The sequence below is a fragment of the Mirounga angustirostris genome, unplaced genomic scaffold, assembly GCF_029215605.1.
Source record: "Mirounga angustirostris isolate CCGP_5_RB_7025 unplaced genomic scaffold, mMirAng1.0.hap1 SCAF_2, whole genome shotgun sequence".
Classification (NCBI taxonomy): domain Eukaryota; kingdom Metazoa; phylum Chordata; class Mammalia; order Carnivora; family Phocidae; genus Mirounga; species Mirounga angustirostris.
Window position 1 is genome coordinate 164,609,855 of NW_026991710.1, and position 72,089 is coordinate 164,681,943.

Below are 72,089 nucleotides of genomic sequence, written 5' to 3' on the forward strand. Positions count from 1 at the left end.
CCCGCAAAGTATCGGCAGTGATGAGTTATGTTATTTGGGACGGGGGATATATGCGCCAACAGAGTAGCAGGGCTGTCTTTATCTGGACTTTACTGTCTGTTGGTAGACAACAGAGCCCATAAGGATTATGACAGCGGATGGGGACACTTTGATTTGGGGAGGGGGGCAGTGGATGTTGATGGGGCTGTCAGGGTGACCGAAGGGGGAGTGGTGACTGAAGGATGGAAGTGGGAGAACCCAGAGACGGTGGTGCCAAACATAAATTCTACATTTTCCTGACATAGGCTGGCCCAAGATGGGACATGTGCAAACCCAGCTTGGAAGTGCTGAGTCCCAGCACTTCTGCTACTAGAGCCCGTAACGGGATAATTCCAGTTGTGTGGCTCCTGGTGTCATTATATTGCTCTAATCATCATCAATGCCATTTATTTAGGTGCCAACATCACTTCCTGGCCTTCTTTACATTCTCTGTGGTACCAAGCACAGTGTTGACCCTTTCCTACCCCTGTGATCTCTCCTTCATCAATGCAGGGACCACTGAGTCACAGAGCACTCCACAAGCAGGCTCCAGCCTGACCCTCTGGAACCATTCTCTGTATACCAAAGCACAGACTCCTCAGCTGGGCCCTCATGCCCTGCAAGCTGAGAGCCTGCCCTCACCCAGTGAAGACTCCTGAAGGGGCAAGCAGAGATATTGTCCCTTGGAGTCTTTAGCCGGGTGGCTGCCGCTGGCCCTTTAAGAACAAAAGAGCCTAGTGGGTGGGGGTGACTGGGGTGCCCTGAGCTGGCCAGAATGGAGTCTAACCTGCAAAGCTCCTGGTTGAAGCAACAGGTCTTCTATGCTCCCTGAGGAAATCTCAGAATGTGCTCCCTCAAATACTCATTCCTACCTCTGGTATATCCACTCCCATCAGATCTGGGAATCTGGTGATGACTGCTCACACCTTGCATCTTGTCTTTTCTGTAACTGAGAATCCAGTAAATATTCATCGCTGATTTCATGCCCAGAGATTGTAAAAGAGCAAGTGGCATTCAGGAAAGTATGAACATAATTTAAAAAAAAAAAAAAAGATCTGAAACTGCCCCCTGCAGAATTATTTTGGGCTGTCAGTATGGCACATCTTGGTGCAAGAATGAATTTTTGGCTGGAAAGACACTAGGTCTTCACTTATCACAGTCTCTTCAAGGATGAGGAGTGTTTTATCAGTTAGCTATGGACGTAAAACAAATGACTCCAAAACATAACAGTGTTGCTCATATGTCCGGTTGTGGGCAGGCTGCTGGGGGGATGACAGAGGCAATGGGGCCATGTGTCTCTCATCACCAGAAGCCAGCCCGGGTTTCTTCAAATGCGTGGCCGTCACAGGGTTCCAAAAACAGCAAGAGAACACAAGTCCCACTGTGCGTGTGTTTTTCAGCCTCTGCCAAAGCAAGTCAGGGGACAGAGCCCAGTCTCCGAGTGGGAGGAGAGTCAGAGTCAAGAGTGCAAGAGAGTACAAACCCAAGGAGCGGGATAAACTTGTAGCCATTTTTGCAGTCTACCTCAAGGGTTAAAGGAAACGCTAGGCAGGCTATCTTTTACTAATTCCTTCCTCTTACAAGAGCATCAGGAATATCTCCTCTTTACCTGATTTATCAGATGGCCAATAAATAATTAATGAATATGTAACAAGTGACTAAGTACACAATGAGAGAAAGGAAGGAGTGAATGAACAAGGAGTGAGTGAGTGAATGAGTGAGTGAGTGAGTGAATGGATGTAGGTCTAACATTCAAAGTACCTAAAAAAAAATTGAGATCCTCAGACCTGGGAGAAAATTCTAGAATTTTGAGAAGAAGCCTAAGAAAGACATACAACTCTTTAAGGTACAAAATCATTAAAGAACATTCTATTTAAAGGGAAGAGTCTTATGGGTGTAGTGAGAGGAAACTGAACTTAAAAACTAAAAGCCCTAACTCCTCAAATTTTCTTTCTTCTCTAAACATACTGTAATTAATTAATTTCCTCACTCTTTTATTTCAACAACTTTTTATTGAGCTTCTACTCTGTACCAGGCAGGAGCCCTAAACTTATGACGTTGACTGTTGGATGTTGCCCCAAATAAGTGGTTCCAGACCTTTTTGGAGGCACATTTCCCTGCTCCTTCTCTGAGCCCAGCGTCACCATCTGCCCTGGAGAGGAGAAGCACCAGATGAGTTGTACCACCCTGCTCCCTCCCTAAACCTGGAGGGCTTCTCTGGCTGGGAGCTGCAGGGAAACTAGACCCAGATCTGGTTTTCCGGATTGATAGATTGGGGACACCTGGCCAATATGACCTCTAAGCTTCCTTGTAGCTCTGAAGCTGTAGAATAAGAATGGGAACCATGAGAACCACCCAAGTGATGTCATCCATCACAACCAAGAATCCTAGGCCATGCAGAATGCAGGTGTTCACTGGTAGTCAACACAGGAAAGCCACTAAGAAAAACAGAAAAGCAAGACAGGATCTTCAGAGCAACCCCAAGACAGAGCTTCTTGGCCATGCACAAACCTGTCTTCCTTAATATTTAGTCATCATGCTATCCCAAAGCCCTGCTTCCCTGGTAAAGACAAACGATTCAATCACCTAATTCAGAGCTCCATACTCCAGGAAACAAATGGCAGAAGCACAGCCCCAAATGAGCCTGCTGCTCCTACATGCAGAATAAAAACAGAGGCAAAACATTGCACGGGTTTTGACCCCCACTCCCTGCCAACCTATGTGTAGTATCGCCACTTCCCAAGATCTCAGTGTAGCCCTCAAGTCTGCCCACTGACTTCATCAGGATGAGGACAGGCACTCTCTCAACTTCCTGCTCTCCCTGTCTAAATCTTTCTGGGCATTCATTCATCATATCTCATTCCTTCCTTCTGCAGGTTCATGCATCCCTTTTCTCACACCTCAACTATGTATAGCCTCCCCTCCCTTATATTCAGCCGCTCCCTGCCACTGGCTCCTTCCCCTTCACCTGCAAACACCCCAACACCTTTCCTTGTTCCCACCTGTCAGCAGCTTAAGATACTGTTGATTGTCCTTCCTGATACTGTCCCACAAGCAGACACCTCTTCCTAACTTCCCTACTCTTCCCCAATCCCTAGCATGCAGGCTCAAACTGTGAGATTTGTCTTTAATAGCATCACTTGCTCAAGAAGGAAAATGATCTTAACATTATTGCTTAGGGATTCTTTCATCTTCCTTCCTACCCCCAACACCCACACAATTAGTTGCCAACTTCTGTCACCCTCCTTAATAGCTGTGGATCATCCCTTTCTCTCTTCCTACGAACACAATCTTCCTTACATCTTATAAGCACTATTGTCAGTCTTCCAGCTCTAGTTTCTCCACCACCACCTTTTTAAATTCATAGCCTATCTGGAGCCGAGCCTTGTATATGTCTATATTTGATCCCCTCACACTCCCTTCAGCCTGTAAGGATTCACCTCTGCCCCACCAAATCCTACCTAGCCTGCAAGATTCAGAGCAGTGGGGCCTCCTCTAGAAATCCTCTCATCTCCTATCCTGCCTCTTCTTACCATTCCACCCGCCAGGAGCTGGAAATTATCTCTCTACCCTCTGAATTTCTATAGCTCTGTCTCTATCCCTATCCTAAAATGCTTTTCACTTTCTACATTGTGTCCTAGATGTTCATGTATTTTCCTGTCTCCCTACTGACAAAGATTCCTCGAAAGATGTAATTTAAATCCTTTATATCTTTATATCCCCCACAGAACTAGCACAATGCCTTTGGGTAGATTTGTTGAATGAATGAATGAATGAATGAATGAATGAATGAATGAATGAATGAATGACTCACATCCCCAGCTTTCACAGAAGGCAGTCACAAAGCATCTATAACTCTTTGGGTAGAGACTTTGGGATTCTTGCCCAGAAACAATTTGGTGATTGTAAAAGTATCGCTTGAATTATTTACCAGAGCTATGTCTCTTGACAGCCGTCTATAGCCACCTCTGTGTAGAAGCAATGAAATTAAAATCTGCTGTATTGAACCAAATTCCTTGAACAGCCCTATCTCCCCCCACCAGCCCCCATGTATGGAAGATGGAAATCTGCAGCTTCTCCTTGTTCCTTCCCGGAACTGCAGTCACCCCACAACCCTGGCCATCCCACCCCCACCCTGCTCACCCCTGAACTCATGTCTTCTAACCTAATTCATTTTCTAGATAAATGAAGCAAATACCTAGCAAATATTATTTATGACTTTGTGATAAATAAGCCTTTTACAGAAGTTATTCAAGGAGTTCTGGGGAATTTCAAGGATAACTTTCAGCAAGTTTCAAAGGTCGGGTCAGCCTGGGATACTGAGCCCATAGTATTTGCTGTACCATTCATCTGTTTTGAATTATTAGTCTTACCCAGCTTCAGTCGGCTCTCAATGGACTGGCTGTGCTTTTAGCTCTCTGGCTGTGTTTTATTTCGATAGCGGGCAAGGGACTTTAATAATTATTTTTTGTGCTATACTGACAGTGGGGAAAGAAAAAGGGGGTCTTAATGAAATTCGAACACTCACAGATGTGCTGGAAAAGATGGGTTATACCTGACCAGCCACCATTGCCCCCCACAACCATGCACACAGAGCAGTGGCATCCCCCTCCATGCAGAGATGAGAAAGCACCATGCTGAACCTGGCAGCACGGAGGTGGGGTCATAAGGGCAGGGCTTTCCCAGAGGGCCAGGAAGTAGTGGGCTAACCCGGGCCCTTTTCTAACGTATGAATGCATGCCTGGTGCTCTGCAGATGCTGCAAACTGAACTTCCTGAGAGCAAAGACTATGTCTCACTCAGCTCCATATCTGCAGAATCTAACATTCTGCCAGCACAAACTAGGCACTCAATAAATATTTATTGGATTGGATTGGATTAGATTGGATTGTATTGGGTTGGGTTGATTTGGGTTGGGTTGGGTTGATTGGATTGGATTGGGTTGGGTTGATTTGGGTTGGGTTGGGTTGGGTTGGATTGAGTTAGGTTGAAATGAATGGAATTGAGTTGAATTGGGCTCCCATCTCCCCTCCACTCTAACTATAGTTCCTTTACCCAAAGCCTTTCATTTTTAAAAAATTTTTTCACTATTCTTTTGTTTTTGTTCATGGTGGATTTTGGGTTTTGTTCTTTTTCTGGTTAGTTTGTTTATCTTGGTTGTTTGGTTTGATTTTGATTTACCCTGAGAATAAATTCCTGAGGCAGGAATTTAACTTAGAATGCAAAGGTCTTTCCAGATCCAAACATTTCTCCCTAAATAATTTGGCAAAATTCATTTTTCATTCCTGAGACCTAAGATTATTGGCCTATTATTCTAGAAATGGCGTGGAATAAAGAATTAAAGAATGCTGTTTCATCTTACACCCTTTTAAAATAGTGAAATTTGTATCACCCTGTTAATAGTTTTGAAGATGGATTTCCTCCTAGCCTGCTCTACTAATATGATACTCTATTTGGCAAATTCCACTGGGCACACATGGGTTCTTTAAAAAAGTACTTGGTGAAGTGAATTGACTGCAGAAAGCCTGGACTTGCTCACCTCTTTGTTTGTTTTTAACTTCAGAAGGTAGAAAGATGTCTCCCCCCTGTGAGAAGTCAGTCAAAGACTCCCTTTGTTTTTAGACTGAGGCACATTCTACTAGATCCCCCTTCTTATAAACGTCTGTCCCTCTCACTTTACATGGTAAATATGGCCTAAAGAAATGTTGCCTTGGTTATTTTTTTAATAAAATTATACTTAAATGTACTAGTGGACATTTAAAGGAAAACCTCCTGCAACATGAATAACACTCCAGTTTACCTACTATCAAATCTGAATTTTTCATATCAAGTTTTCTCAAAGAATATTCATCTCTTCTTTGTTCTTCTTTCAAAAGACAATAGTGATGAGTGGGTAGTATGCAGTCTCCTTCCTCAGACACAGAGACCAGGGCTGAGGCCCCAAGAGGGCATGCCTATTCACCATAGTTGCTTCTGGGGCCCTATAGAAGCCTAGCTCCACAAGGGGTTCTGATAAAAGAGAAAAGGCTGAGATCATCATGGGTCCTCAAAAAAGGTCTTTAAATCATGAGGGAGGGCCTATGCCAGAGGATGCAATGGGACGGAGTAGCAGGGAAAAGAAAACAGGAATAAGTCCATTGAGCAGGAGAGATAGAAACCCCAAGACAAGGGCCTTTGCTATTGCTGACTTGTACTTGCTCCTGCATTCAGCTCTGTGTTGGGCCAGGTAGATTAAGGGACCCAGGAATAGAGTTGACAGGGTACCCAGTTTGTTTTGCTAATGACCTTGGATTTCTGTGATTCTCTCCAGCTTCTGGAAGCCAACCCTCATTTTTGTCCATGAAGACATCCTCAGTTTCTACTTCTCCCCCTCTGAGCACTCCATAAATTATATCCCTTCCCTTCAAGTCTGTTAATACTCAATTCCACAGGTAATGAGGGGTGGGGGCCTCCTGTCATAATGAATCCTTCACAGCTATTTCATGAGGGGAAGTATCCTTTTAGTAGGAAGGAGAGAAAAATGAAGACTTTTCCGTAGTACTTCAAAACATTTGGGGCCAGCTGCATGTCCTTCATCAGTTTTCAGGCAAGATCCTTCAGCCCAGAATTCCTGTGTCACCTTCTCCTAGGTCTTTGTTAGTAGATTGTGTTCTTTTTCTCCTACCTCTTCTGGAGAGCTCCTTCTCTTGTTAGCCCCTTCCCAGAGACAAGGCTTTAGGGACAAAAGCCTCATTTGACTTGGCTGCTTGCTTCTTAAGGGATAAAAACCTCTGGCTGACTTGCTGCTTAACAAACTACTCTAAAACTTAGTGGTTTAAAGCAACAATTTATTATTATTATTATTATTATTATTATTATCATTAGCATTAGTATTATCTTATGCATCTGTTGACTGGATCAGCTGGGCAGTTCTCATTTAGGATCTCTCATGGGGTTGTAATAAGACAGACAGGAGCCAGGGCTAGAGTCATCTGAAGGCTAGATTCACTGAACATCAAAGATGGTTCACTCAGTGGCTGACAGTTGATACTGATTATCAGCTGGAGATCAGCTGTGATTGTCAACCAGGGCACCTTCATGTGGTTTCTCCATATGGCTTTTCCCAGAACAGTTATCAGGTCCCAAGAAAGAGTGTCTCAAGAAGCTAGCTTTCTGAGAGACCTAGACTGAAGCTGCAATGCTGCTTAGTACCTAGCCCTAGAAGTCTCTGAAAGTCACTTCCACCATACTTTATTATTCAGGCAGAGCATGAATGTCAGTCTAGATTCAAGAGAAGGGGAATTCCATTCCACCTCTTGATGAGGTGAGAAATATGCAAGTACAGGGAAGGAGAGAATTGATGGCAGCCATATTTGTAAACTCTCTACCACAGAGTTGTATCATATTCTTCTCTTATTCCAAGAGCCTAAAACCATTTTATTCATCTCTGGCCCTATGCTGCCTCTATTCCCTTCCCCTCAGACTCATGATGCCTCTAATTAATGCCTTCTCTTAGGAACGTATCATCAGTAAGTCAATAAAAGGGATTTGACAGCTTTCTTTTTTTTTTTAAGATTTTATTTATTTATTTGAGAGAGAGAGAATGAGAGAGAGCACATGAGAGGGGGGAGGGTCAGAGGGAGAAGCAGACTCCCTGCCGAGCAGGGAGCCCGATGCGGGACTCGATCCAGGGACTCCGGGATCATGACCTGAGCCGAAAGCAGTTGCTTAACCAACTGAGCCACCCAGGCACCCTGACAGCTTTCTTTATAAAGCCAGTGCTGGATTGAGCATGGTAAGTTTTGGCTCAGAGAATGACTGCCTTAAAACCACTGAAGAGCTCTCTTTTGTTTTTGTTTTTGTTTTAAGTTTTTGGGGTTTTAAAATAGAAAGTCCATGGGTTTCAACCGTATCACGCACACTGCATAAATTTTCAGGTGTTCCCACCATTTTCTTTTCTTTCTTTCTTTCTTTTTTTTTTTAACTAAGAAACTAAACAACAAACCACCTTCTGAAGTTCTTCTCTGGACTAGTACTTAAGAATGAAAAGTGAAAAGAAAGAAAGAAAAAGGAGTCACAGGGTGGGGGGCAGTGAAAATTCAACTGAAAATAATGATTATTTTGAGAGTTTACATAATTCTAAAACCCTGCTGTCTGGAAGGAAAGTGAGTCTTCCGAAGCATCAGTGCTCTATAGAAAACAAATGAGGTTTACACTGAAAACCCTCACACCGCAATCTCACTACTGTCCCTCTCTCCCACCAAAGGCTGGGATGCCAGGAGCAGAAAGACTAGTGTTCACATTACCCCATAAGAGGACATTGGAGGCTCCTTACCCAAACCCTCTGGCCTGCTCTGGGCTCTGCACTGAATCATTCAGGGACATCTCTGTTCTGAGAGTCTCTCCCCCCGCCCCCAAGAATAACTGCCCTGGGGGTATGGTGGAGGAGGCTGGTGTGACTCAGGGCAAACTTACCCGCACACCCCCCATACCATCCATTCATGAGGCTAAATACTGTTTGTGTGAAGCTGCTTCCAATCTCTTGGAGGATAATATTGCAGAAAGGGAAGTTAAGAAAGCAGAGGCGGACATTGTTATTTGTATTTTACTCTCAGACATTTTCAAAATTACCTCCCAGTTGGCACAGTGGTTTACTGAAAAGAACACTGGACAGGGAGTTCCACAACCTAAGGTTCACCCTCTTTCTCCACTAACAAACAGTATGGCCCTCACGGGGCTCAGCTGGGAAATGAGATGCCTGCACTACTTAGTAATCTTTAGGTCTCTCCTGCCCCCAGATTTTCCTTCAGGAAAACTCAGGTCAGGAAGAAGTAATGACACAGAAAACCCCATGTGGTGAGGCTGCACACAGAAACAGTTCTGCTCCCCTTACCCTGCCACACGATGCTGCCCCAGCCCTGCAGCCATCTGAAGTGAGTCATTTGTCCCCAGCCACCTTCCCTCCAGGAGCTGCCAGCCCCCTTTCAGGCCACTGTGGGCAGCCCATAAGAGGAAGAGTTTGCAAACTTGCTGCCATGGATAAAATCCACAAGCTGTTTCCCTGAAAAGCAAGGAGTTGGGGTGGGTGGGGTGGGGGTGAGAGCAGGCCCTGTTCCCTCAGCTCTGGAGGTCTCTGTATTCTTTAGCTCTTAATCATTAGATCGGAAAAGGGGAAAGGGGCAGGCACTGGAGGCAGAGGGGGAGGTTGAGGGGAAGAAAAAACTCAACACCAACAAAAAGAGAGACAGCCTCACACTCAGGTCCTCTGGGACCGAGAACTCCATTCAGAGTTTTCAGAAAATAGGGTCAGGCATGTCTTGTGACCTGAGACCCCAGAGCTCCTCTGTTCCCCATAATTATCTAATACAGCACTCTCCCTGCCAAATACAATGAAACAATTTGTCACTTCAATTATCTGTCAGTCAACACTGAGGCCTTTTCAACAGGCCAGCACATGTGTTTGGAGAGCTTGTCAGTGAGGGCTGTCTAGCCAGACCCATAACCATGGAAAATGGAACCTTTGTTAATTCTGGTTCTTAGAAAAGTAAATCCATTCAATTTCTCTCCTCTCGCTCGCTCTTCTTTTCTAAATGCCTTCAGTTTGGAATTTGCACAAGGAGCTGAATTGGTCCTACTCTGAACCTTAAATGACTGGCCAAAGGATTTGCATGAGGAAGCAGAAATTAATTATTCCTTTCGGGGCTTTTTCCCCCTGGTCTCTGTAATTCTGTGTTTAGAGGCAAGATTACACCCTGCGTTACCAGCAGGTTGGGGGTTGTGCAAGGGAAGGGAAGTGGGGACACGCGGAGTGGGGGGCGCGGGGGGCAAGGAGATGTTTGCATCTTGTTAGCGCTTCCTGCGTTCAGGCCAAGCAGCCAGCTTCACTGCCTCTTTTCCCTTCCTCAGGTTTGTGCAGACAGAGGGCAGCTCCACACCCAGCCACCAAGTGGAAGCTCCTAGGGGAAGTTCCCTTCCAGGTTCTTCAGATTCCTTGCTTGGAGAAATAAAGGGAAAGGAAATCTGTTTTGAGGACCCATGGTCCCTTGGAGTCAACCTGGCTTCTATTTCTACATAGACCAGAGATTATTAGCTCTTGTGAGGGGACCAGACCTCCTTCACTGTGAGGGAATGGGGAGGGACCTCATTTACTGTGAGGAGACAGGGATGTCCTCCCTGTGAGGGGACAAGGACTTCTTTCTCTGTGAGGGGACTAGACTTCCTTCACTGTGAGGGGACAGGGACTTCCTCCCTGTGAGGAACCAGACCTCCTTCACTGCAAAGGAATGGGGAGGGACCTCCTTCTCTGTGAGGAGACAAGGACTTCTTCCCTGTGAGGGGACCTGGATCTCCTCCCTGTGAGGAGGAAGTAGGCCTGTGGCTGAATCACTGAGGCCTAAATGGAGAAGTCTATATATTCCTTGATTTCCCAGAATAGTTTAGCTTTAAATGCTCCATCCCACTGTCAGACTGTGTATGAAGCTGCATGTTTCCATTTGGGGTTGGGAATATAAGGTTGCTATGAGACGGTGTGCTGGCAACAAACAAAGACAAAGGACCCTTCATGATTCACCAAGGTCCACGTGCACAGAGTGGCTTATATGTTTTGAAGGTGGGAGCTGGGGGTAGACACACATGAGTCCATCACGGTAGTATAAGCCTGGTATTTCTGTCTTGATCGTTTATATAGGAATTTTTAAATATGTTGTCCTATAGCAAATAAAATTAATGTGTTTTTAAAAATTTAAATTTATGTATGTATGTATATATATGTGTATGTGTGTATATATGTGTGTGTATATATATATATATAATTTCATACACATTGGAGTTTTATTTCACTGTCAACACTTACAAATTCTCCCCCCACCTGAGAATGTGTCCCAACCCACCCAGCCCCAGGTTTCCTGTTCCCATAGGAAGCCATAGGTTGGAATCCATTACTTCTGCATCTGCAGAGAGTTTCCTTCCCCTTCTTCTAGTCCCGGGACCCAACACCAGAAAAGAACATACACTGGTGTCTTCCAGGCATGGGAATTTTGACCCAGGACAGCTTAGAAAATGGATCCCTGAAGATTTTCAAACCAAGTCTCACTCTGCCTATCCCAGTGCATTAGATATCTTCGGGGCTGACCCTGACCTCTTATCTGATGAGACTCATCCTTTTCATTGCTCTTTCTTTCTGCTTCCATCCCTCCTTTTTCACTTTCTTCCTCTCTTCTTTCTTCTCTCCTTTTCCTTTCCCACCTTTTCCCTGCCAGCCCTTTTACTGTTTTGCCCTCTTACCCTTATGATTATCTGCCTGTTTCTTTTTTTCTCTTTGAGCCCAAAGACTCTCACAGCCATCCCCATAGCACTGGGTTGTACAGAGAAAGAAATCATCTTTTTTTTTTTTTTTGTACTTTAGAGTCAGAAAATAGAACCCAAAGGGGGAGGTCTGAAATTCAGTCAGGAAGTTGAGTTGACACTGCCAACCACATAAATCAGTAAGTAGCCACCAGGTAGATCCAAGGCCAGCCAGGTTCCCTAGGGGACATGTCTGCCTCCATCTCAGCACCAGAACACAGTGTACTTTTCTTCACTTGACTTAGGTGGCAGATCTCTCTGAGAAAGGATTCTGGCGACCAAGCTGAATATGGTCCAAGAGGTAACTGGAGTTTTTGCTCATAAGCTCTGAGTAGAGCCTCTCTTCGGCTCTCAAGGAAGAGTCCATGGTGGGGGAATGACACAGGGAGAAGAAAACAGTCTTTCTTTCTAAACAGATACTCTGGAAGTTAACTGGTCTCTCTAGAATGACCACTACTTACAGAAGCTATATACTTACCCCAAAGAGCCTAACAATTAGCACAATTGTTTTGGGATGTTTTCAGGGAAAAAAAATAATATATATATAAAAGAAGCACAAAACATACGTGTTCCTTTCTAGTAACCCTGTGTTTTCAAGAAGGGGGTTCATGTTCAATAAGCCACGGTGTCATTCTCTACTTTTTTCAGATTTTTAGACTGATCATTTTGGGGCTTCTTCCAAAAATCAACCCTATCTTTAATATAGGAAAATTGGCAACCACTAGAGCAATATGAAAAACTATGCTCCAAGACTGAAAGCAATTCCAAAAGCAGAGTGTTTCTAGAGGATCCAAAGTCTAGGCAGGATCAGGATAATTCAACAAGCATCTCTGTGAACATCCCATGTATAATGCTATAGCATCGAAGCAACACCAAACCACGAAGCTGAAGGAGGTGAGGCGCAAATGGAATCACAACCACCAGTGCACAAAGGTAGGGTCTAAAGCTAGGGGAGAGGAAGGAGCGGTCAGTCTGTTTTCTCTCAACTCTGGGACAGGCATGCCAAGGCCCTCACCTCCCCTGACCTTCTCTCCAACCTCCCTGCCAACCTACTCCCCCTCCCCAAAAATCCCCTTCACTTTATTGACACCAGTGTTTAACCTTTCACCCCTGGCAACCTCCACAGTTTGCTCCTTGGGAAACACGGTGACACAGTTGCCCTCTCTCCTGGTCCCTCCCCAGAGAAAAGGGGGCAGAAAGAGCCGAGTTGAATGAGCATTCTGTGCGGCCACAGGCCGGGGGCTGTTTCTAATCCCATCTCTGGCCCTGCACAGTTTAGAAGCATTTCCCAAGGAGTTACTGCAGGCATGGCCGATTCTCTGTCTCTTAGGAACCTAGTCTTTCCAGCACATTGTTTGGCTCTCTCATCCTGCCTTTAGATACTCCCAGCTTTTCCTTTCCACAGCCAACATCCCTCAAAGCCTAGAAAATAAAAAAATATGTATTTGGAGGGAGTGATAACTGCCTCCAAATTCAAGGACTAGAGCCAGCCTGTGGAGAAAACCTTGCCATCCAGGAGGAAAAGGAAAGGGGCACCCAGAGGAAATTAGGTCAAGCTTTGAATATGTGCACTGGTGTCCCTCTGGTCATCCCAAGTTCCCAGAGATGCCAGGGAACATGGGGATCTCCAGCCTGAATGCCTGAATGCCTGAATGCCACATTAATTTGGGTAGTAGAGGCTTTTAAATTTTTCCTTAGACTCTACTCCATTTTACTTTCTCTGGCTATAATCACAAAATGTCCAAAAATGGTAATGTGTATGATTTCTCTTGGGTGACTCCATAGAGTAAATATTTTACATACAATTTACCCAGAAACCCAAAAATGATTTGCTGAAACCAGCCCAAGTACAAATTTGCCACCCTTCTGAGAAAGAGTGAATAAAGCTTCCTGGGCAGTGAAGCAAAATCATTTAAAAAGCAGCAATGCAAGATTTTAAAGCACACATAAGTTTGTTGAACTCAATGAGTATAAGCCACTTTAAATTATTTTTATATCTAAGTAAACATTACCTACGTTACTTGAATTTTATAATTTGCTTTACAATTAATTGTCTTCTTGTTGCTATTAAAATTCTAACTCAATAAAAGTGACATATATTATTTAAAATGATTGCTGTTCTTGGCGGGGGGGGAGGGGTGCCACCAAGCTGGGAACAAGGAGAAAAGGGCAGGAAAGGCCAGAAGACACAAAGCCTGGGTCTGCTTCCAAGTAGTTGAAAGACAAAGAAGTTATTAATGACAAAGATAATAATTCATTCATAACATAGAAATAAAAATAGTGGGTTGTCCTACTCTCAGGTCTGAAGTATCAAATTTATGTACGCAAAAGCACTTTGGAGATCTACAGATGAGCCGACCTCTGTGCAGACCCTAAGTACAGATTTAAAGAACAAAACCAATGAAAGATATGTATATATATATATATTTGGTCTTCAGTGCATATAAGTAATCATGAATGTGCATGTGTTCAAATATATATGCATACTTATAACATGTGCAATGTATGTATGTATACACATAGACATATATATAACCACACAAGTCAAAACAAACATACCTACTCAGATTGGGTCTTCCCCAAGATTTTTGTAAGTGGGCTCACTGGACCTGTCAAAATGTGGAATAAATCGTTGTAGTAGATTTTAATTCATCTCCTTAAATAGGGTGATGTTTTATAGTCTGAGCTGAAAGGTTGATTTCACAGTATTACCAACATAATCACTTTGCTTGTTGACTTTAGGAAAATTTTCAATTAATAAAGAGAGTGAGAAACAAGTATTTTCCATTCTCCCATCCATGTGGCAATCCAGCCTTTTTTTTTTTAATGAAGTAGAAAGGAGTACTAAGGCAATATCACCTAAAACTTGAGGTAGCTTCTGATGACTTTGCCAAGAGGAAAATTCAAGCATTTCCCCCACAAATAGCCATCTCAGCAAGTAGTGAAGGTAAAACTCCTACAAGTAGAAAGCAAAGGCTTCAGGAGTCCATGAAAACTAACAGGTGTTTCAACCACACTCGAAGTAGCAAGATGAGAAGGAAGCTGGAAGTCCTGTTTTGTGGCGGTTCTGAAGAACAAAGCCACCATTGGCAGATACTTGTTGGGGCCATGGGGCTGTGAAAGACCAATGATAGACATGCAAATGTGAAGGGGCCTGAATACACTCAGCAGAGCTGAGTTTCTGCAGGCTGGGCGGGGAAGCTTTGGGGAGATAGCCGAAAGCATATACCCTGAGCCAAAAATAACATTTGTGCTGTAAGGATGTTTAGGTAGAGCTGAAATGAGCCATTGAATGCTTTTTTAAAAAGTGCCATTGGATTCTGAAAGGGCAGCAGTAATGCAAATTTGAAGTTTGCCTTAGTTAATTGGGGGGAGGATTCACCAATTAAATCATAGGCAGAAACCTACTATTCCATTACCACTTAAAAAAAAAAAGGAGTCTTATTGATGAAATGCTTTTAAAAACAAAATAGTATACTCAAATATCTGAATCTGACAACCTGAAAAAGAGTAGGAAGGCTTTTAAGTAACCTCTCTAATTCACCCAAGCTGAGATAAACAGCTGAGATCAGTAGTTAAAGGTTGCTTACACCCAGCAATGGTTAGAGAGCCCTCCAGTGCCTGGAACCACCTTTTTTTGGCCTCACCTCTGATATTGCTGCCCAGGGGACTTCAAAGAGAAGGGCTAGTATCCCCAGTCCTTTCACAGGTGCAGCCCTGAGAAACATCACCAGAAAGGAGCTCACTGGAAGTCCCTATCTCCGTCTGGAAGTTCAAGGGAACAGAATGAGGAAAACCTTCCTTCTCAAGCTGGCTTCTGAGTATGTATTAAACTGATTATCCAGAATTTTGGCTTCCTGCTCTACAAAATGAAAATTTACAAACTGCAAATGTCTTTTTAAAATAATTACAGTTTTATTGATTCAGAAAATACCTGGTGTACTTCGTCTTGACTTTGGTGTTGACATTTGTTGAAATTATTTCAGTGTTGTGTATCAGTTTCGGTCTCAAGTGAAGGTGTAAAGAGAGTTTTCAATAGAAATAATAACATGTGGATGAGGGAAGCAGGATGTGAGCTGGAAACGTGTAAAATGAACTACTCAGTTTTTCAACATTTTTTCCATGAGTTTCACATGAAGTGAAATAATTCTTTCTAAAAGGAACAAATTGTCAGTTGAAATGTTTAAATAAATATTTTGACTAAAAATGTATTTCACACACATACATAGATGATGGTCCAAATTTTTGCAAAGAACTTCTGACAACCCTATCCTAAATTTTGCTTTATAAAATAAAGCCCTCCTGAAAAAAAGTTTGGAAAACATCATATCGACCTTCATTGTCTTTCTCCTGATTCCTTAACATCCAGAAAATGAAACAGTAATTTCTGTAACTTTCAAGTGAGGTCTACTTTGGTTGGTTTTTGGATGGACTCTGTTCCCATTCATCCCAATCCTCCTTCCCAAACTTTCTATATCTCATTCAGAAGGACATCAAGACCTGGGAAATCTACAGCCTGGGAACTTGGGAAATGCTCTATTGCATCTTGGGAGGTATAGTCTCAATAAGTAATTTGCTGTAGGCTTAGGAGAAAATGGGAGATTCCCAACTAGATAGGCTTGCAGGACATTGTTTCTCTCCAACTATTCTGTTGGCCTAGTCTACCCAAAAACCAGATAGTGAGGTAGGAGACAATCGTACTTCAGGAGAGCAAAGCCACCTCCTGGAGAACCATGTTAATTGTGTGGTTATATTACATAGCATCTTTAGTTATTGCTATGGTGGAGTTGATCAGAAATCTATCTCCTTATATACTGGAGAATTTAAAAGATGCTATTTATAGGTAGCACCATGCCTTTAGGAGAAGAAAGAGAGAGCCATTTACAAGTAGCAGGTGGCTTTTGTAATACAATCCAGGCTCAGAAAAATGTCACACCTTACTTTACAAAAATATGCATTTACTTTCTTTCAAAATTGGGCCTTAGAAAAATCAAATGAAATATTTACAATTAATGAAATATCTTTCACGATAATAAGGTAACCTTAATTCTTAATCTGTGCCACAGAGCTCACCACTTGGCTCACTGAGCTCCTGGACTCTCTCAGAAGAAATCACAGAATGGTGGCAATGGTCAACCTTACTCAAATGCTGCCTTCTTACATTGTGTTTAAACCTGTACATATGCACAGGCTTTCTCTATGGAGGGAGCTATGAACTAGAGAATGCAGATCTTAAGGACTTCTGGTTAAAAATAGAGGAATGAACACGTACATTATTCTCCTCTTCCTCCCCAATAAGACAAAGAGATCTGGAGAGGAATAGAACTACAAAATGTTGGAAGCTGGAGAGCGAATGGATGAATGTGTAACTGACTAAGTAGTCTGCAAAAAATTGAATACTAAGAGAAAAATGGAGAAATAAGAGAAACAATGCCATGTATATCATGGAATACCTAATAGCACCAAATACCTCTGAAAGTAGGGGTAAATGTGGAGCTAAAATCAGGAGAAAAGTCTGAGATCCTGAGATCTCTAGATGCCACTAATAATTTCTCCTTCCCTTACCCTGACAGGAATAAAGATTCGTTTCCTGAAGAAAGTAAAACTTAGAGTCTCTGGACCATGGAACACCACAGCACAGACTGTGGGGGGTGGGGGGGAAGGTAGGAGAGTTCCACAAATAGAGCTTAAAGTGGAAATTTATGCTCTTAATATTGACTCTTGCACTTCTTCTCCCTCTTGGCATCCAGATTACTGATAAGCAGGCACTTAACTCTTCAGACAGGAAATTAGAAGACTTCACTGGGAAATTCGATCAGAACAAGAGATAGGACCTAACAATACTGGCTTTGGGAGTTCCCTAATGAAGCAACACAACCAAAACACCTTGGAGTAAAATTCACAGTAAACAAATTCTACCCTCTCACCCTGGGCTTCCATGGCCCTGTAGTGACCTGCTCTCAAGCATAATGGGATAGCCAAGTATGAGAAGCTCTTAGAGGGAGATCTATAATATGAAAGATAAGTGCCAAAACAAACATCTGAAAGCAACTTGAAGAAAACAGTTGCAGGGTAAAAACTTCAGAAGAAATAAGAGAAAATACTTCATCCATAAAATAAGAACAGGTAATCCTAAAATGCAACATTCAAAGAATAAAAAGGCAGATATTGGAAATTAAAAATATGATGCCAGAAATGAAAAACTCAATATAAGAATTGAAATACAAACTTGAGGACTTTTCCCCAAAAGTAGACCAGAAAGACAAAGAGACCATGCAGAAGAATTCCAAATAATTTATGTAGATACTCCAACCTCAAGAAAGTGGAGCATAGGGGCGGCTGGGTGGTTCAGACCATTAAGCGTCTGCCTTCGGCTCAGGTCATGATTCCAGGGTCCTGGGATTGAGCCCCACATTGGGCTCCCTGCTCAGCGGGAAGTCTGCTTCTCCCTCTCCTTCTACTGCTCCCTGCCGCTTGTGTTCTCTCACTCGCACTCTCAAATAAATAAATAAATAAATAAATAAATAAATAAATAAATAAAATCTTTTTAAAAAGGAGAAAGAAAGTAAATTCCCACTCAAATGTGGGTTCTGCATTAGAAACTTCCTTCCAACAAGTAGTAAGAAATGGGGCAGTAACTTTACAGTACAGAAACCTCTCAAACACTACCTCAGCTAGGTGCCCAAGGTTAACATCAACAAACAGTTATAAATCATGTTGATAAATAGTATGTCCTTTCAAGATGATAGGGGAAGAGCGCTTTACTTCTGTGGTCTTCCTCCCAAAAATACATAACCCCAGTCTAATCATGAGAAAAACATCAGACAAATCCCAACTAAGATACATTTTAAACTGTTAAGGTCATTAAAAACAAGAAAGGTTTTTGAGAAACTGTAACAGCCAAGAGAGACCTAAGGACATATGACAACTAAGTGTGGTGTTGAAATCCTGGTTAAAGTCCTGGAACAAAAAAAGGACATTAGGTGAAAACCAAAGTAGTCTGAATAAGTTATGGATCTTAGTTAATCATAATGTGTCAATATTGTTCATTAATTATGACAAATGTACCATACAAATGTCCACAACAGGGAAAACTGGATGTGGAATATATGGAATTCTCTGCACAACTGCTACTTTTTTGTAAATATAAAAATATTCTAATATTAAAAGTTTATTATTTTAATGTAAGCTTTATTGAGGTATAAGCAACAAAATTGTGAGATATTCAAAGTGTCCATCATGGTGATTTGATATACATATATGTTGTGAAAGGAGTCCCTCCTTGTAGTTAATTAACACATCTATCACCTCACATACTTTTCTTCAAGTCTTTTTGTTTTTTTGTTTTAAGGTGTTTTTGTTTTTGTTTTTTTTCTGGCAAGAACATTTAAGTTCTACTCTTTTAGCAAATTTCAATTATATAATACAGTGTTTTGAACTATAGTCACTATGTTTTACATTAGACCTTATTCATCTTATAGCTTAAAGTTGTATCCTTTTACCAACCTCTATTTCCCCTACTCCTCATCCCCTGGCAACCACTTTTCTACTCTGTTTCTGTATGTTAGTTGTTCGTTTTTTTAAGATTGCATATGTAAGTGATATACAGCATTTGTCTTTGTCTGGTTATTTCACTTAGCATAATGCCCTCAAGATTCACCCATGTTACAGCAAATGGAATAATTTCCACATTTCTCATGGCTGAATAAATTTCCATTGTATATATGTACCACATCTTTACCCATTCATCTATTGATGGACTTAGGTTGTTTCTATACCTTGGCTATCATGAATAATGTTGCAATGAACACAGGAGTGCAGTTACTTATCTCTTTGATACCCTGTTTTTATTTCCTTTGATATATACTCAGAAGTGGGATTGTTGGATCATATGGTAGTTCTATTTTTAATTTTTTGAGGAACTTCCATATTGTTTTCCATAGTGGTGTACCAATTTACAATCTACCAACAGTGCACAAGGATCCCCTTTTCTCCACATCCTTGCCATAACAGATGTAAGGTAATATGTCATTGCATCTTGATTTGCATTTTCCTGGTGATTAATGCTATTGAGTACCTTTACATGTGTCTGTGGCCTTTTGAATGTGGGAAAATGTATATTCAGTTCCTCTGCCCATTTTTTAATTGAATTGTTTGTTTTGCTGTTAAGTTGTATGAGTTCTTTATATATTTTTGGATATTAACCTCTTATCAGATGTATGATTTGTAAATATTTTCTCCCATTGCAAATATTTTCTACCCATTAGGTAGATTGCCTTTTCATTTTGTTGATGGTTTCCTCTGCTGTACAGAAGGTTTTAGTTTGGTGTAGTCCCACATGTTTATTTTTGCCTTAGTTTTTGTTGATTTTGGCGTCAAATCAAAAAAAGAAAATTGCCAAGGTAAATGTCAAGGACTTACCCCTGTTTTCTTCCAGCAGTTCTATGGTTTCAGGTCTTATATTCAAGTATTTAATCCATTTTGAGTTGATTTTGTGTATGATATAAGATAAGGATCCAGTTTCATTCTTTTGCATGTAGCTATCCAGTTTTCCCAACACCATTTATTGAAGAGACTACATTTCCCCATAATATATTCTTAGTTCCTTTATTGTAAATTAACAGATCATATATGGGTGAGCTTATTTCTGGGCTTTCTATTCTGTTCCATTAATCAATGGGTCTGTTTTTAGGCCAGTACCATACTGTTCTGATTTTTATTTGTAATATAGTTTGAAATAAGGAGGTATGATGCCTCCAGCTTTGTTCTTCTTTCCCAAGATTGCCTTGGCTATTTACTGTCTTTGTGGTTCCATACAAATTTTAGGATTCCCTATTCTATTTCTGTAAAAATGCCATTGAAATTTTGATGGAGCTTGCACTACAGTTCCCTACTGTTACTGTATTGCTGTCTATTTCTCTCTTCAGGTCTGTTTATTTGCTTCATATATTTAGGTGCTCCTGTGTTTGGTGTATAAATATTTACAAACATATCCTCTAGTTGGACTGACCCCTTTATCATTATATAATGACCTTCTTTGTCTTATATTACAGTCTTTGCTTAAAGTCTACTTTGTCTATATAAATTTAGCTACCTATGCTTCCTTTTGATTTCCATTTACATGGAATATCTTTTTTTGTTCCTTTATTTTCACTCCTTGAAGCTGAAGTGAGTCTCTTGTAGGTGGCATATAATTGGGTCTTGTTTTTTTATCCATTCAGTGAGTATATGTCTTTTGATTGGAGAATTTAGCCCATTTACATTTAAAGTAATTACTGGTAGGTATAAACTTACTATTATGATTTTGTTAGTTATTTTCCTGACTATTTTGTAATTTCTTTGTCCCTTTCTTCTACTCTTGTTTCCTTTCTTTATGATTTGATGATTATCTTTGGTGATGGGCTTATATTCCTTTCTTTTTATCTTTCTACCATAGATTTTTTGCTTTGTGTAAACCATGAGGCTTACATAAAACATCTTACCATTGTAACAGTCTATTTTGAGCTGGTAACAAGTTAACTTCCAATGCATACTAAAGTTCTACATGTTTAGTCTCTTCCCCCCAAATTTTATGTTTTTGATGTCACAATTTACATCTTTTTACTTTATGGATATCCATTAACAAATTATTGTAGTTACAGGGTTTTTTAAATACTTTTAAACTTCATACTAGATTTATAAGTGGTTTACCCACCACCATTACATAAGAATATTCTTTTTTTTAAAGATTTACTTTTTTATTTCAGAGAAAGAGAAAGAATGCGGGGGGGCAGAGGAGAGAATCTTCAAGCAGACTCCCCACTGAGTGCAGAGACCTACACAGAGGGATCTCAATCCCATGACCCATGAGATTATGACCTGAGCCAACACCAAGAGTTGTATGCTCAACTGACTGAGCCACCCAGGCAAGCCTAGAATATTCTTAATTTAACTATATATTTACCTTTACCAATGAGATTATACTTTCATATGTTTTCCTGTTACCAATCAGCATCCATTTGTTTCACTTTGAAGAGGTCTCTAACATTTCTTGTAAGGCTGGTCTATAGTGATGAACTCTTTTAGCTTTTGTTTGTCTAAAAACTCTTTATGTCTTTAATTTTGAAGGACATTGTCACCAAGTAGAGTATTCTTAGTTGGCAGTTTTTTTCTTTCAGCACCTAGAAGATATTATCCATTCCCTCTGACTTGCAAAGTTTTTGCTAAAAAATCTGCTGATAGTCTTCTGGGGATACCCTTATACATAGCAAGTTATTTTTCTCTTGCTGCTTTTAAGAGTCTCTCTTTGTTTTTAACTTTTAAAAATTTAATTATAATGTATATCTGTGTGGGGTCTCTTTGGATTCCTCTCATTTGAAACTGTCTTCAATAACCAGGTTAGGGAAGTTTTCACCCATTGTTTTTTTAATATGTTTTCTGTCTCTTATTTTCTCTCTTTTTCTTCTTTGACCCCTATAATGCAAATATTAGTCCACCTGATGATATCTCATGAGTTCCTTAAGCTTTCTTCACTCTTTTCCTTCTTTTTTTTCTTTTTGTTCCACTGCTTGGATGAATTCCACTGCCCTGTCTTGGAATTCACTGATCCTTTCTTCCACTTCATGTAGTCTGATGTTGACCCCTGTATTGAATTATTTAGTTTAATTTTATCATATTCTTCAGCTCTATGATTTCTGTTTGGTACTTCTTAATATTTTCTCTTTGTTCACTTTTTCACCTGGTTAATTCATTGTTCTCCTGACTTCAGTAAGCATCTCTATGACCATTAGTTTGAACTTTTTATCAGGAAAATCACTTATTTCAGTCTCACTGAGGTCTGTTTCTGGAATTTTGTCTTGTTTTTTGTTGTTGTTTGGCACATATTGCTCTGGTTTTGGGGGAGGTTGTTTGTTTGTTTTCATTTTCCTTGAACCTAGTGTTAGTTTCTGCATAAAACAGCCACTTCCCCCAGTCTTGACAGAGTAGTCTCATGTAGAAGATGAATCTACAGCCCAGCCCAAGCTCTTGGTTGTCTTTCAAACCTTTGTGATAGTCCAAGCCACCTTATTTATTCTTAGTGGCTCCCAGTAGTTGAAAGTATGACAAGACCTGTCAGTATCTCAAAGGGGTAGACCTACATGCAGGTGATTGGAAGTCAGGCCCTCAGGCAACAGCTTTTAAAGTATGGTATTAGACCCCTTTCAGGGAAAGACTGGGAGGTAGACATTTCTGTCTGCTCCCTCTGTAGTGAGCAGTGGAGGAATAGCCAGTTAAGATCTGGGTTTTCTGTTTGTTTGTTACAGGTCCCACAAGCACAAGCCCCACTGGCCACCAGAACCAGGCACTCAAGGTGATTGTCCTCTGGGTGGTAGCCAAAAGAACCTGGGGACCACACGTATACACAAGGTTCTTTCAGGGAGGTACTGGCAACCTGGAGTGGGCAAAGTGAGAATATGGAGAGAACATCCACCAGCCTTCCCAAAACTGGGGAGGAGTGCAGTCAGCCCCTAGATGTTTGCTATTTTAGAAAACTGATCCTCAGGTGGCAGCTTTTAAAATATGCAAATAAGCCTTCTAAGGGAAAGACTGGGAAATGGACATTTCTGTCTCCAATTTGTGCCTTGAGCCTTGAGGTGAAAGCCACTATGAGTACTAGTAAACCATTAAGAACTATTTCTTTGTTCACTATAGTCTTGTGTGTCTTAAGGATGCAAGTCCCATTGGCTTTCAGAGCTAGGTATTTTGAGGGTCCATCCATCAGGTGGAAGTCTTAAACATTGGGATGGTAGATATTGGGTCCAAACCCTTCATTCCTTAGGAAGAAGCTAGGAGTTGGGAGTTTCTTCCTGATTGTAATCACTGTGGCAGGGGTGGGGTTTATAGTGCAAATGTGACTTGGCCTTTCCTACCCATTTCAGTGTGGGTAATTTCTCATTCATCTGATGTATAGGAATTTCTCACCTATCTTCTGGATTTCTTTAAGAGGGAATTGCTCCATGTGTAGTTGTAGATTCAGTGTATTCATGGCAGGATGTGAGTTTAGGAGCTTCCTCTGTCACCATCTTGGACTGAAACCGAAAAATTTACTTTGAAAAAGCCAAGAGGAAGTGGCAGCAGGAGTGGGGGAGGGGGGGTTGGTAGTACAAATGAGAAATCAAAAAGAAAAACAAATTTTATAGTTAAAGTATTACCCTCTAAGGTCCAAATCTGATAGAACAGAGAAAACAAGGAAAGGAAAACATCAAAGAAATATTCTAAAAAGTTGAGTTTCTGTGTTCGAAGGTCCCACGAAGTGCCCAGAAAAGTGGTTGAAAGTAGATTTACCTTAAGATATATCATCATGACATTTCAGAACACTGAGGCTAAAAGATGCAAAAAACTTAAGAGAGCAAAAGCAGCTTTTATATAAGGGACCAAAATTACATTGGCATCAGACCTCTCTACAGAAATACTAAAAGATAGTGCTGTATTCCCATTAAAATTCTGGAAAAAAATCACAGAAATGGTGCTGCTCTCTTCTCGGTATATCACATCAGTAGAAAAATCAAGTTGTTGGGGCGACTGGGTGGCCCAGTCATTAAGCGTCTGCCTTCGGCTCAGGTCATGATCCCAGGATCCTGGGATGGAGCCCCGCATCGGGCTCCCTGCTCTGCGGGGAGCCTGCTTCTCCCTCTCCCACTGCCCCTGCTTGTGTTCCTCTCTCTCTGTCAAATAAATAAATAAAATCTTAAAAAAAAAAGAAAAATCAAGTTGACTTGTCTCAGTGCTGGTCATGTTAACCTTGATGACCTTTGACCCATGTATCTGCCATGTTTATCCACTATAAAAGTCATCATTTCCTCCTTTGTATTTGATTAGTATTTTGCTGGGAGATAGTCTTATATGACCCCAATATTCTCTCCCTCATCCTCAAACTTCCACCCACCAACCCTAGGATCCATTGACAACTCCCTATCTATATCAACTACCCTTATGATGTTTGCCAAACAATGTTACTATTAGTTGACATTCTTCTGATTAGAAGTACTTTCCTTCCTCCTCCATTTGTTTAGTTATTCATTTATTTACTTATTTTCTTATACTAGCATGGACTTTGGATTTCTTTTTTATTCAGTATGTTGTAACCCACTACTCTCATTGTTTATTTTAATGCTCATATTGTCCTAAATTTGGTTAGTGGGAGCCCCTTTGAGCTGGCCCTTGTATTCTTTTGACGTGTCCCTTAACCCTTCGAGTACTACCTTAATTCCTAGCACAGTAAGATATTTCAGGTTCATTTTGTTCATTTTTTATTTTCTTTACCTCTGTCTGGGTTCATTTATTTCTCCAAGGAGATATGTACCTCTACAATAATCTATATATCTAGCTGAAGGTTTTAGATATAGATATGAACACACACACACACAATGGGTTCATGCTGATACTTCCAAATTTTAATATAACACCTTAGTGTTCTTTTAGCTCTCCCTTTACCATACTTATAAGTCCCTTCTCATCTCTTTTTTTCCATGTTTATCTGCTTTATTCATCTCTTCTTCTCTCTCTACAACAGCTTTCTTCACTTCTCCAATCTACATGATAGAAAAAAAATATGTATATGGTTGTGAATAATTTCAAACTTTTGAGTTACAACTTCAGTGAACCAGAGAAAACCAGAACTTTCCTTGTCTTTCTAATTTCAAAATTCCTATGAAAGAGTGAATGGCCTAGTCTCAGCCAGTACCCTAAAAGTGGCTTAGAGATGGCGTAATGTGGTGTAAACCTGGCATTGTGGATGGAGTATGGGAGAATCAGCTCCCAGAAGAGAGGTGGGCAGTTCCCAAAAGAAGTGGGGCAATGAAAAGTGAAAACAATAGATGTTTACCACAGGCTGAGAACTGAACACATCAACAGTAAACCTGAAGAGGGAATGTGGTGAACACTAGAAGCAGTTCTGAAAATCTTTTGGCAAACTCTGAGTCAACACAGCTATTATTCATAGAGATTCCAGAGTAAAAAAAATAAAATAAATCAAATGGGGTCTATGAAAAAAAAATACAGCAAAATGAGAGGAGAAGAAACTCGATCCAAAGATTCAGGGACAGAACATACTTTTGAAAATTATTTAATGCAAGACTCAGGAAACTAATTCATAAAACTTTTTGGTATTCTCAAAAGAATGCAAAACCAGAGGCAAGTATTCTTAAAAATAAAAGATGAAAGGATAACAGATGAGGTGAAAAGAAATATGGTTGAGATTTTTTTTTAATTATAAAGAAACTAAAAGTATATCCGCAGATCAAATCAGAATATAGAGGGAAAATCTAAGAGAAAATATTTATGAGAAAAATTTCATGTATGGACCTAGATCAGAACCTATTACAAAGTAAGTTCTCAAATATCTGTAATACAAACAAATAATCAAGCTAATAGGATATTCCTTGTTAAAAAAAAATGAGAACTGGAACTAAGGAACAGCCTTATGTATATGTAAAATATACGTAAGTACAGTATATTAAAAAGAAAAAAAGTGGGAATGCATATTGAAGGAGTAAACTACATTCTAATCAAAAACCAATAAGCAATGACCCACATCTAAGCATATCTTAGAATTTTTAAATTATCAGATACAAATAAAAATTCCTTAAAATCCAGAAATAATATATTTTTGGAAAAAATGGGTTATCTTCAAAGGAGTAAGCATTAGACTATTTTAGAATTCTGTACTACTGTACTAAATGTCAGGTGAAAGTCTACATGGTTTTGAGAAGAAAAGATTGTGGCCCAGAATCACTCCCAGGAAAATTATCTTTCATGTATGAATATCATACAAGCAAGGGATCTGAATCTACATAATCTTCCTTAAAGAGTCTTAAAACATCACTTAGCTAAATGAGAGCTTAAGAATGGAGCAGTTGTGGTATAAAATGACAGTGAGCAATTACACCAAACAAACAGTAAGTATGAATAGCTGTTGCAAGTCTGATTAAATAATAATTGCAAATGTTAAAAAATTCACTTCTGAAACAGAAGATACATAATGTAAAAATAACAATTTAGAAACAATAATCTGATGGTTTCACAGATGAATTCTTTCAAACTTTCAAGGAACAGATAATTCTTGTGCTATTTAAACTTTTTCAGAGCATAAGAAAAGATGGAAGCCTTCCCAGTTAATTTTACAAAGTCTTCATAACTCTCAAGTCAAAACCTAAGAAAGTACAAAAAGGAAAACTACAGGCTAATCTCACTTGTTATTTTAATCTAAAAGTCTAGCTAAAATATTAGCAATGGAATCCAGCAGTATATTATAAGAATAATACTACTTGTCCAAATAAGATTTATTCCAGGAATGAAGAATGATTCAAACTTTTTAAATCAATGTACAATAACACAATAATGTCAAAACATACGAATATCTTGAGGGAAAGTAAAAGGTATTTAAAAGAATTTATAGTCATTTCTGATTTGTTTTAAAGACAGTAAACTGAAATTAAAAGGATGCTCCCTTAACCTAATCAAGAATATTTATTTTGGATGACGTTCCACTATTACACTTTATGATGAAACATTAGATAAATCTTCTTTAAAGTTAGAGACAAGACATGGATATTAGCTATCACCACTCTTCACTAACATGGAAGTTCTAACCCATACAATAAAATAAGAAGAAGAAATCATATAAATTCATGTCTAAACATATGAAGGTAAAATAAATTATTTGCAAATGATGTTACCTTTTATCTGCAAAATCAACTGAAAAAAATAAGCAGAACGATTAGAAAGAAAGGTGTGTAATTACAAATATCTGTACAGAAATCAATATCTTTCCTATATACCATGAAGGAAAAAATAGAAATTACAAAAGAGAAGATACCACAGATGCAACCAAACAAACAATACCTAAGATTCCACTTTAACAAAGTTGTTGATATCTGAACAAGATAGTTCTATCAGCTCATGCTTTGACACACACCTTGTCAATGACAGATAAAATGTAAAACAGAATATTAGAAAACTATAGCTAATTCAAAAATAGGATACACATCACCACAGATCAGAAACTGAAGAGAAACACAAAGGACTGAAATAAAGTTGAAGCTATGGGCCTGCTAGGCTTTCATCCAGGAGCAAGCAGATGGGTCCAGAATTCAGCTCCTGTTAACAATAAAGGGCACTAAAAGTACTCTATCCAACACAGGGGAAAATAGCCAAGCTCACTGCTTGAAGCCAGGAGACAATGAAGTGATATCTTTAAAACCCTAAGGAAAAATGATGTCAACATAGTGTTATAACCAGCTAAACCATTATTCAAGAATGAGGGCAAAATAGAACATTTCAGATCTACAAACGTTAAAAACATTTTATCTAACAGTCCCTCACTAGAAAAACTACAAATGATGTGATTCAACAGAAAGAAAAGCAAATCCAGAGGGAAGACATGGTATATAAGAATAATAGTAAGCACTAAAAATGGATAGATTTGTTGGTAAAATTAACATATACCTATACTTATGTATAATGCATACTCTACAATATATATACATATATACACTATAATTGGTAATTATAGGTAATTTTTAGTCTTGGAATAAGGTCAGAATGAAAACTCTAGACCTAAGCTGTCCGACATGGTGGCCACTAGCTAGATGTAAGCACTGAGTACTTGAAATGTGGCTAATCTGGACTGAAGTATGATGAAGCATAAAATATACACTGGATTTCAAAGAATTAGTATAAAAATAATGTAAAATATCTCATTAATGGTTTTTATATTGACTGCATATTAAAATGATAATATGTGGTTTATGAGTTAGAGAGAATATTTTACGAAAATTATTTTCACTATTTCTTTTTATCTTTTTAAATTGGCTACTACAAAATTTTAAATTACATATGTGGCTCTCAGTAGCAATGCTCTAGACAACAATTTCAAAATGATGGAGTGGTAAGGCATAAGACAGAAGGTTTTTCTAGAGGGGTTCCTGGGTGGCTCAGTCGTTAAGCGTCTGCCTTCGGCTCAGGTCATGATCCCGGGGTCCTGGGATCGAGCCCCGCATCGGGCTCCCTGCTCTGCGGGAAGCCTTCTTCTCCCTCTCCCACTCCCCCTGCTTGTGTTCCTTCTCTCGCTGTGTCTCTCTGTCAAATAAATAAATAAAATCTTTAAAAAAAAAAAAAGAAGGTTTTTCTAGAGTTGCCAACAACTGATAAAATTTCTGTCATGTTTAAGGAAAGAGAGGCACACTAAGTAACTATAGGCTTTGTTACCAAAAAAATTTATACTTAAGTATGAATGTTTCAAAAGAATAGAAATATCACCCAGAGCTTCCAAACCATCTGAGAAAGGAAAAAGGGGAATGTAGAAATTTTCATTAATACATCAAAAGAAGGAAATATGGGATACAATAAAAGGCAAAGAAGAGGATGATTAAAAAAAAAATAAGATTGGGGCGCCTGGGTGGCTCAGTTGGTTGAGCGACTGCCTTCAGCTCAGGTCATGATCCTGGAGTCCCGGGATCAAGTCCCGCATCGGGCTCCCTGCTCGGCAGGGAGCCTGCTTCTCCCTCTGACCCTCCCCCATCTCATGTGCTCTCTGTCTCTCTCATTCTGTCTCAAATAAATAAATAAAATCTTTAAAAAAAAAAAATAAGATAGTAGAAATAAGTCCCAATTTTCAGAAATTACAAAAATTGTAATCTCAACTACTAAATTCAACTTTCTTTGAAACACAGTACAAGAGGGACTTTCTACCCCAGAAGTGGGGAACATAATTTTTTAAATTACACATGTAATTTTTACAAATATTGAACATATCTTAGATTTCAAAGAAAGTTGCAAATGATTTCAAAGAATCAGTGACACAAATCATAGTCTCTAATCTTGGTCAAATTAAACTAGAAAGCAATAATAAGATAGTTTTTAAGAACTGTATGTTTGGGGACGCCTGGGTGGCTCAGTCAGTTAAGCGGCTGCCTTCGGCTCAGGTCATGATCCCAGGGTTCTGGGATCGAGTCCCACATCGGGCTCCTTGCTCGGCGGGGAGCCTGCTTCTCCCTCTGCCTGCCTCTCCCCCTGCTTGTGTTCTGTCTCTCTCTCTGACAAATAAATAAATAAAATCTTTAAAAAAAAAAAAAAAAGAACTGTATGTTTGGAAATTTCTAAATGAACTCTGAAATAACTCATGGAATAAAGACAAAATCAAAAAGGAAATGTTAAATATTAGAACTGAATAGCAAGAGAAGTGATACATAGGAAAACTAATGGGACACAGTTGTATCAAAACCATAGTTCTAAAGTCACTCAGAAAAAAAAATTTTTAAAGGTAATGATTAAATACTCAACACACAAAGCAAAACAGGACATAAAGAAAATAAAAGAGGGAAGGAAGTTAACAGCTAAAATTAATTAAATAGAACACAAAGAAATCATAGTGAGTATCAATAATAATGAAAGATGAGCTTTATAGACATTAACAAAACGGAGATCCCTGGGTGGCTCAGCCGGTTAAGCGTCTGTCTTCAGCTCAGGTCATGATCCCAGGGTTCTGGGATCAAGTCCCACATTGGGCTCCCTGCTCAACGGGGAGCCTGCTTCTCCCTCTGCCTGCCGCGCCCCCTGCTTGTGCACTTGTGCTCGCTCTCTCTCTCTGTCAAATAAATAAATAAAATCTTTAAAAATAAATAAACATGAATAAAACAAATCTGCAGTAAGACTGCCAAGATAAAAGAGAAAAGGCACAAATCAACAATATTTAAAACAGAAAGAGGGAGATAATCTCAGAACAGCAGAGTTTTAAAAATCATAAAATAATAATATGAATTAAATGTAGTAGATTTGAAAATGTGATGAACTGGATAAATTTCTAGAAACACAATTAAATACCAAAATTGGCTTAAGAAAAAATAGGAAGCCTCAACAAACAGCTTAAAGAAATTGTATTAGTAATCAAAAGCTTTTCCCTACAAAAGGCACAAAGCCAGAGTGTTTCATAGGTAAATTTTCCAAAACATTCAAGGAACTCTTTTACAAACTTAAAAAGAGAAAGACTATCTAATGCATTTATACTCTGGTATAGTATAACCTTAATACTAAATGGAATGAAAGTATGACTTGATATCAAAATACTGGTAGTGTAATAAATCACATTAATAGATTAAAACAGAAAAGATATATGATCATTTCAATGGATACTGAAAACATATTTGATAAAAGTCAATACCCACTTATCCTAAAAAAATCCCAAGACATTGGGAATAGAAGCTGATTTCCTTGGGGCGCCTGGGTGGCTCAGTCGTTAAGCGTCTGCCTTCGGCTCAGGTCATGATCCCAGAGTCCTGGGATCTAATGCCACATCAGGCTCCCTGCTCCATGAGAAGCCTGCTTCTCCCTCTCCCACTCCCCCTGCTTGTGTTCCCTGTCTTGCTGTCTCTCTGTCTGTCAAATAAATAAAATCTTTAAAAAAAAACAAAACTGATTTCCTTAATCTCATAACCTATATTATTAAATGTGATACAAAAAACTTATTAAACATCATAATTAATGGTACAACTTGAGAAGCATTAACAATAAAGTCAGGAGTGAGACAAAGATACCCACCATCACTGCTTATATTCAGCATTACAGAGGGGGTCCTGGCCAATACAATAAGACGAAAGAAAAAACAAATAATAATTGGAAAAGAAAATTTAAACTGTCCTTATCCTCAGATGATATTTTTCTACATGGAGAACCAATTTAGAATACTACAAACTATCATAACTGATAAGAGACATCAGTAACATTCCAAAATTAATAATTTACATCTCTACTGGAAATTATAAACAAAAATTTCAGGAAACTGTTTTTCCAAGGAGGGAAAACATGAAATTTTTAATTTATACTGGAAGAATATACTGGAGGCTTCCACTGCATCAGAAATGTTTTAATGTTTTTTTTAAAATCTGAAGTAAACATAACAAAATGTTAAGATTTGATGAGGCTGGGTGATGAGCAAAAGTATGTTTATATAATAGTCTCTACCACAGTGAGGATGACTTCAGTCCTGGGACTTTGAACCAAACAGGAAGTGTATACTGAATTCAACAAGGTGTAATTAACAGCTACAAAAGTGTGGCCAGGGCATACAGAAAGGATCTGAAAAGAATATGAAAAGAAATCAGGCAGAAAATGCATTTATTGGGCCTAAACATGTGATGAAGCAAACTGGATGGGAGGTTGCAGACTTGACATCCAAAAGTAGAGCTAAGTAATGCCATATCTTAAACTCAGAAAAGATCAATCCCTTCCAAAGGGTATGGACTCAGAGCTCCTGTTTTTTAGTGGCTGATAAAAACTGAGTCAATATGTTGCTGAGTGGCTCCAGGAGAATCAGATCTAGGGTCTGGCCAAAAATCTCTGGCCCATAAGCAACTTTATACTGCTAAAATCTCTCCCACAATTGGACTGGAGTAATAACTTTTGTTATTTTTTCATTCTGGGATTTTTTTTAACCCGAGGAAGGTTTAGAATAAAATATAAAAATTAATAAATAACTGAATTACATTAATACTTTCATGTTACGTTCAAAAACAGGTTTTCATAATGATTAAAACAATCTGTATATATTTGGTATTTACAGTAATTGCAGGGTTTAAGAGTTTGGGCATATGAAAGAATCTAACAGATTAAAGTTGTGATTCCATTTTACAACATGCAATTAGGTAATTGATTTTATAGTTGTATGTTGAAAGGTGTAAGAGACTTTAGCTAAGTTTTTAAACAGCACTGGAATGTTTTTAAAGATTTGCCATATTTATCAGTTTGTTCTATCAGACTTAATAGAGCTGTTCAGCAATGCTGCTTAGAGGCATTTGAAGTGTTGAAAAGAAAATCAACCATGTTAAACTTAATAAATACAGCTTTCATGATTGAAGGAATTTAATTAACAGAGTTGTAAATGGGACTGATTGTTTAAGGGGATATGTTCTATTCATCTTGCATTAATTAAAGTTTAATAAAGGGAAAACTTTAATTTTTATATTTTACCAATTTTATGAATAGAATAATAAGGCTTGTAATGTGAACTAAAATGATTACAGAAAATCTAATTTTTTAATTTATAATTTGAATAAATCAAATATTAACATTCTGCACATAATCTTTTCTCTGCATAAAAGCTACCCTGAGGAACACTCAAATCTTCACTGTAAATGTGCTCATAATGAAAAAAATAAAATCTCTCTCAATTTTTTAATTTTTATTTATTTGTTTTAATTTTTATTTATTTTATAAGTAATCTCTCCACCCAACATAGGGCTCGAACTTTCAAGCCCGAGATCAAGAGTCACAGACTCTACCAACTGAACCAGCCAGGTGCCCCCTCTCAATTTTTTTAAATGGAATATATATACAGGCTCCAGGTCCACCTTCAGCCAGGAGTCTGCTTGAGATTCTCTTCCTCTCCCTCTGCCCTTCCACCCCACTCTCTTGCTCTCTCAAATGAGTGAAGGGGAGAGAGAGAGAGAAAGATTGAGTGCACAAGTTGGGGGGAGGGGCAGAGGAAGAGGGAGAAGCAGACTCCTTGCTGAACAGCAAGCCCAATGCAGGGCTCTATCCCAGGACCCCAGCATCATGACCTGAGCCAAAGGCAGATGCTTAACCAACTGAACCACCCAGGCACCCTAATAAATAAATCTTTAAAAAAAAAAAAAAAGAAAAAAGGAAATATATACAGACTATCCGTAAGTAAAATTACAATATTTTATTGGAAATTTTTAAAAATCTTAAAGCTCAAAAAGAAAAATACTTTCCAAAATGAGAAATTCAGTATCAAAAATACACCAATATTCCTTCAATTAATATAAGACATTTTCAATTTAAAAAGTAACAAGATCTTTTACTTACCAAAATTATTCCAAAAAATAATTTTAAAAAATAAGAATTACCAAAAGTATTTGAAAAATGAAAGTAACAGTGACTCACTTCGCCAAAGATTAACAAGCATTATAAAGCTCTAATACTTTAAAAGAGTAGTTCTGACTCAATAATAGATAAACAACAAAACCTAAAAGAAAGCTCAAAAATAAATCTGTGTGTATCTGTGCCTGAAAGTACTTTAATTTGTAAATATAGAATAAAATAAAGATTATGCTTAAGGCAATGTTTCTTCTACTCCTAATATTTTCTTCCAGGTAGGAGAAGCTGCACTACAGTAACCTCTCTAGTCTAGCCACCCCTTTACTCACTCCTTTACTGGGGAAATTACATGACCTATATCTACTGGTACATTTGGGAAGATACTGGATATAATCAACCTGATTCTGTTCTTCCACTTGAGAGTGAGCTGTCCACAAGCAGCAGGCATTCTCCCCTATTTCCAGGCACAAGCTCTTCCCCCATGCAGGGAGGGCTGCTGTGGTCTAATATTTCCATCCATTGGGTGAGTCCATCTGCCTGACCCAAGATTCAGTCAACAGGCAGATTAGGCTCTCATATTAAACTGCATCCTCCAACCTAACCCTTATCAGAAATAAAGACTGGCTTCTATCATCTCAATTTCTTCAGAACCCCTGTGGAGAAGAGAAATGCCCTTCAGAAATCCCCGTGGTAGGTGCATAGGCCAAAGACATTTAGAACAGAAAGATTGTTTTCTGTGGGCACCTTGATTCTAACAGAAAAGACAAAACAAACTAAACATGCTTGATTGTTTTTTGCAAATTTACTAAATAGATAAGTTACTCCGCTTGCTCGGGAGTGGAGTGAGGAGAGAGATAGAAAGATATCAGAAGTATCACACCAATAGACTTCCTCCATCTGAAGGTAAAAATATTTAAAATAGGGAAGAACATTCCCCATCATGCAATATTTTACCTCAATGGGAAGAGGACACATTAATCAATAAAATAGTGCTGGAAAAACTACCTAACTAGTTGAAAAAAGAACAAAGTTCAAGTCCTACCTCATGCCATACATTCGAATAAATTATGTATTGATTAAAATGTTAAATGGAAAAGTAATATGTCAAAAATTGATGAATATATAGGTAAATACTTATCCAACCTGAGGTTTGAGAAGGAATTAAGGCAAAAGAAAACAAAGAAAAAGATCAAGAATTACTATATCAAAATGTAAGACTTTTTTTTGTGAAGAAATATCCTTTATAAAATGAAAACACCAAGTCACCGAGCACCATGAGTACACAGCAGGGAATGAAGGAGAGAAAGAGGAGGCTTGGAGGCAGATCATGGAGTAGGATCTGGGGAGTCCTTTTATGCCACAGAAAAACTAAAGTCATGGAGAAGCCAGGAAAACTATTACAAAGGCTTTAGTACCACTATATAAGCTTGGTTCCAACAATGATGAAGTGTAGTTGGTGGATCCTCTTCTAGATAGTAATAATAAAGTGGGGGCAGCTGGGTGGCTCAGCCAGTTAAGTGTCTGCCTTTAGCTAGGGTCATGATCTCCAGGTCCTGGAACTGAGCCCTGCATGGGGCTCCCTGCTCAGTGGGGAGTCTGCTTCTCCCTCTGCCCATACCCCCTGCTCGTGCTCTCTCTCTCTCTCTCTCTCTGTCAAATAAATAAAATCTTCAAAAAAATAAAATGCAGATGTATTATTTTTTAAATAATCAATTATTTGAAGAAACTGGTAAGTCAGAGAAGGGCTTACTCTTGAAAGACTACAACTGCTTCAGATAAGAATTGTACATTTATGGGTTTTGGTCTTTGGGGCCTTTGTTTTTTGGGTCTTGGCTTTTGGTTTGCCTCAGAGCACTCCCCAGTCCTGATGGCTATGAAAAAAAATTTTTAAATGAGCCTTGCAAACTCAAAGTGTCAGAAAAAAAGAGTTCAGGGATGGCAGAGAAGTAGAAATTTAGGGTTAAAATCCTGGGAGCAAGAGAACTAAAGAAAGTATGGGACTAAAATTTTGTATGCAAACTATGTCCCAAAGCCCTAGATGAGTACAAAACTATGCATGTGTTGGGAGGAGGGAAAGGCACCTGGGGAAAAAAACTGCCACTCCAGGAGGCCAGGTTAAAAAACACGGTAACTGGAAACTGAAAGAACTGAGCAGTTATATTAGCTACTGTACACCACAGAGAAAGCAGAGTTTTTAGTCTGAGTCAAGACAATTAACTATCTACCAGAACAACAACAGCAATAACAACAAAACTCTTAGAAGAATATAAAAGAACCTAGCATCACTACAACATTATATCTATGCTTCTGAGTTTTCAACCAAAAATTACTAGATACAAAGAAATAGGAAAGTAAGGTAGTCAATAGAAATTGACTCTGAGTGGCCCAAGATGTTGAATTTGGCAGACAAAGATTTCAAGATTTTATTTATTTATTTGAGAGAGAGAGAGAAAGAACATGAGAGGGGGGAGTGTCAGAGAGAGAAGCAGACTCCCTGCCGTGCAGGGAGCCCGATGCAGGACTTGATCCAGGGACTCCAGGATCATGACCTGAGCTGAAGGCAGTCGCTTAACCAACTGAACCACCCAGGCTCCCCTGCAGACAAAGATTTCAAATAATTTTTATAAATATTTTTAAGATAGTAAAAGAAAATAAGCGCTAATAATTAAAGGAAAATATAGTTCTAATGAGCAAACAGAATCTAAATAGAGAAATGGAAATCATGAGATGTTCTAGAACCAAAAGTATAATAACTGAAATGAAAATTTTACTGGGTGAGTTCAACAGTAGAATAAAAATGGGGAAAGAATCCATGAACTTGTAAAGAAATCAGTAGAAATTATCTAGTTCAAATAATAGTTTTAAATATTAAAAGAACCTACAAGATATGTAGAAAAATACCAGTCTAACATACGTGTAACTGGAGTCCCAGAAAAAGAGGAACACAAAAATATTTAAAGAAAGAGTGGCAAAGTTTTCCAAATTATGAGAAAAGCATTAACTTACAAGTCCAAGAAACTTGATGATCCCAAACATGACAGATACAAAGAAAACTGCACCAAGATGCATCACTTCAACTACTGAAAACCAAAGAGAAAAGGGAATCTTGAACAGTTACAAACACTTGAAGAAACAGTCTCATAGTTTCTTAGATCAATATAGAAGCCCGCACTTACCATATGACCCAGCAATTCTATTTCTAGGTATTTACCCTAGAGAAATAGAGCATATTTCACATACTGATTATATATGAATGCTTATAGCAGCTTTATTCATAATCACCAAAATCTAAAAGCAATACAAATGTTCAACAATAGATAAATGGGAAAACAAATTTTGGTATATCCATACAATGGAATATTATTCAACAAAAATGAACCAATACCTAATATATGCAACATGGATAGATGACAAAAATACATACTATGATATCTGAAATTCTAGAAGAGGAAGACAAATCCATGGTGATAGAGTGATCTGCTGACCAGTGGACACCTGACTTTGGGGTTGAGAAAGGCTGACTGCAAAGGATCAGATGCACGTTAGTTATCTATTGCTTTATAATCAATTACCCCCAAACTAAGTGTTTAACACATTTATTATCTCTCAGTTTCTGTGGGTCAGAAATCTGTGCATGACATAACTGGTTCCTCTAGCTCTGGGTGTCTCACAGGTTGCAATCAGGATGCCAGCTGGGTTTGTAAATCTTCCTAAGGCTCAACTTGCAGTGAATCTACTTCTCAGCTCATTTAAGTAATTATTGGCAGAATTCAGTTCCTTGCCAGTTGTTGGATTGAGAGCCTCAATTCTTCATAAGTGGTTGCCCCCAGTTCTTTGACATCCTGGCCTCTTCACAGGAAAGCTCACAATATTAAAGGTGGCTTGTTAGAGAAAGCTAGCATGAGGGCAAAGAGCAAGAGAATGCCAGGAAGATGGATTCACAATCTTTTGTAACCTAATCTCAGAAGCAATATTTCATCACATTTACCATATTCTATTCATGAGAATCAAGTCAGTAGGTGCAGCTCACCTTCAAAGGAAGGGAATTATACAAGGGAAAGAATACTAGGAGATAGGTATCCATACAAGCCATTTCAGAAGCTGCCTGTCACAGGAAAGAAATTTATGAGTTGATGGAAATGTTATATATCTTGTTTGAGAATAAAAACTCATCAAAGAGTACGCTCAAAATGGGTATATTTTATTATACGTATAGTTGATTTGTTTAAAGTCAAGTTACTTCAAAAAAGTGGGGGGGGGGGAGATTAGACCATAATCTCAAAAAAATTTTCTGTTAAACATGGAAGAATCTTCTTTTTCTCTCAAGCTCAACTAAATAGTCACTAAAGGAATATAAATCTTCAAGTACAAAAAAGACAAACAGACAATAATAGTGCTTGAGAGAATATTGGAGAATTTTAGAAGATAGTAAAGTGGATAGAGAAGTATTACCTTTGCCCACAGAGCAGAGTAAGGTACAAACCCGGAGTCTGGTACATTTGAGAAATAAACCGATTTATCCTTCTGTATGTGGAAGCACCACAGACTATGAGGTCTGAGGCTGAGGGTAAGGAGAATGATAAACAGAACAACTGGACTCTCAGATTCTTTCCCCCAACAAACAATATCCACACTCACCCCATTCAAGAAACCAGAAGTTTATTTATTCTCAGGAGAGGGTCAAGATTGTACAAAATAATGCAAATGGCAGGGATGAGGCATGATCCTAAAAGCAGAGAGATTAAATTAAAGACTAAATATTGAATTTAGGACACACAGGTCATCCTCTCTTTGCTCCCAAAATACTGGCTACCAGGTATCTCTCCCCCTCCCGCTGGCCAAGGAACTGGATGATTTTTCACTGGAAAAATTTAATTGTCACAGATAAAAGACTCAAAATGCAAATCCGGCCACAGTAATCCCTGCACAGAACTCTTATAGAAGTACTTCTCGGGGCGCCTGGGTGGCTCAGTCGGTTAAGCGACTGCCTTCGGCTCAGGTCATGGTCCTGAAGTCCCGGGATCAAGTCCCGCATCGGGCTCCCTGCTCGGCGGGGAGCCTGCTTCTCCCTCTGACCCTCCTCCCTCTCATGCTCTCTGTCTCTCATTCTCTCTCAAATAAATAAATAAAATCTTTAAAAAAAAAAAAGAAGTACTTCTCAAACTTTGAGGTGTTTAAGAATCCCCTGAGATCTTGTTGAAGTGCAGATTCTGATTCAGTAGGTCTGGAGTGGGGCCCAAGAGTTTATCTGTCTGACAAATTCCCAGGTGATGGAGATGGTGTTTATCCCTGAGTCACACTTTTAGCACCCAGGCTCCCTTTTCCTCCATCCACAAAACACAGAGTGAACTCACTTGCAGGCTTTCCAGTCTCTTTTAGGCATAAGCACCATCTCCTAACCTACCCAAACTCACTTCCCAGCATGATATCCCCACACCACACCTCTAACCCCATTCCATTCAATCAAGTGCTCGCTCCTCCAGTCTAAAGTGCATCATTCCTTCCCATACTAGGACAAACACTTTCTCCTCCTTCAAGAATCAGCCCAAGATTCCACCACTTCCTCTCTGAAGTTGGTCCTGACTCCTTTGGGCAGACTTAATCTACTGCTTCTGTGTTTCATTATATCCTGGGCCAACCTCCATCATCAACCTATGCGCGTGTGTATATGTGTCTATATACACAAATATATAAATATTTATTTGTTTGTTCCTTCCTTCCTTCATTCAGTTATTTATTAAGTGACAAAGACTCTCACCTTGAACAAACTCAGGCTCCTCTGATCATCTTTCTGACTAAGCCTTGATCCTGGGCTCTTGTCCTTGGCCCACTTACTCCAGTTTTAGTAAGAATCCCACTGAGTCACGTAAATGAAAATACCCCACCTTGGCCAATCACCCTTGATATCTGATCAAATTTATCATTCCCCACCCTGCATATCTTAGCATCCTGGCCTGCCCTCAGCCAAAATCCTGTTAGGTCAATTTAGCAAAGAATTACCCTATCTCTTAGTACCTACCGCCCCCCCACCCACCCTGCTTCTTGGCCATAAATCCCTACTTTTCTTTGTCATATTCATATTTGAGCCCAATCTCTCTCCCCTACTACAAAACCCCATTATATTACCTCCCCCTGAATAAAATCTTCCTTACCATCTTTTACAAGTATCATAAACAGTTTTTTTCTTTAGCAGTTGTAATGCCATCACTCAGATCCGATTGATCTATCATTCAGGACCCAAGTGAGCACCTTTGAGGCCTTGTCTTCCTTCCTGGCTGACTGATCAGGGATCCACTGGTGAGTCTCACTCAGTTTTGACCCAGGGCTCCAGATGACAGTCCTTGAAGCACAATAGAGACTGATTTTTATTCTTGAAATTCTAAGTATACTCTCTGAAGCTGGCTTGGATTCCCAGGCAAGAGAAATTGGGTTTTTCTGTCTAAGAGGGAACTGCTGGGCTGGAAATCTTTCTTCCTGGCTCTCTATCTCCCTGTTTGTTGTTGTTGTTGTTGTTGTTGTTTGGTTTGGTTTGGTTTGGTTTTTTTACCACAAAAAATATATCTATATTTTTATATTGGAGGGAGGGAGTAGAAAAGAAACCCCTATACTAGGCCCTACTCAGTGGCAGCTTCTTGTTCCATAGGGTTAAGGAAGACTTTGAGGAAATAAAAGTTGTTTGGAAAAATCCAGGTGTAGTTGCTTTGTATGTTGTGATGGGTAGAGGGATGAAGTGAAGTGTGAAGGCCCCTCGGACCCTCCATCTTGCCTCAGACTATGTCCTGGAACCCTGGGGTGGAGAAAACGCCACTTTCATTCCTGCTTCTTGGGATTGTTGATTCTTCCCACAATAATTTCACCACGTAGTCAGAGCGACACACCCAGCATGTTGGCGAAGAGGGCAAGCTGCACATCTGTGATCATCCTGATCAGCTGGACTCCTTGCCATGCGGTCTGCGTCCTAGCTGAAGATAGGAGTCCCGGCCCAGCCCGGAAGTTGGTCTCTATCTCCCTGTTGCCCAACTGATTTGAAAACATGTCCACACAGAAATCTGCCTGTTTTGAATGAATGTTTTAGCAGCTTACTCATAACCTCTAAAAACTGGAAGCAACCAAGATGTCTTTAATATATGGATGAATGAACCGTGGTACATCAATATAATAAAATACTATCCCATGGTTTTTTTAAATGAGCTCTCAAACCACAAAATCATGGGTGAACATTAAATGCATGACACTAAGTGAAAGACGGCAATCTGAAAAAGCTGCATACTGCATAATTCAATTATGTATTCAATTATTTACATTCTGTAAAAGGCAAAACTATAGAGACAGTAAAAATATAAGTGGCTGCTAGGGGCTCAGGGGGTGGGGACAGGGTTGAATAAGTGAAACACAGAGGACTTTTAGGGCAAAAAACTATTTTGTTTGATACTTTTTGGTAGATGCATGATATGCATTTGTCAAAACCCATTGAATTTTATTGCATAAAAAAATCAACTTGAATAAATGCAAAATTTTTTAAAAATTAAATCATTTAGGAGGTCAAAGGATCCCAGGTATTAAAAATGTGCAAAACACTTGCAACAACATGGATGGGGCTAGAGTGTATTATGCTAAGCAAAATAAGTCAGTCAGAGAAAGACAAATACCATATGATTTCACTCATATGTGGAATTTAAGAAGCAAAACAGATGAACATAGGGGAAGGAGAAAAAAGAGAGAGAGACAGAAGCAAACCATAAGACACTCTTACCTACAGAGTACAAACTAAGTGTTGAGGGAGGGAGGTAGGCAGGGGAATGGGCTAAATGGGTGATGGGTATTAAGGAGAGCACTTGTGATGAGCACTGGGTGTTATAGGTAAGTGATGAATCAATAAATTCTACAACTATACTACCATATATGTTAACTAACTAGAATTTAAATGAAAACTTGAAATTAAAAAATAAAATGTACAAAACAATCTTACTGAAGGGGAGAGATATTATTGACCTAACTTTGGAAATGAATGGAGTCTGTAAACCTAAAGACAAAAGGAAATATACATAAACACTGTACTCTAGTTGATAAAGTTGTTTTCCACAGGGGTATGGGTTAAGAATTCTGATCCTGCTATACATGCATACTAGCATTGAACAAGTGAGTAAATGTATGGTGGGTGGTGGAAGCCATGTTTTTCATTGTAGGAGACGGAAGTACAGATAAGCAAGGGGAGGAAGCTAAAATGATGGACTGGAGTTGGAGACATCAGTATGTACTCTTGTTTAATTTAATATAGATCACATGGTTACACATAGAAATACTTACAGATATGTGTATATAAAATGGTTAGTATATACATACATATTTCCTTGCTTTTTCACCTAAGAGGGCCTAGAAATAACAATATTGCCCTAGCAGTGAATACACCTAGTACCCAAATCTTAATTTCTAATTCCATTCTCCAGCGGAAGAAACCAGCATTCCTTGGAAAATAGGCACTCAACAGGATAAGTGGAAAGACTAACATGACAAGGAATGAAACATCAATAAGGAAAACCTATGTAAATAAATAAGCCATGGCTACAACCAAAAGGCCAAAAACTATCAGCGACATTATTTTCCCAAAGTCCATTTATGAATTGTTTGGAACTAGGTATGCATCTTATCATGTATTAAATTATAAAATATTCATTTAATGATTTTTTTTTATTTAAAATTTTATTTTAATTAGCAAACCTGGCGGGGGGGAGCCACATTAGGATTCAGAGACAAAGGTGGAGACCCAAAAATCAGCTGGTTTTTCCTTGTCAGGCCGGAGCAGAATTTCAACCAGACCACATCCATTCCAACTCTGGAGACAGTTTACTCTTTAAATCCTGATCCAGGTACGTTGGTTGCAAACTGGCTTCACTTCATCCAAGGACCTAGCTCTAGGGCTTTCATGGCATCCTCAAGTTTGAGCATCCCTCGTTCCTGTCGCTGGCAGTGCCATTCGGCCATAGACTGGAGCATCCACTTGGCCCTGAGCTTATACAAATAAGAGCCATAAACCACGATCTCCGTGAGCTCCGAGGATTCCAGAACCTTTAGCTCGAGCATGACTTTGCTCACTTGCTCGATGTACGGGATTCGAGATCCAGCTGGGCCAAACATAGCTTCCAAGAGCTGCGTCTGGACCTGCAACACCTCGGGATCTTTCAAGTCTTCGGGAGCTTTCACCCACGGTGGAATATCTTTTCGTTCTGGTAGCGTCCCCATCTGGACTGCCTCAAAACTAACCACGCTCCAACCTAAGCTAGGCGTGAGTTGCCCAGGCCACCGCGCCGAGAGGTCTTAATGAATATTTTTTGATGGTTACTCTGTGCAAAGCACTGTTATAGATGAAACTATGAATGTGGGGATGTAAATTAGAATGAAATCAAAGCCCCTACTAAGAGGTTTGGCTTAATAAACAGTAAAGCCAAATACTGAGTTGGGGAAGACTGAGAGGAATATGTGAGATGGGAAGAAGGTAGGAAATCAGTAATTTCATTTTATTGAAGCTACATTTGAGATATTTATCATTCTAATGGAGTCACCAAGCAAACAGTAGAATATAAATCTGATCTTTAAAAAGTCATCAGAGATAAAAATTAAAAAGCATTAAATAGGTCATTATTAAAGTCATGAACTAGATAAGATCACCTGGGAGAAAAATGTGAAGAAAGAAGACAATGAGCCCTAGATTACAATCTTATGACAGTCTGGGATTTAGAGGCTAACCAAGATCTAGAGGCCAAAGAGAAAAAGAGGATCCAGCAAAGAAGATTCAAAAGAAGTATCTGTGGATTCTAAAATTATTGAACTTACAGAAGCACAGAGTAGAATGGTGATTGCCAGGGGTTAGGAGTGGGGGAAATGGGGAGACGTTGGTCAAGGGGTACAAAGTTTCAGCTATGCAAGATGAATAAGTTCTGGAGATCTAATGTACAGCATGGCGACCACAGTTAACATTACTTGTGTACTTGAAATTTGCTAAAAGCGTAGGTCTTAGGCAATCTCAACACACACACAAAAGTAACAATATAAGGTACTGGGTATGTTAACTAGCTTGATTGTGGTGATTATTTCACAATGTAGACTAGCACCCTCCCCATCCCTTCACCCCTCTCCACCCACCCCCCACCCATTAGACTGTCAGTGGTAGCCTAACGCTACATCACATTGCCTCCATCATTCACCTCACTTCATCTCATCACATAGGCATCTTATCATCTCACATCATCATGAGAAGGGTATGGTACAAGATATTTTGAGAGAGAGACCACATTCACATAACTTTTATTAGAATCTATTGTTATAATTGTTCTATTTTATTGTTAATTATTGTTAATCTCTTACTGTGCTTAATTTATAAATTAAACTTTATCATAGGTATGTATGTATAGGAAAACATAGTATATATATACTATTTATAGTGTCAGGCGTCCACTGGGGTTCTTGGACGATATTCTCCATGGAAAAGGGGAGACTACTATATACATATATCAAAACATCGGGGCACCTGGGTGGCTCAGTTGGTTAAGCGACTGCCTTCAGCTCAGGTCATGATCCTGGAGTCCCAGGGATCAAGTCCCGCATCAGGTTCCCTGCTCAGCAGGGAGTCTGCTTCTCCCTCTGACCCTCCTCCTTCTCATGCTCTCTGTCTCTCATTCTCTCTCTCTCAAATAAATAAATAAAATCTTTTAAAAAAATCAAGTTTCATACCTTAAATATATAAAATTTCTATTTGTCAATTATACCCAATAAGGCTGAAATAAATAAAATTAAATTTAAAAGTTTTTTTTAAAGAAGTGTCCAATGACAGAAAACCAGGAGTATGCAATGTTCTGAAAGCCAAGAGGAAGAACAAATCATGTTGAATGATGAGGAGACACATAAGATAAGACTAGAGAACTGTCCATAGAATTTGGCTACATTAGAGGTTGTTGGCGACTTTGACAATTTCAGTGAAATAATGAAGATAGAAACCAAATAGTATGCACTCCTTAACTATTTATGTTTAAAATTTCACAAAATCACAGTGTCTTTCACTGATGGAAGAAAATTCATTCATTTATTCATTCTTTCATCTATCTACCCTATGCCAGGCTCTGGAGGCAGAGCTAAAGATTCACTGATAAATAAAACTTCTTTCTTGGGCACCTGGGTGGCTCAGTTGGTTAAGCGACTGCCTTTGGCTCAGGTCATGATCCTGGAGTCCTGGGATCGAGTCCCGCATCGGGCTCCCTGCTCAGCAGGGAGTCTGCTTCTCCCGCTGACCCTCCCCCCTCTCATGCTCTCTCTATCTCATTCTCTCTCAAATAAATGAATAAAATCTTTAAAAAAAAAAAAAAAAAACTTCTTTTTCTAGATGTTCCCAGGCTGATAGTAGTGATCACAGGTATACATATAATTGCAACAAGATGTTGTGGCAGCAGAAAGAAGGGACTAATTATTGTAACTTGAGTCATCAAGCCTGGTTTTGAGGCTTGAATCTGAGGTACTTTGGAGACCTCCAACATCATACCAAGTAGGCATTTCAATGTATGGGTCTGAAGGTCCAAAGAGATATCTGGGTTGGCTATATAATCTGCCTACAGCTAGCATTTGTGTAGAGGAGACTGCCTAGTGAAAGAGTATATGTCAAGAAGAGTAGCAAGCCTAGAGGAAATCTTTGAAGATCTCAGACACTTCAGGACAATGTAGAGGGCTTCAAGCCTTCAAAGGAAGAGGAGTCATTAATTCCTATGCCGCTAAGAAGTTAAGTCAAATGATGATGTGAAAATGTTGAGTAGATTTGGTAAATGGAGATCATTATGAAAATGGAAAGCATCCCTTACTTTCCTGCACGAAATCCCCCAACTTACCTACCTCTTCCCCCATCTTCTCATACCATCCTTCCCATAATTAAGAGCCACATTTTGAGCCTCTACTGAAACCTAAAAATTATGGAAGAACTTCCTGATTGTCAGGCCACGCATTTTTTTTAATTACTGCAAGACTAAAAACAGAGTTGTTTTAGTGAATAAAAGGTAAAGTAGAATGAAAAAACTAGCTGTGTTTGAAAAACTGAAGAAAATTGCATATACCTAACTCAGTTTTAGAACTCCCCTGAATCCATGGCCTTTAATACATTGCAGGTGATGAGTAAATGAAATGGATTAGATGAAAAAAATCTCTCCTGTGTCACTTACTAAATGAAGAAACCAATCTAAACATTTGCTCAGATTTTTAAGAATCTATAATAATTTAGGGCATTAGACAAGTTCCCCATTGACTACAAAGATGAATAGGAAATGGTTTCAGTCCTCAACAGTCTAGAACCTGTGTAATTGATCATCCTCTTAAAGAGCATCAGTCTCCCCACACCCACCCTCTCTCAGCCTACCAACATACTCAAGGTTTCTCCACATAAAGAAGTACTTGAGCTTGTCTTCACCTCTTCTCTCCTGTCTCTGTCTCCTTCTTTTGAGAAAGCAGCAACAATGAGAGGTCTCAGTCTAATCAAACTCAACTAACCATTATTTTCCTGAGCTTGCAACCCAGTCTCTGCTATCCATTTCCATACTACAATAGCCCCATCCTCAAATAGTAAGTTTGGTTTTTGTTGGCCTGAGAAAACTAAAGCAATCAGAAGAGAACTTCCACATGCTCCCACTACCAAATCTATCTATAAGGCCACCCCTCCAGCTGTATACAGGATTGTATCAAAGACAAAGACTTTGTCTGATCAAAGACTCCTTTCTTACAATTTTCCTCCTCTTTTTTTCCATCATTTTTTTTCTTCCTACTGGATTATTCTCATCAATATGCAAATATCCTGCAATATCTCTCATCTGTGAAAAGAAATCCTTTCTTGACCTCATATCTCCCCACAGCTACTGCTCCATTTCTCTATATCCCCTTATGGCAAAAATTCTTCAAAGAGTGGTTTCCACTCCCTGTCTTCCCTCTTTTCCTTCTATTATCTCTTGAACCCACTCTAATAAAGCCTCTGCTCCCACCCCATCACCAAAACTGCTACTGTCGAGGTGTGATGGTTAACTTTATGTGTCAGCTTAGCTGGATCATGTTGCCCAAATGTTTGGTCACATATTATTCTGGATGTTTCTATGAGAGTGTTTTTGGATGAGATTAACATTTAATACTGCAGACTTTGAGTCAAGCAGTTTGCCTCTATAATGTGAGTGGGCCTCATCAAATCAGTTGAAGGCTTGACTAGCACAGCAGACTGACCTCCCCTGAGGAAGAAAGAATTCTCTAGCAGACGGCCTTCAGACTTGAACCACAGCATCAGCTTTTCCCTGTGTCTCCAGCCTACTGGCTCACCTTGCAGATTTGTACTTCCCAGCCTCCATAATCATGTGAGCCAATTCCTTAAAATAAATCACTCTCTATAGATATATACACAACCTATTGGTTCTGTTCCTCTGGAAAGCCCTGACTAACACACACAAGTTTCAAGGGACCTTACTAAATCCAATGATCAATTCTCAGCACTCTTCCTATTGCAACTTTCACCAGCATTTGATACAACTGAATCATATCCTCTTTCTTCAAAAATGTTCTGAGCTTCTGATGTATGTCCTTGAAAGATGCTAAGAAAGTAGATCCAAAAAGTTTTCATCACAAGGAGAGAAACTCTTTTGGGGGGTATCTAAATGAAGTGATGGATATTAACTAAACTTACTGTAATGGTCATTTCACAAGTTAAGTCATTGTACCTTAAATGTATACAGTGCTATATGTCAATTATATCCCAATGAAACTGAAAGAAAAAAAATGTCCTGTGCTTGTTTCCGGGTATTAGTCTCTCCTGGTTTTCCCTGTCACAGGCCACTCCTAAGTCTCTTTGTAGGATCTTCTTTTTCTGCCCCAGAGCTCAGGCTCAGACCTCTTCTCTACTTTACCCACATTTTATTTCTCTTTGTAGTACTAGAACCCAGTGCTGATTCTTCTCTCACCAGTATAATTGGAAAAAAGATCAGTAGAGGAAATAAAACACTATACACAGGGTCATCAGTGTCCATAAACTCAATTCTGCAGACGAACTTGAGATGAGAGGCCTTCAGAATTTTAAAAGACTGTGGCAGTTAGGATTTCAAGTGCAGTGTGGTCACCCACTCAAATCATTTCAATTAACATCCCATCCGGTCCCAGGAAAAGAAGAAAGATGTATTCAGCAACTGGCACATGGAAACAACTTGTAGGTTAATGTCTAAACAAACTCATTCATTCTCTTACTTTAAAGTATCATCATTTCTGAGCTTAACATTCATACAGCGATGTCCAGAAGTCATCTTAAAAACAAGCAAAAGCACAGGTCGTGTCTAAGACCACCCTTCCTGGAGAAAAATGAAGGCAGCCTCCCTTGGGACTTCTCTCTTCCCTCGTTCTACCGCCTTCCAGAAGGGGTCTTTTATGGACTGTGGTGGTCCTTTCTTTCAGCTGTTCTATGAACAGTTCTCTAGCACAGTAAGCGATGGGAGGGAAAGCAAAAGGAGGCAGAAATGTTTGGCTTTTTCCCTGGGGAAAGACTATCCCAAGAGTGACTTTTGACCAATGAAGTTTCAAGAGCATTCTTCCATGGAGTCTCAAACAGAAAAAAAAAAAAAGAAAAGAAAATTCTGTTTATACAATTTTTCTTGGGAGCTTTAGAGGCAGGCAGCTGGGATTCCTAGCAGTTTGAGTCTCTAAGATTAGATCCAAATGAGAAGAAAACAGAATGTGAACAGGAACATCAAGCCTAGACTAATCATCACTAGTGCTGGCAAAGCCTTTCACTAGGTACAGCATCCACCAAACACCCTGTATCAATCTCCGTTCCACACTTCCATCTGTACGGTACCAGTGGTGTGCTGAAGCTGGCTCACAGCAACTCATGAAAGGCATCTGCTCAAATATTCGGGGATTTTGTGATCACATTGTTAAGCCCAGCCATCATTAAAAAGTAAAGTTATATAAATTTAAAATTATACAAATGAAATTAAAAGCAAAGGTAATAATAAATGCTCAAAATCCTCACTTCCTAATTATTTTCTTGCATTTTACTCACATGGTGATTTACTTTTATTGTCTCTGTCTGACAAAAATACAACTCAGTGGTGTTCTACCATGCATCTTTTCCTGACTCATTGTTCAGTGACTTCACATTAGTACCTTGAAATTGACCATGAAATTAGCCATAGTGGGTATGTTTACACCATGGAAATTGGCCTACACTGTGAATTAGGTCTTTGCATGCAGGGTTAGGGGGAGCTAGTTGTTGAAATTTTACCACATGTTCCCCGTCACCCGTCCCCATTTTCCACATCCTTTCATTATAAATATTGGGTCACTCCTTTGGGCCTCAGTTTAAGCCTTGCTTTCTCCACGAAGCCTTCTGTGATCACCCCCAGCCTACTATGACTCCTTGCACTGAATTCACATTGCATTGTCTGCCTGTAAGCCTCAACTGGCCCTTGGCTAGTACAAGGGAATATAAATAATAAATTGCATATAACAAATCTTTTTACATGGCTATGTAGTTTTCTTCTACCTCATACATTGAGTGCTCTTTGACAGCAGAAGCTGAGTACATAGTAGGTATTCAACAAATACTTGCTGAATGGAAATCTGCATATGGAACTTCCTAGATAACATAACTGTGTCCCAGTTCCCAAGAAACTTGCTTCCAGAGAAGGAAAGGATGGATACTGATCAACTTAAATGCAAAAGTTTCTTTTTGTATGACAGTTCTAATCCAGCCCAATACCTCATTCCAACCCCAGTTCAGCAGACTTCTAAAAGGTGCTGGAAGAATCCTGAGCTGGAGAATTCTCTCAGGAGCCAGGCTGGGGGTGGTGCACAGGCTGACCCAGCACGCTGACACCTTGTAGGGGAGCAGCTGTTGGAGGAAGAGGCACAGGAGGAAAGCTGGCTGCAAGAGGGGAAAACAACTCTCTGGGAAGAAAAGTGTCTCCAACCACAAGTGACATTTCGCATTTGCAAAGGAAGCAGCCACAGACAGGAGATCACAGCTGGTATGACTTACAAATAACAAATCCAATCCTGTTTCTTGCAGCTTGTCTTCTATCTATAAACAGACAAAGCTATCCACAGATGCAGGTTCAAATTACCCTAGTGTTCCAGAGCTCAGCATGGGGGCTTTGAGGGTGGGCTTCAGAAGAGTTACTGGATGGAGTGAGAGACAAGAGAGGAAGATGCCTCTGTGTTCTCATCACCTCCCCACCCTTGCAAACTGCAGGGTGATGCACTGTGAGGAGGGAATAGCAGAAGAAGGAAGACTCAGGTGGGCATGATGGTTGATGGTAGGGGAATGGGGGCCTGAATCGTATCAAGAGAGTAAGAAAGAGCATCTGGAGTAGGGAACTTCCCTCTCCCAGAACACCATGGGAAAAACAATTCTGGTCAATCGCTCTGGCCCCAACAGGATCTGCACTGTTCCACGAAGACATTTGCTTTGACAGCTTCTTGAGACGCTGGCTGCTGCCCAAATGCATCCTGTAAATCTACTTCCCACATTTGTTTGGTCTTTTTTCTTTTCTTTTCCTTTCTTTTTTTGGCAGGGTGCAAAGAAGGATAGGACAAAAATTGAGCTATTTAGACAAAATTGACCCATTCTAGATAGGAGAAGTGACTCAGAAGAGTGAGTGCCACAAATGGCCAGAATTTGTTTCCTAAAATTACTGAGCAGTTCAACATGGACTCCCCATTCTTGCTTCTAGAGAGCAGAGGCACAGTTTTGCCAAGTTCTGCTCCTAAGACAGCTGAAATGGAGGCTGCCCGTGTCCAGGTTCAGAGAATGGAACTCTCTCCATCTTCCTTCTTCCCACTCATAACTATCAAGACCCAGTGGGGTAATTCCACAGACTTCTAATAAATTGTGTCACTTCACTGGAAATTTGCTTTGGGAAATCCTGGACTCCTGGTGTGGAAGCTGGGAAATTTTTAGTCTCCCAAAGGGAGTAAGCAAATCTCCTGCGCGAGGTCCGTCCTGGCTAACTCCTGTGCTTCCCCAGGCTGGAACAGAGTCTTCCTCATTGCATGTGTTTCTTTTCCAGGTCTCCACATTTTGCTTTGTCACTTCCTGTCCACTCCCAAGGCCATGGCTGCTGGCCTTGTGAGTGCTCGAAAAGCCCTGTAACTCTGAAGGAAGCTGGGCTGGAGCCCAGCGACCCTCCCATGTTGTCTAGAGCACCATCTGGTTGGGAGGTTTATCGCCCACTGTTATCTCTGTGTTCCTGGACGCAGCTTAAACCTATTAATTCCTTATCTTGTCATCACAGGCTAAATGAAAGCATCCTCCATTAGGCGTCTTCCCTTTGGAACAAAAATCTTCTACCTCTTGCTCACCCCCACGTAGTTGGCCTCTGTATGTTTCCAAGAACTCCTTTTCTAGCTTCCTGTGAAGTACTTTGGTCTGAAGATCCCCCAGGGAGTCTGCCTGGGAGACGGAACGGCCTGAAGAAAATTAAGTGGCTTGCTCCCTCAATGTGTTGTGTTTGAGACCCCATGCATGAACCTGTCAGCTCCAGAATGAATCTCCTGGGCCACCTTGAGGCCTAAGACTCTTCCATTCTAGTCTCAATGTGGGGGCCAGATTTTTCCAACTTTAGGAACCCCTTCTTAAACTGCAAAGAGGTTCTGAGGAGCAACTGCTAGAGAGGCAGGAATGGAGTGTCTGTGAACTAGGACATGAAATGGCTGGGTGCTCAAGACTGGAGGAGACTAAGACAGACACCAGAAGGGAAGCTGCAGTCTGGCTGGGAAGTAGCCGAGCAGTGATGCCCAAAACATAGGAGACAAAATTGTCGGGCCTGGGTCACCCACTGCTTTGGCCCGTCCTTAGAGTAGTCTGGGAGGTGGAAGGAGAGAGTTTGGTCAGCCTCTCTGTGCTCAGAAGGAAAAGGAACCTTCTCTGCAGGGCTGTGTTCGGCTCATCCATATGTCATCTCCACAGATGGAGAAAGAAAAAGAGCATCTGTCTTCCAGCTTCTCCTTTCTAGAAATGAGTACACATTTTCACCTAATCCCCTCAGCCAACTTCCCCTCTGGTCTTGTTGTGCAGCCTTAGGTCACATGGCCCCTAAAGCTGTCCCTGGCAAGTGCAGTGAGACTGATGATTGGCTAGGTGGCTCAGGATCCACCACCCCTGGAGTGGGAGGGACGGATCCCATCACAGTAATTTTCCACCTGACCCAGAGGCAGGGGGGTGAGTGAGGGTTGGGAGCAGTCTTTCAGTCATGCATTTATCCTCATCACACCTCTCTCTTCAAGGTCAGCAGGGACCCCACTGTCCTGAGGCCTCATCCTCTTTGACCTCTCAGCCAATCTTGACAGAGTTGAAGACTCCCTCCGTTTTGAAACCTTCCTCCGCTTGGCTTTCAAGACATCTCTTTCTCATATTCTCTTCCTCTCTCACTGGCCACTTCCTCTGTTTCCTTTGCTGCATCCTCGTCACCTTTCCAACCTCAAAATGATATACAGTCCCAACACACAATTCTCAGATCTCTTTTTCCTTTATCTTCATTCTACTCCTCTGGTGGCATGGCTTTAAATACTAACTTCTGTGACTCCCAAATATTTATCTCTAATGCATACCTCTTCCCTTAATTCCAGACTTATAAATCCAACTGCTTAATCAACATCTCCATTTGAGTATCTATAGGCATCTCAAACTTTAATGACCCAAACTCCAACTATACCTTCAAAATATATTCAAAATCTGATTATATCCTACATTTCCACCATTTCGGACTCTGAGCATCTTTCCCCTAATCTACAGAGAAGCCACATCACTCTCTTTCCTTTTACCCTAACCTCCTATAGCCAATTTTCCAACCGAAATGAATCTTACAAAACATGTCAGATCATGGGACTCTTTTGCTCAAAATCCTCTAAGGACTTTCCATCTCACATAGAATGAAAGCTAGTAAAATTGTTACAGGTGGCCTGTAAGACCCCACAACATCAAGAAGGGCTAAATGAAGTGAGGAAGGGGATGATCTGAAGGAAGTGAGGGAGCATGACATACTGATGTCTGGGGAAAGACATCTAGAACAAAAGCTGTGAGGAGAGAATGTCCTTGACATGTCTCAGGAATAGCTAGGACCCTGCTCTTCTCTCTGACTCCCTTTCCTACCACTCACCTATAGTGGGTTGAATAGTTTTCCCCAAAATTCCTATGAACCCAGAACCTCAGAATGTGACCTTATTGGAAATAGGCTGATGTAATGAGTAAAGCATCAAAATGGGATTATACTGGATAAGGGTGGTGCCTAAATCCAATGACTAATGTCCTTATAAGAAGAAAATAATGCCCACACAGAGACAGAGAAGAAGGCCATGTGGAAACGGAGTTGGGCAGAGACCGGGTTATATTGCATAAGCCAAAGAATGCTTGGGGCCATGCTTGCTGGAAGAGATAAGGAAGGATTCCTTCCTAGAGCCTTTAGAGGGAGCACGGCTTTGCTGATACCTTGATTTCAGACTTCTGGTGTCCAGAACTGTGAGAGAATAAATTTCCATTGTTTTAAACCACCAAGTTTATGGTAATTTCTTATGGCAGCTCTCTGAAACTCACACACTCTCCCTCCTTCATTTAGTTCCAGCTACATAGGGTTCCTCAAATTCCGCCATAAGGATATGGAAGATGCCAACAGGATTATATCAAAATGGCAGGAGTCTTGAGAGCCTGTTTGACTTTGCCCAAGTCCCTTGACCTCTCCGAACTTCATACATTTTCCTTATGTACAAGGCAAGACATTCTCTAGATTTCTTTCTGAGAGCTGCAACTATTACTAACCATTAATACAGATTCAAATCCGTACAGTGAGAGCAATTCTCATTAGATGACATTGGTTTTCTCCAGAGCTAGGGGACCTGCCCCAGATGTGTGCAATGGAAAAATTCTCACCCTTGTAAGGCACCTGAATGCCACAGGGAAGCTGCTGGAGCTGGACCAGACCCTGGAACAAAATCCAGTCCACATTTGCTTAACGAAACTATTCTTTACAATCCTGTGCATGCTCTCACTATGGTATCAAGAGCTTTTCCTAATCAACATCTCAGAATGGGAACAGTCTGGTAACATTATGAACTACTTACATATGGAACCAGAAAATACAGCAAGCAAATTGACTCAGACACAGGATTGTTATGCAACTCTATTTTCCAAGAACCAAGCCTTCTGATTGGGGACTCAGTTTCGGACATCCTTTAACTTAATGGACACCTCCTCCAGACACGCTTCTGGTGATTGTCTCATGTATCCCAGCAGCTTGTAATTAGTTTGGGGCAGGGGTGGCGGTGATAAGTAATCACAGCATTTTAGAGCCAGAAGAGAGATCCTCAAACCCAGCCTTCTCTTTTTACAAGCAAGGTGTCAAGGCTCAGATTGCTAGAGTTATTTGCCCAGGTACAGTGACAAAGAGACTGGAAAGAGCCTCTCTCCATTCCCAGGAGCATCCCCTTATACTTCATCCTCAAGTGTAAGCTTCCTGCACGTTCTGCCGACTCTAGAGTTCACGCTGGAAAGGCGTCTTCTGGTCTGTGCTTTTTGCTCTGGAGCTGTTTCTTCTGCCCCAAGAATGGGGAAGCTGCCTGATTTTGCACGGAGCCACCTTATGTTTTCTAAACCACAGAAGTTAAGTTTGCAAGATTCTTTTCCTTTTTTTTTTTTTTAACGTTTCTTCAAAGACAGAAAACAACAACCATTTCCAATCTGATCCAAGACCACAGGATTGTTTTTAATTCCATTCATCAGTATCTCATTCACCCCAAGAGACTATGGGATGTTTCCATATTTACATAATGGGCTCATCATTTTAAGCTCCATAGGGCCCTCTCTGACATGGTGGCAATTATGTTTCCCTGCAAGCTTCCAAGTTTACTGTAAAGGCCAAAAGGGTCTCAGACACCCAGAAAACATACTTTTTATGTTTTTATAAACTCTATAAAATTGTAATTGGATCAAACTTTGCATTCAAAAGCACATTCTTCAGGAATATTTTATATGCACATAAAACATTGAGAAAATGTTAACATTATGATCTTAACTGTTTGCACATTGGAACCAACTAAAAGTTAGGAAAATGCAATCCATCTGTTCTCTTCTTTGAAACTCGATTATTCTGAAAGCACAAAAGAGTGCCTCGGGGGAGTCTGACACTGCCCTCTCCCAACTCCTGTTATCAGGTGACACAGGGGTGGGCAGGGGAGGTGGTCTCACTGGGGGCAACTGTTTTTCTGTCTCTCTCCAAGCTAAGGTCTGGCCAATACAGGAGCATTGACTCTACTGGCAAATCCTCTAAGGCTGAGCAAAGAAAGGGATGGTCATATGGTTCCCATGGCCCAGACTCTGGCCTCGGCTGCCTGAGGAGCTTCTGAGTCATTTCACCTGTCCTGGCTCCCAGCAGGGGCCTAATTGCCAAGGGGCACAGGAATGGGAAGACCAGGTTTTGCTGTAGCCCTTAAGGCTTGTTTGTTCAAGACTATCCATTAGGCATTTATTAGCCTTCATTATGAAGTGCTAGTTGCCTGATTAGTTCAAGCTGAGGGGTGGGTAAAAGAGGCAGGGGGAAATGAGGGAGCAATATGAGCAATAGGCTGATATTTGCTTTCCCAGAGAACTCTGCCACTCAGCTTCCCTGTTTTATCTGTTAGCACAGCAAATTGGACCCCTCATTATCACATTTACAAAGTGCTTAGTACACACAGGGAGGAGAGTCAAGGATGTTGGCAGAGAGACTGGCTCGCACTGAGGGAGGCCCTCTCCCTAGAAGAACAAAGCCCATTTCTCCATGGTCACACCCATACCTGATGGGAAATATCCCACCAGGACCAGGCCAAATACAAGAGGATTTCTCCTTGGAGAATGGGATCTCTGGTGCAGAGGATCAGACAGAATGGAGAAATTGTCCTGGGAAGACCACCAGATTGCATGCACCCTTTGCTGAAAGAGATCCATAGTCTGAGAGATTATTGGACAGGGGGTTTGACTGCGTTGGTGGCAACGAATACAGAGAGGATTTTCTCCATCATTAAGAAAACTAGAGCAGTACTCACTCTTCAATGTGCCTAAGAGCCACCAGAAACCTGTTAAAATGCAGACTCTTGGGCCCCACCCCAGATCTAGCAGAATCTCTGAGAGTGATGTCCAGGGATCCGCATCATAACAAAGTCCATAGGAACTTCACGAATGATGCATTAAGAGGGGGCTGTAGAACAAATTGTTTAATAAACATTTCACTCACCAAATAGTCTCTGGTGAGTTCCTACCATGCAGAAGGTACAAGGCAAAAAGCCATAAGGGATAGATGCAGGAGTGAGCTGCAGAAATAAGGTAGAGCACTGGAGAAGACATGGTCAAGGAACTGGAAGACCAGTGGGTTGGAGGACCACAGAGCTGACAGTTTAGTGGTGGGGGAGGGGGACAGGGGGGTCAATCAGGGACACACACAATTATTACACAGTACCACACCTGGGCAAGGCAGGAGGAGTGGGAACACATGAGAAGCGTCCATCATCCCATCTTAGGGGACAGAGAAGGTTTTCCAGACAATATAACATCCAACCCGGGAGCTGACAAGAAGCTAGCCAAGCAAAAGCCCTACAAGAGATAGAGAACCCAGGCAGAAAATATAACTTGAGACAGGCCAGTGAATTCGGGTCTTGAAAATGGCTTAGGGATGCCTGGGTGGCTCAGTTGGTTAAGCGACTGCCTTCGGCTCAGGTCATGATCCTGGAGTCCCGGGATCGAGTCCCGCATCAGGCTCCCTGCTCAGCAGGGAGTCTGCTTCTCCCTCTGACCCTCCCCCCTCTCATGTGCTCTTTCTCTCTCTCATTCAGTCTCTCAAATAAATAAATAAAAATCTTTAAAAAAAATAAACAAAATAAAAAGAAAGAAAATGGCTTAGAATTGTTGAACCATAACATGTGAAGGTGGGGGCTGTAAGAAATGAGGCTGGAAATGTTTGTAAAGAACCACTGGATTTTATCTAAGGGAAAGTGGGAAGACACCCAAGTAGACCAATATCATTCTAGCTACGGTTTGGAGAATGAGTTTGGGAGAGCAAAACTGGACACAGAGACCAGAGAGGAGGTTGTTGTAGTAATTTCTCTCTTCAAACCCCAGTTAGATCTGTGCCCAAAGACTGTATCACATTGCTGACCTTCACGAAACTGGGGCCAGTGTTCATGAAGTAACTCTTCTTTGATCCAATGGGCATGTCAACCACTGGATGGTTTGCCAACTGGTGGGAGTGCCCTCTACTGGTCTGGAGATTCACGCACCACACAACTTGAAAGATGGTGGCAAAGAGAAGATACATTCTTTCCTCTTCCCTGGTGGAGGGATTCTTGATGAGAGTAATGATAATACTGTGCAAACTGAGAATAAACGTTTCCAGCTTCAAGTTGCCTCAGAGAAATTTCCAGAAATAACTAATCCACAGGAAGATCCTCAGAGCTGCTACTTGTCAGGGGTTTCTATAATTATAAATAACAGGTTAACATAGAACTCCATGAAGGCTCAGACTCTTATAGTATTATCTCACTGTTGATTTAATGTACTAAGTTTCTCCCTAGGGTTTCCCACTCTAGAACTATGGACACTTCCACCATTATTAGCATCCAAAAACAAAAAACAAAAAAGCATTGCAAAGACTGTATATCATCCCAGAATATGCAGCTGACCCATCACCCCAGGTGCATACCCAAGTAGCCAAGGCAACTATTTACCCTCTGCCCTTAAAAATCATCTCTAGTTTGTGGTGGCGAGTACCCCACACAGCTACCCTCTGCCCACAGCCTGGCTGAATATGCAAAAGTGTTTCCTGATAGGGGTTAGCATGGCCAGGATGGGTTTTCTACCCCTCAGTACACCGACACAGTCACACTGCTCCCCGTCCATGGCAGCTCCCCACAGCCCCAGCATGCCACACACTCACCCTCTCATCTGTTTGGGAGACAAGGGGAATGGGAGTCAGAATTCACCTCTTCCTTCTCCTCTGGCCACACTGCCTAAGACTTCAGCAAATACCAGGTAGATGGTGGAGGATGAATCCTTGGGCTCTGGAGTCAGAGAGACCTGCATCCAAATCCCCCTCTCCATTTGTAGCTCTATGATCTCAAGCAAGACAATTCATTTCTCTGGCCCCGTTTTTTCAAAAATAGCATGAGGATAATAACTCTACCCACCCTTTGGCCTGTTATGACAATGAAATTTTTTTAAAAATGTGAGTATAGAATTCCATAAGTCACTGACTCCTGGTAAACCTCATCCATCTATTCTGTTTCACTGGCTTGTGAACAACAAATGGGTAATATGTGTGGAAGCACACCATAGATGATATATATGTAATTGTTATTGATCAAACTCCTATCTGTGTATAATGCCATGCCATTCAAAGAAAATGAGAGTCTCTAAATTATTAGAACATCTAATTCTAAACAAAACACATTGAAAGTATAAACAAGCTTTAAAGTGGTAATACTAAATAACACTCTCCAGATTTTAAAGGACTTTTCCTGTGTGTTCCATAGGATGATACAGTGGCATAAAGTCACACAGAACTGGATCTAAATTACTGTTCTACTACTTATTAGTTTTCACTTGGGACAAGCTTGCTAATATCTCTGAGCTAAAATTTTCTTTTCTGTAACATGATTAGGATAATATCTACTTCATAGAGCTACAGGCAGAGCTAAGCCCAGGGTGAGGTAAGTAAGGCATTTGCCTCAGGCACAAAATTTAAATATTTTTAAAGATTTTATTTATTTATTTATTTGAGGGAGAGAGAGAGCATGAGCAGGGGTGGGGCGCGGGTTTGAAGGAGAGGGAGAAGTAGACTCTTCACTGAGCAGGGAGCCCAAAGATATGCTTCATCCCAGGACCCTGAGATCATGACCTGAGCCAAAGGCAGATGCTTAACTGACTGACCCACCCAGGCACCCCTTCAGGCACAAAATTTAAAGAGATGCCAAAAAGCACAATAATCAAGATAAATAACACTCTAATGCAATATTTTTAAAAATAAAATTAATGCAAAGAGATCCATGATGAACAAAATAGGATTGGTATTACTCATTTTTCCTTTTACTTTAGGTTCCATTATGGCTCAGTAAGGCACTGGGTGTGAGTTAATCATAAACTAAATGAGATAATAAATGTAATATCTAGAATAAGGCATGTCATATGGTAAGGGCTCCATGAATTTTTGATGGAGGAAGGAATTAATGAATGAATGATCATTTCATCTCTCTGAGTATAGTAGTACAGTATAGTATAGTAGTGAATAATATAGTATGGTATAGCATAATATAGAATAATGTAGTATAGTTCAGTATATAGACACTTTAAATAAAGTTACAAATTGTCGTAAAGGCCATGAAGGAAAACAACAGAACATATAAGAAAGAAAGTCCTCCTAAATGGGAGTTTCATAAAATTAGTGAATACATTTTCTAAGCTCTGGGGATTACATGTCATGGGGATTTTCCATTCCTTGAAAATTCGAAAGAACTCACCATTCAAAAGTAATCAACTGATTTACATGTCCATCAGCCCTTTCCATGCACTCCCATATCTCTGAATATTGTAATTTTTAATTGTTACCAACTAGAGAGGCAAAAAGAATGATAGTGACAATTTTATTTTTCCTTTTCTTCAACAATATTTATCCAACAAATATCAACATTGTACTACATATCGGAGATAAAATGATCATCAAAATTGACCTGGTACCTGCCTTTATGAACCATACAGTCCAGTGACCTTTTTTAAGAGTTACATTTTCTTTATAAGCTTCTTGGCTATTTGTTGCATTTTGTTTCTTGGGAAAGCATTTGCGTTTTTTACATTATACATATGAAACCCATGCATATCAGAACTGAATCCTTACATTGATCTGTTGCCAGGGAATCTTAGATAATTTCACCTAATTAGGAAAATACTATACATGCCAATTTCCCTTGACTCCTTTTCCTGGCTCCATCCCCACGTTCTCTGCATCTCATGCCCCATGTCCCATGCCCCTTGCCCCACGTACACTGAGTTTAAAAATTTATGGGTATCTTTCTATATTTTTCTTCACAATCAGATAATTTTACATACACACACATGCACACACATACATGCACACACATGCACACATGGGCATGCTCACAAGCATATACATATATACACAGGACTTTTTTCTGGTATCATTTGCTCTATATGTACTTTTCTGCATCTTGCACAACTCACTCAAACATTTTCTTAGGGAAATTACTCCAAGTCATCTGGTGTGGCTCTAATTTTTTTTATGGTTGCACAATCTTTCATTGTATGGCTATATCATTATTTATTCAGCCACGTCCCTATTGACAAGATTCACTTTTTTCCCAGTTCTTGGCCACTACAAACAATGCTGCAATTAACATATATGCCCTCATGAAGTGTGTACACTAGTTTTTAAGCAATAAATTCCTGGAGATTTAATGCTCATTCTCAAAGGGTATCTGATGTTTTAAATTTTTTTTAAGATTTTATTTATTTATTTGAGAGAGAGAATGAGCAAGGGAGTGGCAGAGGGAAAAGCAGGAGAAGCAGACTCCCCACTGAGCCGGGAGCCCAACATGGGGCTCAATCCCAGGACCCCAGGATCATGACCTGAGCTGAAGGCAGATAGATGCTTAACTGACTGAGCCACCCAGGTGCCCCTGATATTTTAAATTTTAATAGAATGTCCCCAGTTGCTTTCCAAAAAGGATGTAACACTTCACATTTTCATAAGTATGTGTCACACACACACCCCTGACAAAAATGAGTTTAAGAGTACTTTTTAATTTTGCTTGTCTAGTAAGTATAAACTGGTACTTTATTGTTGTTTTACTTTGCATTTTCCTGATTACTAATGAATTTGAGCATCTTTTCATATAGCCTTTTACTGTTCATACTATAATTGTCTTTCCAAATACACTGCCTAGTTTTCTGATGCTTGGTATGTCTTTCATTAATTTGTTAGAGTTGTTAGTATATTATAGAAATTAACTCTTTGACATCTGCATTACAAATATTTTACCCAGGTCTATTACTAATCTATAGACTTTGTATATGGAAATGTTTTCTATACAAACACTTTACATTTTTACACAGCTAAATAAGTCTTACTTTTCTTTTATTACTTCTGGGTTTCCAATCTTGCTTGGTAGGATCTCCCTAACGACATTTTCTTGCAACTTTTTTTTTTTTTTTTACATTTCCCTTACATTTGTCTTTAATCCACCTGGAATTTATTTTTGTTTTTGATATAAGAATGGGATCTATTGGGGTACCTGGGTGGATCAGTCGTTAAGTGTCTGCCTTCAGCTCAGGTCATGATCCCAGGGTCCTGGGATCAAGCTCCGCATCGGGCTCCCTGCTCGGCGGGAAGCCTGCTTCTCCCTCTCCCACTCCCCCTGCTTGTGTTCCCTCTCTCACTGTGTCTCTCTCTGTCAAATAAATAAAAACCAAAAAAAAGAAAGAAAAGAAAAGAAAAGAATGGGATCTATTTTTTTCTTCCAGATGGATATACAGTTATGTCAGCATCATTTATGAAAGAGCATATTATTTTTCCTCTGAATTGAACCACCTCACTTGTTTTATGTTAAATTCCCATGTATTCCAATGTCTAATTCTGGACTGTTAATTCTGTTCCACTGACCTGCTTGTCTATTCTTACATAAATACCATATTGATTTTATTATAGAGGCTTTCTTATATATATTGCATATGAGACAAGTCATCCCTCATTGTTCTCCTTTCTCATAATAATCTTAGTTATTCTTAACCATTCTACCATATGAAATTTAAGGTATTTGCATTCAGTTCTAAGAAAAACCCCATTAAGATTTTAAATTGAAATTGCAATAATTTATATATCAGATTGTCATTTTTATTATAGTACCCATCCAAAAATATGTCTCTCCATTTATTCAGATCTTATGTCTTTTAGTAAGATATTTTAGTCTCTTTATATACATTCTATATCTTCACTGTTAAATAATTTTGTCACTTTTAACATCATTTTAAATGATATAATATTTCCATTTCCATTATTTGGTGCTTATTGTTAGAGTTGTAAAAAAATTTTTTGTTTTTTTAATATAATTATCTTGCATTGAAGCTTATTTATTAAATCCAGTAAGTTTTTTCCCCAAGATACCTCGGATTTTCTTGGTGTACAATCTTATTAGTAGCAAGAACAGATTATGTTATCTATTCTTTTCTAATACTTATGCCTGTTATTTCATTTTCTTACCTTACTATATTTGCTAACACCTTCAAAATAACATTAAATAATAATGGTGATTGTAGGCAACCTTCTCTCTAGTTTTTTATTATAATTGAAATTGTCTCAGTGTCTTTCACTTTAGGATAATATTTGCTGTTGGTTTTTAGTCATTTTTATATTCAAGAGCTTTCTGCTTTCTATTTATATTAAAAAGACTGTTGAATCACAGACCTGTACCTCTGAAACAAATAATACATCATATGTTAAAAAAAAAAAAAAGAAGATAGTAGGAAGGGTAAAATGAAGGGGGGGAAATCAGAAGGGGAGACGAACCATGAGAGACTATGGACTCTGAGAAACAAACTGAGGGTTCTAGAGGGGAGGGGCGTGGGGGGATGGGTTAGCCTGGTGATGGGTCTTAAAGAGAGCACGTACTGAATGGAGCACTGGGTGTTATACACAAACAATGAATCATGGAACACTACATCAAAAACTAATGATGTAATGTATGGTGATTAACATAACATAATTTAAAAAAGAATGACTGATAAATTTAATCCAATGCCTTTTTATCATTTAGTATTGTGTTCAGATGGTTTTTCTCTTTTTTAATTCACTGGTGAGTTTATTTGCTGTTCTGCTTTTTTTGTTGGTTTTCTATTTCAGTAATTCTCCTTTCCTTTGTTTCTAGACAGTATTTCTTTGTAAATGTCCTCTTTGATTCTGCTGTTATCTAAGAATCTCTTCCTTATTTCCAAGTACTTAAGATTTGTTAGTTCCCTTTTTATGGTTTATTTCTAATTTCATTGGCTCATGACTAATGAATGTGTACCATAAAAGCTCTACTGTTTTTATTTTGGTCAATATTTATGAAGGTTTTTGCCACCTAGCTGGTGCTATAACTGAGTCTTCAAAAGTCTTTTTTATTGTTCTAACAAGCCAGCTCTTTCTGGATTATGGGGAATATGGTAAGACCGGTGAATTCCATGTGCATGAGTCTATTGCCACGCTTCATTTGCTGTGAAGTGAGTTCCTTGGTCAGAAGCCATGCTGTGTGGAATACCATGACAGTAGATAAACATTCTGTAAGTCCATGGATGATAAAGTCGGCAGAAGCAATTTAGGCAGGGAAGGCAAATTCATATCCTGATTAAGTGTCTACTCCAGTCAGAATAAAATGCTGCCCCTTCCATGATGAAGCATCCAATGTAATCAACCTGCCCAGGTAGCAGCTGATCACCCCAGGGAACAGTGCCATATTAGGGACTTAGTTTTGGTCTCTGCTGCTGGCAGATTTGGGCACTCAGCAGTCCCATAGTCAGGTCAGCCTCTGTGAGTACCAGTCCACATTGCTGAGTATATGCATAACCTCCATCAGTGCCACAAAGGCCACTTCGTTCATGAACCTATTAGGTAATGATAGGAGTGGCTGGGGAAAAAGCTGACTGGTATCCACTTGATTGTTAAAACTCGCCCTAATGAGGTTACCCTTTGGTAAGCAGTCACATGGGATATAAGTATTTTCATGTTTTTGCCCATTTAGATAGGTCTATCCACACACCTATTCCCAAAATTTCATTGTCACCAATTTTCCAATCATGTTCTTTAATTCCCTCAGATGGGGGTTGAGAGGCCCCCCCACTCTACTGGGAGTGGGGAAGCTGCTTCCACTGGTAAAGAAAACTTACCAGAACTTAAGTGCTCAATATCCTCAGCTTCATCAGAGTCTTTCCATACATCCCCATTCCAACTTTTAGGATCCCATTCCTTCCCTGTCAATACCATCACTTTAACAGTAGACAAACTGCAAGGCTAGCAGTTCAATTTTCCTTGTAACTCAGTCAGTTGCAAGATGAGATCCTGGATTTGACTTTCAGCAATTTCAGCCCTGGCTACAGAAGATAAATGTCTCCTTCAGGGTACACATAGAAGCTTTCAGGTCACTTATGTGGCACATGAGCTGAGCTTCAAATACCTGAGCTCATTCTTTTCTTTCCCCACTTTGCCCAGTGACAGTAGGAGCAACCAGCCAACCTCATTATATTCATTAGTTTGGAAAAAATGTTTGAAAGTATCATATACCCAGTCACCCAGATTCTTATTTATTGTAAGTGGGTGATTAGGAGTAGGAGCTATTTTGTATATTTCAATTGCCAGATCATAACATGGACTATGCTATACTCCCTTTACTGCTAGAAACAGAATCATTAGCATCTTTAAATCTAATCAGATTAGAGAGCCAATTCCATAGACCCCAGAACCAATTCAGAAAACTCATTCTTAAAATTCTGTTCCTCTAGAACCACTTTCAGTATCAAAATCTTAGTTAGGGCTCTTCACAGAAACAAAACCTATAAGTGTCCATTATAAATAATTCTTTTTATTATAAAGTACAGTTTATCCTTGTCTGTTCGGTGCAATTATTGTGCATTGTAGAGAAAGATGCAACTCTGCCTACAAAGATCAAAATGTAGCTTCATTTATAATTATAAAAAAGGGCAACAATTAGTAAAGATAACAAAATCATTTGGTGAGTTTCTTTTGTTGGATCCAAGAAACATTTTATGTTATTAAAAAAAAAAGATGGTAAGAAGGGAAAAATGAAGGGGGGTAATCGGAGGGGGAGACGAACCAAAAGAGACTATGGACTCTGAGAAACCAACTGAGGGCTCTAGAGGGGAGGGGGGTGGGGGGATGGGTTAGCCTGGTGACGGGTATTAAAGAGGGCACGTACTGCATGGAGCACTGGGTGTTATACGCAAACAATGAATCACGGAACACTACATCAAAAACTAATGATGTAATGTATGGTGATTAACATAACAAAATAAAATTTTTTCAAAAACTGCTACAAATGACAAGGTTAGAAAACTAAGAATTTGATGTTGGAGAACACACTTCCGTATCTTTTAAATTGAGAACACTTTCATGTGATTGATCTAAGGGGAAGCCTGAGACTCTGATGAACTTGTTCTTTCCACCTTGTAGCTTTTGTGTGTCACATACTCTTCCTTATCATCTTTCCATCTGCTTTGCATTTCCCCATCATCTGAATTGTGTGAAAAAAGCTGATAGGAGTTTGCAATATTCACAGATAACTTGGAAATAAAGACAGATAATAGGATTTTTAGAAATTGAAAAATTGGACCAATCTATTTGCAGAAGCTTATTGACAAAATAAAAAATAAGCTTCAGGGAAGAGAAACTACTGATGGTGATACCTGAGAAGAGACATTAGACAAAACTTATCAAAAGTTAAACTCAATAATATAGAATAAAGAATTACAAGATAGCTTCTCTTTTTTTTTTCAGTTCCTTTTCTGAATATGAAAGCTTTCTCAACCTACTTGGCATTGTGAGAAATGCTAAAATCCCCAAAGTATAACAACTATTTTTGCAATCTTCAGGAAAACTTTTTTTAATTGGAAACTTTTTTAAAGCCAGAAAAAAATAAATTATCCATATTATTTAAATAATTAAAAATAAATAAGAAAGTCTAGCTTATTTAAAGATTAGTAAGCTGTTAATTCCATTGGTAATAAAAAATGTTAAACATCTAAAAGATGGTTAAATCTAACATGTGTGACTTCTGAATAAACTGTGGTTTTGAAATTTATGTAGTCAATGTATGGTAATTCTGAGCATAACAATTTATACATAATACATTTTATATTTTAAACTAACAAAGTCACTACAGAAATATAGAGGACATTTTTTTAAAGAATTACTTGTATTTTAATCTTCACAAATTTTCCATTTTGTTTCCATAGCTTCCATTTTTTCTGAAAAATGTGCTTCCTTAGACATTACAGTAAGAAAGTGGTGGGGCTGGAAATGGAGCACCCAGTATCCTGACTCCAGGATGAATTTCTCTTCCCTACAAAGTCTTCAAGCTCAATGTAAACAAACTAACTAATTAATTTTTATGGGATAGTTGATGTATTCCTCTGTGTGCATAAGTGTGTCTCAACATTTTGATTACTTACCTGTTAATAACTTCACTGTTATTTGCATTACAACACACTGGCCTTTGACTTCAGAGCTTGAGTGTCCTGAGGACTAGGCATTTCACCCAAACACAAAATCAGCTGGTACTGAAATGTAGGGAGACATCAGTTTCTCTAAATCATCTCAGTCTTTTGCTGAATCACAGCCACCCATCTAGATAAGAAATGAAAGATTTTTTTCTAGCAACTTGATAGCTTTCTTGGTGAGGCAAGAGAAAAAGAAGGGATCCCTTAACTCCATCAGAATTATTCTAGGTCCATTCTCTCTTGTGCATCTACCATGCTGGCTCCAGGGTTGGCCGTGGGCACAAGGTGGACAGACTTTCTCTCATACCCAAGTCCCTGATGCCCCTAGAGCAACCTCTAGTTATCCAGTTCTCCCTTTCCCTGGGGACCAATTCCAGGCCTGCTCTCTGATGGGACCCCAGGGTCTAGATTAGGGGTTGTCAAAATTAAGGATCCTGCAGTGAGGCAAAATGGTGGAAGAGTAAGGGACCTCATTTCATCAGGTCCCTTTAGCTAGATAACTATCAAATCATTCTGAACATCCATGAATTCAACCTGAGATGTAAGAAAAAAGAACTCTACAAGCAGTAAAGTGACCACTTTTTGCAAGGTAAGAGGTGCAGAGAAGTGAATCTGAGGGGAGATATCGGAAGATAAATGGCGAGAGGAGGGAGCCTCAGTAAGCTGGCTACCAGAAAGTGATATAGCCCTGGGAGCAAAATCAGAACATTTAGGATCCCTGGAGTCACAGAAAGAACAGGGGTGCCTGAGCTGGTAGAGTTCCCAAGCATTAGAGCGGGGAAACTGGTTACGGTCAGTGAGACCGGGAGGGGGCTCTCAGCTCTGTTGGCCATAAACTGTGAGCTGTTGCCCCATCAGGTGACCACTCTCCACCTGGGGACTCTGCAAAGGACAGGAACTTGGGGACCCTCCACCTTCCACTGGGAGGGGCAGAGCAGGTACACAGGATCAGGCAACTGCTCTCTGTGCCAACTCTCTCTGTGCTACAAAGTGCAGAAATGGGGGACCTTCCACCTTCCCCCATGGAGGATCAGTGTGGGTATATACCATAAGAGTCTGCAGAGTTTGGCACACACAAAAGTGAAGACTGTTTATCCTTGAGGGTTTACTGAAGAGAGGGGACTATGATCTTCAGCTCTGGGGCTGAAGATCAGGGTGCCTCCATTTTTATTTTGATCCTCTAAAGAGGCCTGGAAAGCCTTCAGGAAATAAAAGACACACAGAGCAACCAAAAACAGCTTACACTGAGCCCTGCCCCCTGGCAAGGGGTGGTGCTACTCTGCCCAGGCAAAGACACCTGAGAATCAGCCCCCCAGGCCCCTCCCCCAAAAGACAAACTGGAAGAACAGGTGAACAGCAAATTTACTGACCACACAGGACTGTAAAACTCCAGCACTAGGGGATAATAGTATATAGAATTTGAGCTTTTTTCTCATGATTTGTTTATCTTTCAGTTTGAAATTTACCATTTCTTTTTTTTCTTTTCAACTAGTTTCTTATTTTATCAACTCTTTGTTTTTAAATTAAGTTTCACTCTTTACATTTACATTTTATAAATATATTTTTCATTTTTGGCTTCCTTTCACTCTATTCAATTTTATTTTTGTATAAATCTATAAGTTTAGCTTTCTTTACAATGTTAGGATTTAGTGTCTTCTAACACACAGACCAAAATACACTCAGGACCAAGTGGATCACCCTGTTTTGTCCACCCTGTGAGATTAGATTCTCCACCCCCTTTTATTTTTTTCCCTTCTTTTTTTCTTTTTTTTTTCTTTTCTTTTCTGGTTTCTGACCTCTTCGAACTTGTCAGCTGTATTTTGCTTGGGTTATGGTTGACATTTTTAATAGTGCTCACTCATTCAACCATTCTTCTCTGGACAAAATGACTAGAAGGAGGAATTCACAACAAAAAAAGAACCAGAGGGAATACTTTCTGTCACAGATCTAATCGATATGGATATAAGTAAAATGTCAGGAATGGAATTCAGGATAACAATTATAAAGTTACTAGCTGGGCTTGAAAAAAGCATAAAAGACACTAGAGAATCTCTTAGTGCAGAAGTGAGATCTAATCAGACCGAAATTAAAAATGCTCTAACTGAGATGCAGTCTAAATTGGATGCTCTAACAGCTAGGGTAAATGAGGCAGAAGAGAGAGTAAGTGACATAGAAGACAAGTTGTTGGAAAGGAAGGAAGCTGAGAAAAGAGAAAAAAACAACTAATGGACTATGAGGGGAGGCTTCCAAGATATCAGTGATGCCATAAAACAAAACAATATTAGAATTATTGGTGTGCCCGAGGGAGAAGAGAGAGAGGGCCAGAAGGTATATTTGAGCAAATTATAGCTGAGAACTTCCCTAATCCAGGGAAGGAAATAGGAATTCATGTCCAAGAGGTAGAGAGGACCCCTCCCAAAATCAGTAAAAATAGATCAACACTCCAACATATAATAGTGAAGCTTGCAAGTTTCAGAGATAAAGAGAAAATCCTGAAAGCAGTTCAAGACAAGAGGTTCCTAAACTATAGCAGTAGGAACGTTAGACTGGTATCAGACCTATCCACAGAGACCTGGCAGGCCAGAAAGGGCTGGCATAATATATTCAGGGTACTAAATGAAAAAAACATGCAGCCAACAATACTTTATCAAGCAAGGCTGTCATTCAGAATGGAAGGAGAGATAAAGAGCTTCCAGGACAGACAGAAACTGAAAGAATATGTGACCACCAAGCCATCTCTGTAAGAAATATTAAGGGGGATCTTGTAAGTGAAAAGAGAGCCCAAGAGTAACATAAACCAGAAAGAAACAGAGACTATCTACAGAAACAGGGAATTTACAGGTAATACAATGGCACTAAATTCATATCTTTCAATAGTTACTCTGAATATAAAGGGGCTAAATGATCCAATCAAAAGACACAGGGTATCAGATTGGATAAAAAAGCAATACCCATCCATATGCTGTCTATAGGAGACTCATTTTAGACCTAAAGTCACCTCCAGACTGAAAGTGAGGGGGTGAAAAACCATTTATCATGCAAACGGACCTCAAAAGAAAGCTGGGGTAGCAATCCTCAAATCAGACAAACTAGATTTTAAACCAAAGACTGTATTAAGAGATGAAGAGGGACACTATATCATATTTAAAGGGTCTACCCAACAAGAAGATCTAACAATTATAAATATTTATGCTCCTAATTTGGGAGTAGCCAATTATATCAACCAATTAATAACCAAATTAAAGAAATACAGTGACAATAATACAATAATAGTAAAGGACTTCAACACCCCACTCACAATAATGGACAGATTATCTAAGCAGAAGAAAAAGAAGGAAACAAGGGTTTTGAATAATACACTGGACCAGATGGACTTCACAGATATATTCAGAACATTCCATCCCAAAGCAATAGAATACACATTGTTTTTGAGTGCACATGGAACTTTCTCCAGAATAGATCACATACTGGGTCACAAATCAGGTCTCAACTGATACCAGAAGGTTGGGATTATACCCTGCATATTTTCAGACCACAGTGCTTTGAAACTGGAACTCAATCACAAGAAGAAATTTAGAAGGAACACAAATACTTGGAGGTTGAAGAGCATCCCACTAAAGAATGAATGGGTCGAGCAGGAAATTAAAGAAGTATTTTAAAAATGCATGGAATCTAATGAAAATGAAAACACAACTGTTCAAAACCTTTAGGATATAGCAAAGGTGGTCCTAAGAGGGAAGTGCATCACAATGCAAGCCTCTCTCAAATATTAGAAAAATCTCAAATACACAAGCTAAACTTACACCTAAAGGAGCAGGAGAAATAACAGCAAATAAAGCCTAAAACAATCAAGAGAAGAGAAATAATAAAGATTAGAGCAGAAATCAATGAAATAGAAACCAGAACAGTAGAACAGATTAACAAAACTAGAAGCTGGTTCTTTGAAAAAATTAATAAGATCAATAAACCCCTAGCCAGACTTATCAAAAAGAAAAGAGAAAGGACCCAAATTAATAAAATCATGAATGAAAGAGGAGTGATCATGACCAACACCGAGGAAATAAAAACAATTTTAAGAACATATTATGAGAAACTACATGCCAACAAATTAGGCAATCTGGAAGAAATGGATGCATTCCTAGAGATGTATAAACTACCAAAGCTGAAACAGGAAGAAATAGAAAATCTGAATTGACCCATAACCAGCAAGGAAATTGAAGCAGAAATCAAAAACCTCCCAAAAAACAAGAGTCCAGGGCCAGATGGCTTACCAGGGGAATGCTACCAAACATTTAGAGAAGAAATAATACCTATTCTACAGAAGCTGTTTAAAAAAAAAAAATAGGAATGGAAGGAAAACTTTCAAACTCATTCTATGAGGCCAACATTACCTTGATTCCCAAAACCAGACAAAGACCTCATCAAAAAGGAGAATTACAGACTGATATCCCTGATGAACATGGATGCCAAAATACTCACCAAGACATTAGCTAAGGATCCAACAGTACATTAAAAGGATTATTCACCATGACCAAGTGAGATTTATTCCTTGGCTACAAGGGTGGTTCAACATTCACAAATCAATCAACATGACAGATCACATTAATAAAAGAAAGGATGAGAACCATATGATTCTCTCAGTTGATGCAGAAAAAGCATTTGACAAAATACAGCATCGTTACTTGATTACAACTCTCCACAGTGTAGGGATAGAAGGAACATACCTCAATATCATAAAAGCCATATATGAAAAGCCCACAGTGAATATCATTCTCAATGGGGAAAAACCGAGAGCTTTTCCCTTAAGGTCAGGAACACGACAGGGATGCCCACTCCCATCTCTGTTGTTCAACATAGTAGGAGAAGTCCTAGCCTCAGCAATCAGACAACAAAAAGAAATAAAAGGCATTCAAATTGGCAAGGAAAAAGTCAAGCTTTCACTCTTCACAGATGACATGATACTTTATGTGGAAAGCCCAAAAGACTCCACCCCAAAATTGCTAGAACACATACAGCAATTCAGCAATATGGCAGGATATAAAATCAATGCACAGAAATCAATTATACACTAACAATGAGACAGAAGAAAGAGAAATTAAGGAATCAATCCATTTACAATTGCACCAAAAACCATAAGATACCTAGGAATAAACCTAACCAAAGAAGTCAAGGATCTGTACTCTAAAAACTACAGAACACTCATGAAAGAAATTGAGAAAGACACAAAGAAATGGAAAAACGTTCCATGCTCATGGATTGGAAGAATAAATATTGTTAAAATGTCTATGCTACCCAGAGCAATCTATACATTCAATGAAATCCCTATCAAAAAACCATTAACATTTTTCACAGAGCTGGAACAAATAATCCTAAAATTTGTATGGAACCAGAAAAGACCTCGAATAGCCAAAAGAATGGTGAAAAAGAAATAGTTTTCACAATGCCAGACTTCAAGCTCTATTCCAAAGCTGTAATCATCAAGACAGCATGGTACTGGCACAAAAACAGACACATAGATCAATGAAACAGAATAGAGAACCCAGAAATGGACCCTTAACTCTCTGCTCAACTAATCTTCGACAAAGCAGGAAAGAATATCCAATGGGAAAAAAAAGCAGTCTCTTCAATAAATGGTGTCGGGAAAATTGGACAGCCACATGCAGAAGAATGAAACTGGACCATTTCCTTACACCACACAAAAAGATAAACTCAGAATGTATGAAAGACCTAAATATGAGACAGGAATCCACCAAAATCCTAGAAGAGAACACGGGCAGCAACCTCTTTGATCTTGGCCACAGCAATTTATTGCTAGACAGGTCTCCAAAGGCAAGGGAAACAAAAGCAAAAATGAACTATTGGGACTTCATGAAGATAAAAAGCTTCTGCACAGCAAAGGAAACAGTCAACAAAACCAAAAGACAACCGACAGAATGGGAGAAGATATTTGCAAATGGCATATCAGATAAAGGGCTAGTACCCAAAATCTATGAAGAACTTATCAAACTCAAAACCCAAAAAACAAAGAATCCAGTCAAGAAATGGGCAGAACACATGGACAGATATTTCTGCAAAGAAGACATACAAATGGCCAACAGACACATGAAAAAACACTCCATATCACAAAAATAGACTCAAAATGGGTGAAAGACCTAAATACGAGACAATAATCATCCATCAAAATCCTTGAGGAGAACACAGGCAGCAACCTCTTCAACCTCAGCTGCAGCAACTTCTTCCTAGAAACATCGCCAAAGGCAAGGGAAGCAAGTGCAAAAATGAACTATTGGGACTTCATCAAGATAAAAAGCTTTTGCAAAGCAAAGGAAACAGTCAACAAACCAAAAGACAACTGACAGAATGGGAGAAGATGTAAATGACATATCAGATAAAGGGCTAGTATCCAAGATCTATAAAGAACTCATCAAACTCAACACCCAAAGAACAAATAATCCAATCCAGAAATGGGCAGAAGACATGAACAGACATTTCTGCAAAGAAGACATCCAAATGGCCAACAGACACAAGAAAAAGTGCTCAACATCACTTGGCATCAGGGAAATCCAAATCAAAACCTCAATGAGATACCACCTCACACCAGTCAG

General features: G+C 39.6%; 1 protein-coding gene across 1 annotated transcript; it reads right to left on the reverse strand.

The window, feature by feature from the left end:
- Positions 1–42,080: 42,080 nt before the first annotated feature.
- On the reverse strand, positions 42,081–42,446 carry LOC123847419 (developmental pluripotency-associated 5 protein-like). The gene has a single exon (XM_045879300.2). The coding sequence runs from the start codon at positions 42,429–42,431 to the stop codon at positions 42,081–42,083; it is 351 nt and encodes a 116-aa protein (XP_045735256.1). The 5' UTR covers positions 42,432–42,446.
- Between the last annotated feature and the right edge of the window lie 29,643 nt (positions 42,447–72,089).

Coding starts and splice junctions, on each gene's coding strand:
- LOC123847419 (XM_045879300.2), bottom strand. CDS start 42,431: ATGGGGACGCTACCAGAACGAAAAGATATTCCACCGTGGGTGAAAGCT.